Source organism: Neurospora tetraspora (genome assembly GCF_033439725.1).
Source record: "Neurospora tetraspora strain CBS 560.94 chromosome Unknown B0H65scaffold_5, whole genome shotgun sequence".
In the NCBI taxonomy this organism is placed as follows: Eukaryota; Fungi; Ascomycota; class Sordariomycetes; order Sordariales; family Sordariaceae; genus Neurospora; species Neurospora tetraspora.
Genome location: NW_026944387.1, coordinates 2,171,510 through 2,231,517, shown reverse-complemented (window position 1 = coordinate 2,231,517; position 60,008 = coordinate 2,171,510). Strand labels below are relative to the sequence as shown.

General features: G+C 48.2%; 11 protein-coding genes and 1 non-coding gene across 12 annotated transcripts; 8 read left to right on the top strand and 4 right to left on the bottom strand.

Annotated features, from left to right (window-relative positions):
- Positions 1-6,975: 6,975 nt before the first annotated feature.
- B0H65DRAFT_576341 (uncharacterized protein) lies at positions 6,976-9,436 on the top strand (the record flags this gene model as incomplete). Its single annotated transcript, XM_062830655.1, has 4 exons — positions 6,976-8,039; positions 8,099-8,458; positions 8,503-8,934; positions 8,991-9,436. The coding sequence occupies 4 exons, from the start codon at positions 6,976-6,978 to the stop codon at positions 9,217-9,219; spliced, it is 2,085 nt and encodes a 694-aa protein (XP_062680606.1). The 3' UTR covers positions 9,220-9,436.
- B0H65DRAFT_230928 (uncharacterized protein) lies at positions 9,324-10,285 on the top strand. Its single transcript, XM_062822178.1, has one exon. The coding sequence runs from the start codon at positions 9,620-9,622 to the stop codon at positions 10,136-10,138; it is 519 nt and encodes a 172-aa protein (XP_062680605.1). The 5' UTR covers positions 9,324-9,619; the 3' UTR covers positions 10,139-10,285.
- Positions 10,286-11,008: 723 nt separating this feature from the next.
- B0H65DRAFT_230907 (uncharacterized protein) lies at positions 11,009-13,077 on the top strand. The gene has a single exon (XM_062822176.1). It carries the CDS (start codon positions 11,237-11,239, stop codon positions 12,881-12,883), a length of 1,647 nt encoding a protein of 548 aa, XP_062680604.1. The 5' UTR covers positions 11,009-11,236; the 3' UTR covers positions 12,884-13,077.
- On the bottom strand, positions 13,077-14,110 carry B0H65DRAFT_230924 (uncharacterized protein). The gene has a single exon (XM_062822177.1). The coding sequence runs from the start codon at positions 13,910-13,912 to the stop codon at positions 13,271-13,273; it is 642 nt and encodes a 213-aa protein (XP_062680603.1). The 5' UTR covers positions 13,913-14,110; the 3' UTR covers positions 13,077-13,270.
- A 7,105-nt stretch (positions 14,111-21,215) lies between these two features.
- On the top strand, positions 21,216-22,016 carry B0H65DRAFT_558966 (uncharacterized protein; the record flags this gene model as incomplete). Its single annotated transcript, XM_062830118.1, has 1 exon — positions 21,216-22,016. The coding sequence occupies one exon, from the start codon at positions 21,216-21,218 to the stop codon at positions 22,014-22,016; it is 801 nt and encodes a 266-aa protein (XP_062680602.1).
- Positions 22,017-22,260: 244 nt separating this feature from the next.
- On the bottom strand, positions 22,261-23,294 carry B0H65DRAFT_540393 (uncharacterized protein; the record flags this gene model as incomplete). The annotated part of the gene is made up of 3 exons (XM_062829151.1): positions 23,005-23,294; positions 22,803-22,817; positions 22,261-22,527 (listed from the first exon to the last, which is right to left on the bottom strand). Exons 1-3 carry the CDS (start codon positions 23,116-23,118, stop codon positions 22,261-22,263), a joined length of 396 nt encoding a protein of 131 aa, XP_062680601.1. The 5' UTR covers positions 23,119-23,294.
- Positions 23,295-25,943, bottom strand: B0H65DRAFT_469445 (putative positive effector protein GCN20). The gene has a single exon (XM_062827009.1). It carries the CDS (start codon positions 25,643-25,645, stop codon positions 23,396-23,398), a length of 2,250 nt encoding a protein of 749 aa, XP_062680600.1. The 5' UTR covers positions 25,646-25,943; the 3' UTR covers positions 23,295-23,395.
- Positions 25,944-32,636: 6,693 nt separating this feature from the next.
- B0H65DRAFT_230785 (uncharacterized protein) lies at positions 32,637-36,608 on the top strand. The gene is made up of 2 exons (XM_062822174.1): positions 32,637-32,933; positions 33,194-36,608. Exons 1-2 carry the CDS (start codon positions 32,916-32,918, stop codon positions 36,572-36,574), a joined length of 3,399 nt encoding a protein of 1,132 aa, XP_062680599.1. The 5' UTR covers positions 32,637-32,915; the 3' UTR covers positions 36,575-36,608.
- Positions 36,609-38,101: 1,493 nt separating this feature from the next.
- On the top strand, positions 38,102-40,888 carry B0H65DRAFT_469430 (beta-tubulin). Its single transcript, XM_062827008.1, has 7 exons — positions 38,102-38,532; positions 38,768-38,791; positions 38,863-38,888; positions 38,953-38,994; positions 39,060-39,114; positions 39,185-39,975; positions 40,035-40,888. The coding sequence occupies exons 1-7, from the start codon at positions 38,521-38,523 to the stop codon at positions 40,426-40,428; spliced, it is 1,344 nt and encodes a 447-aa protein (XP_062680598.1). The 5' UTR covers positions 38,102-38,520; the 3' UTR covers positions 40,429-40,888.
- A 532-nt stretch (positions 40,889-41,420) lies between these two features.
- On the top strand, positions 41,421-41,492 carry B0H65DRAFT_t326. Its single transcript has one exon. It is a non-coding gene; the product is annotated as a tRNA-Cys (tRNA).
- Positions 41,493-46,341: 4,849 nt separating this feature from the next.
- B0H65DRAFT_549988 (uncharacterized protein) lies at positions 46,342-47,632 on the bottom strand (the record flags this gene model as incomplete). Its single annotated transcript, XM_062829705.1, has 2 exons — positions 46,342-46,469; positions 47,521-47,632. The coding sequence occupies 2 exons, from the start codon at positions 47,630-47,632 to the stop codon at positions 46,342-46,344; spliced, it is 240 nt and encodes a 79-aa protein (XP_062680597.1).
- Positions 47,633-55,555: 7,923 nt separating this feature from the next.
- B0H65DRAFT_427641 (uncharacterized protein) lies at positions 55,556-56,623 on the top strand (the record flags this gene model as incomplete). Its single annotated transcript, XM_062824702.1, has 3 exons — positions 55,556-55,790; positions 55,853-56,409; positions 56,501-56,623. 3 exons carry the CDS (start codon positions 55,556-55,558, stop codon positions 56,621-56,623), a joined length of 915 nt encoding a protein of 304 aa, XP_062680596.1.
- Positions 56,624-60,008: the final 3,385 nt, after the last annotated feature.

Below are 60,008 nucleotides of genomic sequence, written 5' to 3'. Positions count from 1 at the left end.
TTACTTCGTTTACTACGCCCTAAGTATTTCTTAATTTTATAATTCCCTATAATTTACCCTAATTTATAAATTAAGAGGTTACTTCTTAAAAGGCGCCCCTAACTATATATGCTACGCTCTTTTAAAATTTGGGGGTAATTATATTATTCTCTTATTTAATATATTAAATACTTATTTAATTACTATTTATAAAAAAGCCTCCTATAAAGAAGTCCTGGACGAAAGGGAGCCTACCCCCGAAGAGGAATTTAAATTTAATTATACGTACAGTTCTTAAATTAATATAGCGTACTATATTTCTATTTTTGCAATTATAAGGAGAACCGTTCGTTAGAAATTTAATCGCTTTAAATACTAAATAACTAACCGTTTAGGTACTATACCTATCGGTAAGACCCCTAGCGGACTAAAGTAGGCTTTAATAGTTTTAGCCGTACCCAATTCTAAGGCTCTCTGTATCTCTCCAACTCTTTATCAGATAATTAGAAGTATTTATATTAATAACGCCAATTACCGTATACCGGTCTGTATTTATAATATACCCTGCAGTCCTATTTACCTTAATAATATTCGGGAATTATCAGTATTAACCTTTAATTAGGTAACCGAAAAATATAGATTCTAAATAATTTATATAATAAGAGCTTAAATAGTAAAGAATATTAAGATGATAAAAGAAAAGAATAAAATAGTAGAAGAAAGAAATATCCTAAATTTTAAATATATTAGCGACGGGTTAATTGAAGAAATAATAATAGAAGTATTAATAGGAAAAAGAAGAAAGTATAAGTATTTATTCGGTAGTAATTTTTATAAGTAAATCGACAGTTTAATTAGAGTCGGGGATAGGGAAACCCTCCGCGCTGTAAGAATTATTAATTCGGTACTATTTTCGGAGATAAAGGAAGATTTCTTACGTTATAAAACTATTATTAACGAATATTTCGCGATAGATAGTATATCCTTAAATAAAATTATATCTGAAAACGTAATAAGATTTTACGAAAAAGCTAATAAATCGTTAAAGACTAACGAATAAATTAAAATAAAACTCCCCTTTTAATATTAATATTATATTAAAACGTTTAAATAGGAGGGCGTTAAAATACTACCCCTAATATACTTTTATAATTTTAAAATCGAACTCCGCCCTAGAATTACCCCGCTAACGGTTCGAGGTTGCCTATTTAACCCTGACGAATTGAATATTATTAAGAAATAGATTGACGATAATTTAACGAAAAAATTTATTCAGCTATTCTAATCCGAAGCCTCTTTTCTAATTCTATTTGTTAAGAAATTAAGAGGCGGAGTCTACGTTTATATTAATTATAGAGGTATTAATAATATAACTTTAAAATTCCACTATCTATTATCGTTAATTAAGGAAATTTTCGACGCTATTTGCTAGGTTAAGATTTTTATTAAATTTAACGTTATTATTACTTTTAATTATATTTGTATTAAATAGGGCTACGAATAGTTAAATATTTTCATTATTCGGTTTAACCTATTCGAATCCTTAATTATACCGGTTGGCTTATAAAGCGTATGAGATACATTTTAAAATTATATTAACGATATTTTATACGATATTTTCGACGTTTATACGACCGCTTATTTCGACGACGTTTTTATTTATTCCGATAACGTTAAAGACTACGAATAATATATTAATAATATCCTTAATTATTTAATATAAGCCGGCCTTAGTGTCGATATTAATAAATACGAATTTTATACGATACGTACGAAATACCTAAGTTTAATTATTACCTTAGGAAATATTGAGATAAATTTGGAAAAGGTTAAGGCCATTACCAAATAGACGGCTCTAAAATTTAAGAAGTCTTTATAATTTTTTTTAATTTTTACGAATTTGTATCAGCGTTTTATATGAAATTTCTTAACGATAGCGACCCTATTATACGAATTTACTAAGAAGGACGCTACTTAGATTTAAATTAATACTTATTAGCAGACTTTTAACGTATTAAAGGAAGCTTTTATAAAAAGCCCCGTTCTAAAGATCTACAATTAGACTAAAAAAAGTATTATCGAAACTGATGCTTTAAATTAGGTTACGGGTAGTACTCTATTTTACTATAAGGATGATGGAATATTATACTTAATTATTTACTTCTTAATTAAGTTTTCTTTATAAAAGTATAATTATAATACCTACGATAAAGAAGTCTTCGCTATTATTAAGGTATTAAAAGAGTAAAGGCTAGAATTCGAAGGCGTTTAGTAATTTTTTAATATTTTAACAGACTATAAGAATCTATAAATTTTTACGACTAATAAATAATTCACCCAACGTTATATATGGTAGTTCTAATTCCTATCCTAATTAAATTTTTTAATTAAATATATATTGGATTCTAAGAACCTCCGCCCGGACGTATTAAACTGGAAACCAAACGACCGTCCTAACGATATAAAAAATAATAAATTTACGGCTAAAAAACGCCCGCTTCTAAACCTTTTATAATTTAAAAACAGCTATCTCTTTAAAAAAGACCCCGCGGCGGGTTTCTCCCTATATTTACTAGGTATAGACGACCTTAATAATAAATCTACCGACGATTTAATCTATATTAATTATAAAATATCTATCTTCTTATAAAAATTCGTTTATTATTTAACAAATAAAATACGGCGCTAATAACTACTAACTATTAAAAAGGTCTTTTATTATACCTTTTCTAAATTTTACGCCGTAAACGGTATTACGAAATAATATAATAGGGTAATTATTAACTCCTATAATAAGGAATTCTAATTCTAACTGATTAATTATTAATATAACTCCCCCAGCGCGGGCTAATTTAGCCGCAACATTATATATAAATTCCTACAACGCAAATTCTATTAAGAGGGGATATATAACGACGTAATGACTTTCTATAAAAATTACCTTCCCTATACAAAAACAAAATCACTCAAACGCGGCTCTGTTAAATATTTTAAACTCGTAACTATATCGTTAATATTATAAAGAAATATATCTATCGATTATATTACCCTGCTACTAAGAAATACCCATTTTCATTAGACCTTTAAATATATGACCGTTATTATCGACTACTTAACTAAAATATAGTATTATATTTCTATTGTAACCTTAAAGGCGGAAAAACTCGCTAACCGCTTCATTAACCGTATTTACTCAATCTACGGCCTACCCAACAACATTCTATTTAATAAAGGTATTCAATTCGTATTACATTTCTAATCTACCCTATATAAAAAACTATCGATTATTCATAAATTAATTTCCGCCTTTTACCCTTAGACTAATACTTAGACCGAACGAATTAACGTTAAAATAAAATAATTTTTACGGCTCTATATTAATTAAATATAAATAGATTAAGTAAAATAGTTATTTATTATAGAATTTATTAATAATAACACTATATTATCGTCGATAAGTATCTTTTCTTTTTTTATTAATTATAATTATTACCCTTATATAAGTACTGAATTTTATATACTACCCCCCCCCCTCCGGATTTATCGCTGGCCTAATTTAAAAAATATTATAAGGTATTTAAATTAACGGACCGTTTCCAATAAATTTAAGATTTTGTCGTCTAATAAACCTTTTAAATTTAAGAGCGTTATAAAGATAATACTAATAAGAAACTTATCGATTCTTTTAAATACCGCCCTAATGATATAATACTACTAAATATAATAAACCTTACTAACGGCTAATTATATTTAAAATTCTATCCGCAATAGGAAGGCCCCTTCAGTATTACCCGAATAGAGAATTATATTATATACCTCGTACTCCTAATTAATATAAAATACTTACTAATATTCTACGTCTCTATAGTATGATTACAGATTGGTAGAAGCTTTTCCAATTAGAATATATTTTTCAACGTAAAAGTAAATAACGGGCGCGTAATAATTAGGACGGATAATTATAAGAAATAAGAAGAATAGGATTTCGAAAGGTTTATTAATTGTGCTTAATTCGGCGGTAATTATTATTAGTACTATTGCGTCGAATAGAAAGGTAACTACTAACTAATTTAGGAACTTAAGGATAATGTTATTAATTATAAAGAAATACTTTAACGCTTTTATTACAAATTCCCCGATAAACCTATACCGCCGGAAAATTGAAATTATACTAGTTAGACGAATTCTAATACCTACTGCCGCCGCTCTAATACTAATTACCGCTCTAAAACTGGTCGCCGCTCTAAAACGGGTTGCTACTCTAGAATTACCGGCACCCCCTAAATGCCGGTCTACCCGTATAACCCAATACGAGACCGCCACCGCTATTATCGATATTATACAACCGTTGCCCGATATAATTATAATTATAATAGGGCCGGAGAATAAATTTACAATATATAAACAGTAGGGATTAAAAATGGCGTTCGCGAGGATAGCGAAACGTTTAATAGATATTTAGTTTAGTCGAATATTAAAAATAGAGTTTGTAGACTATAATAAGATGTTGGAGGATTACGAGAAAAGTCTAAGATAAATAATCTGGAGTATTATTATATATATATATAGATTCGAAGCTATTAGAGCTTCTTTTGAGGGGGGATAGTGTTATAGAGCTAACCTATGATATTCTAGCACTATATTAACTGCCTCATGTGCCATACCCAAAGTACAATAGTCACGTGCAGCTATACGTATGCGCGTGTACGGACTGGCCTGCTAGGGCTTTCGCTTATATAGCCAGTCCTCCACGCACACCTTCTTTTCCTCTCCTCCGCACAATAACGCATATCTCATCCTACCCCCAACAGTGCCTCGCCCCGTGATACAAGAAATGCTAATCGCAGAGTAACCAAAAATGTCCTAGATCCCCTATTGGAACCATTAGTTCAGGTAGTGCTATAAGCCGTCGCATTGCGACAAATCCTTCGTGATATTGTCGCCTCCGCTTGGGTTGGACGGAGCCTTATCTTGAAGCTTCTCAGCTTCGCTTTAAGGGGAGGTAGTGTTATAGGTTGACATTGGCTTTATAGTGTGCATTACGAATTCTGTCTAGCAAGCAGAATATCGTCCTATCTTTTATAAGTTTGGCTTACTAGGCATATGCACCCTAGCTTGTTTAATTATATTCGATACTAATTTCGCTAATATTAAAAACGTTATAATATCTTCCTTTTCCAATAGCGACCCTATATTTAGCAGTATCGATACTATATTTTTAAAAATCTTTATAAACGTTTATATATTTAAATATACCGTTAGCTATTTCTTTATTGAATTTCTAAGTACCTTTATACTACCTAAGATATATAATTTTAATTACGTTAATAAAATCAATATATTAGAAGTTAGTAACTTTAATTTCCCTTACTCCTATAATTTGTCCGTTATTTATAGCGGTAGACTAAGTTTAAAGCTAATTAATCTAATTCTTAGGTTCCTTCGTTAGGATAACGACGGTTTTATAATATTATTTCTTAATTTTAATTTATTTATCGACGGCCTTATAATTAATTATATTTTTAAAATTCCGGTACTACTCGTTAATTTACTACTCTTCTTTTATAGCGCTATTTTATAATCCGTAATTAATTAATAATTTTATTTAAGTACGTATAACTTTATTACTAGCTACGAACTCCTTCTAATTCTTTTTATTATTGGGGTAGAGCGTAAACTCCCATTTAAAAAATTATTTATTAATTAAATTCTCTTCGTTAGTGAAAATATCGAATAAAATTTTATTTCTAATATAATACTTAATAAATACCTCCTAGGATTCCCTAACTTAATTAATAATAGTACGGACGGTTATTCTACTATTAAAAAGGATAAATTCTATTTTAGCTTCGTTAATACGGGTTTAACTATCTTTATAATAGGATAATAGTTAGGATAAAGTTATTTCGGTACAGTAGGTTTTTTGATAGTACTTTAAAACTAATATTTAAATACATTTAAATTATATTTTAATTAGAATATAGGCTCCTAGCGGATTTAATTATCGCTATCTTTTAGGTAGGTAATATTCTCTTTAGTATTATTAATAGGCTTTGAAAGAAATATTGTGTTATTCTTATATTATTTATTATTAACTCGTAGTATTAATTATTATATTAATAGGGCGCGTATTAGATTGTTAATTATTAGATTTATTGGTGTAATTTGGTTGATTGATTCTATGTGATTAATTCGAGCGCTCTATTCCAGAAGGTCTGAGGGTTCTGGGGGTAACCCATATTTGCCAAGACCTGTAAATCAGGTGGTTGGGACTCTGGTATCTAACCCATATCTGGGTAGAATGCTACCCTGGAATCTGACAGATTGCAACACAACTTTTCCTACCAGGTAAAAAGGGAGATGGCCGGGCGCATGACTAGGCGAGTAGGTGTCTTAAGCTATGATGGCACCGTGACAGCTGTTTATCGGAAGGCACACAGGCTCGTGGCATCCTAAAAAGGGCATTCCTAGCAGAAGGCGCGAAGCGAGGATGTGCACAAGTTTCTGAGGGGCTCCTACCCTTGGCGTCGTCTGCCTGTGCCTTACAGCCCTGCCGAGACTTGTGACCCTCACATTCAGTTCATCTGAACATCCACTGACCTCAATTTGGCCTTTGAAACCATCATAAGGTCCTCTTACAAACCGCTCCACGCGGCTCCACGCTTTTGATCCCTTTGTTTTAAGGAGCTACCCCTGTTTGGCGCGATCGAGTCCAACGATGCCGACTCGTCCAAGGTCGTCATAGGCTAGGAGCGTTTGTGTTGGCCCGTTCTCTCAACTAAGTTGGACCGCCCTTTCATTGTTATCATCGGGCTGTTTTGCGCGATCTGTCGAGCAATCACTTTATCTACTTGAAAGGGAGATTGCCAACGACGGGCTCTTTATCATCTCAACTCAACCGCTTGCCGGATGCGTAAAGGGAGGGCGAGAGGGAGCCGTTGCGTTGAAGCAAACCCACATGTAAAGACCATAAAGTCTTGTCAGTCCTCCTACGAGATGTGTGGCATGGCACGAAAAACAGACCCGAGTTCCCCTCGTCCTCTAACAACCAAGCTACGAAGGATCTTTTCGTTCACTCAGTCCAGCCACCCATCAGCCATACCTATACCGGACCAGATGTCTCAACATAGCAGCGAAAAACTGCGAAAGCCTCCTCCCACGCCGTATGATGTGGTCGAAGCATTCGATAAAGTGATTTTAGCGAGGGACAAGGACAAGCTCACACTCCTCAAGCTGCTCCAAGAAGACGAAGACATCGACACGCCCACCGTCCCGAAGGTGTTAAGCAAAAAAGCTCAGGAAAAATTCAACGCGCTCCCGGATTCAAAGGAGAAGACGCCATTCGAAGGTGTCACGAAGGAATATCTCCAGCAGCATGAGGAGGTCCAAAGGCGCGAGAAGGCACTTGGGTTCGACCACCATTGCACAAGGGAGGCGGAAGAATGGGAGGTGGAGGCAAATGCGGTGATCCAAGAACTCAAGAAGCTAGACGTCATCGATGTCTACGACAAGGAGGCCAGAATCGAGGGGTATGCTGGACAGAAACACAAGCGCGTCCCTGGGGATCGTTTTCTACTCAATGCCCCAATCATCGAGAAAACGAGACTCTACCGGGCCATCCAGAAAATACCCAAAGGCGCCCATCTTCACATACATTTCAACGCCAATTTGCTCCCTGAAGTGTTGCTCAACATTGCGAAAGACCAAGACTACATGTACATCATGAGCGACATACCCCTGATCAGCAAGGAGGCCTTTGAGCGATGCCACTTGAAGTTTAGCATTCTCAGCCAGAAGAACTTCGACGCAACTTGGTCGGGGCGACCGGATCTCTTTAGCAAGGGAGAGGATCAAAATGAGTCTGGCCAGCCGAAACACATCATGCGTTACAAATATGAATTCCGCGATAAATTTTGGAAGAAGTACAGGGACGCTTACGCAGGCGACACCAACGATCCGTTAAAAGGAGTGGATAACAACGATCTTGTCGACGAATATCTGACACGCAAAATCGTGTTTCAGGCGGATGAGGCTTACAGTCCGCACCAAACGGCTAAGGGGTAGGTTCTACGTGGACTCAATTGTTTCGTGCCAGTCGCAAAGCTAACATCGTGTACAGCGCCTGGCAGAGGTTTGATTCTCATACACAGATGATGAAAGGGCTGTTCAACTATAGGGCAGCCTACGAGGTGTACACGCGAGAGTGCTTGGAGGAGTTCGTGAACGACAACATCCAATACGCCGAGATTCGCCCCAACTTCATGGAAAACAATCAGGTTTGGTTCAACGATGGCTCGGATAGGATTGACAATTACGGAATAATGAACCTCATCATTGGTGTGTATGAGAACTTCCAGAAGGCTCACGGGGGAAAAGTCTTCAAGGGGCTCAAAATCATCTACTGCACACCACGGTCTTTCAAACCCGACCAGGTCAAATTTGCCCTGGACCAGTGTTTGGAGATGAAGCTGGATAAAGAGTGCAATTATGCGAAATATATCGCCGGTATGTCGTATTCTGCAGCCGCCGACACGGGGAAGCGAAGGCTAACAGAAGCTCTGTAGGATTCGATCTTGTTGGCGAGGAAGGCGCAGGTCATCCACTCAGTTACTTTATTCCGCAGTTCCTAGAGTTCAAGGACAAATGTAAGAAGGCAAACGTCGACATTCCGTTTTTGTTCCATTGCGGCGAGACTCTGGATGTCGGCACGGAGACCGACGGCAACTTGGTGGACGCTCTTCTTCTCGGATCAAAACGTATCGGCCATGGCTTCGCGTTGGCCTGGCATCCGTACGTCATGCAGCAAATGAAGAAGCAAAATGTCTGTGTCGAGGTGTGCCCTATCTCCAACGAGATCTTGGGCCTCACTCCGAGGATCAGCGGGCATACCGTTTATAACATGCTGGCAAACGATGTGCACTGCACCATTAGCACCGACAACGGGACTCTCTTCAGGTTTGTTCTTATGAACTCCAGCTTGGTGTTCAGCCTGCTAATAATCATTCATACAGATCTCGCTTGTCTCATGACTTCTATCAAATTATGGTAGGGAAGGCAGATATGACACTTCATGGGCTACGTCAACTGATTGAGTGGAGCATTGACCACTCCTGTATGGATGCCGAGGAGAGGTACCAAACCAGGAGGACATGGGAGAAGCTATGGAAGGAATTCTGTGACCAGCTGGTAATGGAATATCCGAGCTTGGTGCCGGGAAAGCTGAGGCAGCAGAAAAACTAGTTTTCATGTCTCTGAGTTCATGACGGCTAGGCATGGCCGATGTTACGAAGAGATGGCCTACGATACACCGATGACGGGGGTTTTCACGCTGTGTGGCGCTTGCTTTTTTATTATTTTCTTTTAAGGTTTTCTCAAATGCGACGGGATGGACGATGAGGGCGGCAGATTTAGAAAGAAGGGAACTCGAAGGTTTGTTGGCGCAGTGGTCTTATAAGTCAATCCAGAAGCGGTGATTTTTCTTTATCTTGATTTACGCGAGATCTTTGTGGTTGTTTGCACACGTTAGAGAGGCGTCTTTTCACTTCATTTCCTTATTAACCATGGCGGAAGTTCTTCTACTCCTCGTTAAGAAGCACACTGGGCCTTGCTTAGTCTTTACTGTATTCCCCTATCGTACCTTATGCTCTGTCCCTTACAACTGTTGCTTCTTCCATGCTTTACTCGCTGCATATGTCAAAAATTCCCCATCTTCAACCTCTTCGACTCGGAACCATTATCCCCCTTCCAAAGCTCAATAAGCAGAGCGGCTACCAGCAGCATATACTCACAGCCTCAGCACACCAGTTCGGGGCTGAGAGAGACACACAACAAGGAAAGGACCATGATCTGTCACACATTACCGCACCTCTCATCTCCCAGGCGTCCAAACATCGGCCATCATTCAGAACAGACACGGAGAGCCTCGCGTGGCTCGTCTGAGCCGCCCACCTGGCATCTTGCAAGGTTCTCAGTCTGGCTGTTCTTGATGGAAGGAGGGGGGAAGGGGTCTCATGCAGCTTGGCGCGTTGGATCTATACCCAAAATGATACACGCCTATAACGCCCATAGGCGGTACACCAACCAGGTTGGCGGGAATAGCGCTGCCTACAGACTAAACGCACCAAGGCTCCAAGCGGCACCCACCCGCCATCCCATTTGACCATTTCGAGTTCAGCCCCTGCGTGCTGCGTCTTACTCTGTGCTTGGTGGTGGTTCGCTATCCGCGACAAGTCTCAATCATTTCCGTCCATTGCGTTATTGCCTGCCCCGGATATGGGGGCCAGGCGCTGGGACTCTGGCTGTCTGGGACTCTGGGAGGCTGTGATGGTTGAGTTGTTACCGCGAGGGTTGCATTCAGCATTCAGCCCGGGCGCGGTGTTACATACACAGTAGTTCGGGCAACACTTCAAGGAGGCTCATATCGCCGATCGGGGACGGGACTAGGCGACTTTCAATGCATCTTTTTTCTTCTCTTTCATGCAATATAAATCTGGCCACGAACTTGTTATCCCCCTCTTCACACATCGCTGTGAAAGTGTGCCGAGTTCTACCTATTTCTATGTTTACAGCACTCTCTCTCTCTATCTTTCCCCAGTCAAGTCACCCTTGTCGATAGACCGTTCGACCGTTGAAAGGTGGGAGGCTGGTTTGCCTATCGCCTAGCTGGGCGCGTTGCAGCTGATTTCTACAGGCCTTCTGGTCCTCTCTAGGTGGATACTCCACTTTGTTGGCGCTTTTACAAAGATCCTCACTTTCAGAGCCCAAGAACGCATCAATAAAAAGTAGTGCTGACGCCCCGTGATTTGGGACGCAGCCTGGTTTGTTGAAAGAAAACTGACTTGCCTCTGAAGGTTCAAAAAGGAGGCTTGGAGACTTGAGAACCTTTGCGACCTCTTACCTACTTTTGCGGTTGGAGCTGGTTTTTCGTTTTCTTCTCTTCAGAGTACTCTTAGTATGTTCCTCCACGTTTTCGAGATAGCAACACGCTCTAAGGTGTATATAACTAACAAGGCGTTAACAGGCATATACCAACTCATTATCACCCTTCATACCTATTCTCGATCGGAATACCATACCAAAGGATCGTCTTGGATAGCCGTTCGCATCTCGATCGCATTTGAGCCTGCCAGCGACATAGCACTCCTCTACTTACCAAGGACGTCAAGCCATTGGCGACCATCAGTCTGATATACTCGAACGATTCACGATAGTCCTCAAACCAAAACCACTGGTTTACTAGACCAGTTACTTGAACATCATGCCCGACCCCGACTCGGATGGTTTCTACCACTGGTTCCCCTTGGGCAAGAACATCAATCCGGGATGGAGTTTCGATGTCATCACGCTGCTGGCCATCATTGGCGAAGGCAGCGTTGCTGAATTCGCCCAAACCATCACCGCCAGCTCTCTCTGCATGCTTCCGCGCCTGATTCCCGCGCCCCAGGCCCTGCTCCGTCCGCAGCGGCCCCAGCGACTGCCCGAAGTCCACGCCAAACTGGCAGGCGTCTACGGCGGCACTCTCCTCGACTCTGTCGGCTTCTTTGCCAACATTCTGCACCCACTTGACGAGTACAGGGCGTTCGACTTTAGAGTGTTCGAGATCAAGCACACACATCTCCTCAAGGCCGACTTCAGCAGACGGCTGGAGAAGGAAGGCTTTCTGGGGACCGTTTTCGGTATCCGATGGCTTAAGAGAAAGAAGGCGAAGAAGCAGGAACAAAAGAACAGTGAGATCACAATCAACAACACAAGAGAGAACGGCGCAAACGGTTCGGGAGCCCACGAAGTCAACACCGATACAACCGCAGACGCAGACGCAGATGCCGTCAGGAGGCGAAACGGCACCAACAAGCACGTCACCCTCGACGTCGACCCGGAGCACGGCGACCATGTCCCCACGCCCGGCATCAATCGCCAACCGACCATGTCCGAGCGCATCACCGACATCGTCACCGCGCCCAAGATGATGACCCCCCAACGCGTCGCCAGCAGCCCCAACGCGCGCTACACCGTTCCCCCCGCCCTCGACTCGCCCATGCACGTCATCAACGTGTTCTCCTTCCTCATCACCGTCGCGATCCTCATCATCTCCGCCTACTGGAACGACGGCGCGGCCGTGACCGCCATCGTCACCATCTCCGTCGCCGCCTCCGTCATGGGTTACGCATCCTGGTGGTACCCGCTTCTCATGGCGCGACAAGCCAACGCCAAGGTGCCACCGGGCGACGTGGTCATCCGCACGCGCGAGGGCGCCTTCTTGGTAGTGAAATGCACCGAGGAAGTCGCGCGCGAGCTGTACCAGGGCACGGAAGAGTGCCGCTACGTCTCCACGAAATACCACCGTCTGTTCATGGGCATCGCCATGGTTTTGCTCATGGTGGCCGTGGTGCTGTTGGGTAACTGCCGGTGGTCGTCCCAAGCCTTGATCGGCGGCGCTTACGTCTTGTTAAACAGCATCTACTGGGTCTGCGGCCTGCTGCCGCAGCGCTTCTTCTGGGACCTGTCGCGGTATACAATCACGGACATCACGCCCGAGGACGTCAAGAGCAACAATGATAATGACGTGCCGCCCAATTTTACGAGGACGCTCTGGTACGCCATTCGCGAGACCAAGAAGGACGCGTGGGTTGATCGGTCCGGTGCCCTGCCCGGCACGCTTCAATGGAAGAAGTGGCTGGAGGAGGCCCTCAAGGCCGCCAACGAGGGGAACTATAATTGGGATGCGGTGGGAAGGAAGGATGTGATCATGAGGGAGAATCCGGATGCGTATGTGAGCAGGGAGCCGTCGAATCTGGTGAAGCACCATCAGAGTGGGCATTGGCCGAATGATCCGGCGGCGCAGAAGGCGCCGTTGGATCAAGTGCAGCCGTCGCCTTATCAGCATCCGTGGGGAGCGTTGTTGTGAGGGGTTTCATGATTCCTGGAGTCTCTGATGTTTTTTGGATGGTCATCTTTTGTTTTCGGTTTGGATATAATATACCTGGTCATGATCAACTGGCCGCTTCGAACAGGTAAGTGTTTGGGCTCGAAATGGTTCTGGTTCTGCATGACGACTAGACGGCGACAAAAACCGGCACCTGAAGAAAGGTGTTGGAAAATGAACAATGTGTAATGAATGGATGAGAATAGGTTTAACGCAAACATGAATATGAAGCATAACTTCAAAGTTGACTTAAACAAGGAGGTTGCCGTGGTGAGCTTGCACCTGTACCTGGCTGAACAAATACAAACGCTTTCATGTGAAAGCCCAACATGCTCCATATCAATATGTGATGACGAACTACGAACCTTTTCAGCTCTGCTCCCGACTCCCGTGTCGACCGTCAAGATCGGACGGTATCCCATCTCCACCTATGTACCCCCCGTCCTGCCCGTATTCCATATTCCCGTGTGTCCTGATCTTTCGAGTTTCGATCACCGCCCTTGCTGGCGATATCAGCTTGCTACCAGCTTGTGAAAAGATTGCTCCACGATCTCCACGGCGATCAAATGGCGTCAACTCCGTCAACATGGTCTCCGAGAGTCTCGCCCCCCCCCCCGAGACCCGTTGACCCGCTCCGAACCCCCACTTTAACCAGGTCCGCACGGTCCGTAGTCCGGTGGCCGTGAAACTTTTCAAGGCTCGGCGCTTGGCGCAGTTGGTTAACGAGGCTGGTAAACGATGGCGACATCCCGGTGGAGTTTCCACTCTCCGGATAGTAATCGGTAGTGGAGTCCGGGTTCTTTTCAGGCCCTCCGGACAAGGCCGGCCGTGAGCCATTGGGGGACGACGACGTCTACCGCCGGTTTCACGATTCTGGGTTGTCAAAAATATCCATAGTTGCCCCGTGGTAGACCCGTAGTTGACCCGCGAAACGCGGTCAGGGCTCGGAGTGGCCCAAGTCCTTATCACCGTTCCACCGGGGATATCGAGATGACAGGGCAATGCATGCATGAGCGAGCGGCATGTGCATGTTTAAATTTTTTTTCAACTTCTTGCCTTCATCGCCGTATCAGCCCTGGCGGTTTGGAACCGTGTTTTGTCTCGAGATCTTGGACCGGAACCTGCTTCTCAAGAATCTTCACGATTCAAGACCTGCCTGCCGGTGGCCGTCTTGAGCTGTGAACACTCTTGTTGACGTATTTCGTTAAGACATCATCAACAACTTCGCCCTTTTCGCTCACCATCATGATACCGTAACATCGATTGAGGAGGCTATTCGGATGCAGATCGATAGTTTCCGTCGGTTACGGCTTGTTCGGCTACCGGTATCACAGCTTTACGGGAGGTGAAAAATACCTGTCTTTCAGCCGGCCGACAACCGGTAGATCTTTCAACGCACTGATACCAATGTTTCCGGCTGTCGGTGTACGTACTGTATGTACGTACAGCACTGTAATCTTGAAATACCTCATAGGAAAAAAGGGACCAAAGGATTCTGCGCGGACCAACCTGCTCCATTCCCCACTCTACTCCGCTGCTACTATTTCGCTTTGTTTAAGCCTATTCAACGCTATTCACATCGAGACCGTTCGCTACTGCATCGTCAAGTGTGCCCAGCACAACGGATCTCGATTCCAGCGTTCGCTAAGAACGAAACACCGCAAAACGGGTTTTTATCCGGTGGACAGTGGTGAGTCAGCGAGTTACAATGAAATGTGGAAACCTTTTTAGGTTGCCCGCCCAGGTGGGTCAAATAAAAGACTACTGCGTACACATACTATGTACAAGTACGACGACTGTTTTTTGGTGAGGCCGTGTGTAGTCTTTTTTTGACCCACCCGCCGCCCTGGCCGCCAAGCTCACCCACTCAAAAGTATCATGGCTTCCCCGCGGAGACGTGTGAGAAGAAATCTGCAATTGACTTTCGTGATTCGACGACAAAGCTTTGTTGATCTTGAATGGCAGCGTTGCTGCGAGATCGAGATCTTCACATCACAGAAGAACAAACCAGTTTCAAATGCCGCCAGCCTTTTATGTATGAATTCGATTGTCCGATATCGGTATGTATCGCAAGAACTCAGTCGGGTCTGGCGTCGGTGAGCTTCTTTCATTGTTGGCACATGGACCGCACAGCTCGATAAGGCTGGCCGATGAGAAGGAGAATTCCGCACAAGAAGCAAAACGCAAAGAGTTTTATTCCGTGGGTATGGTATTTTCCGATCCATCATTCCCAGCGACTGTGTTCACAGCACTGTGGGAGCATGGAGGAGCCATGCGGGAGACTTTTGCGCAATTCTTGAAGTGGAGGAAAACGGAGTCGGATTTCAGTTCCAAACAGGAATCGGGCTTTCGTCGGTACGCAAACCGGCTGCAATTTTTTTTTTTTTTTGGGGGGGGGGGGGGGGACACTAAGTCGGAGGGGAGAAGATCCCTCATGCGGAGCGGAAAACCGATGAATCGATGATCCTTTTGGACTTTGCAGCCTGGAAAAGTTCCGACTGTCCCTGCCTTGTTGGGGCCTCACTATTTGAATGGACTCGTGGCCTTTTGATGGCTCTTTCCAAGTGCCTGGCTGGTGAGCTGGATGGATGCCTGGGTGTGGACACGCGCACAGCTCGAAGCTCTGCTACAAGCTGGCTTGAAGCCATCCCGCTCGCTGTTCAATGTGATGCGTTCTTTCCTGACCGTTTCGACTTTGGAGATCGTCTTTCCGCGCCCTTGGTTGGAGGCCCTGTCTCCAGGCAAGCGAGCGAGGTCCAGGGCATCCGGATGGTGCTCCATCACTGTTGGTTTCCCGTCTCTATTGGCTCTTGGCAATCGCAAAGGCTAGCTGGAGAGCCCCCCCCCCCCCCCCCCACTTTTTAACGCTGAGTAAGCACAGCCAGCCGCCCAGCCGCCCAGCCCAGCACAGCCTAGTACACCGTATACAACTGAAGCTACATAATCGATGCCCGCGCATTGCCAAATCTATGTTATTGGCGTTATTTTTTACGTAAAATTATTTAGAGTTATTAATCTAATCAATTGTCTACTACTAAAGCGATTGATATTATAATTGCTAATAATACTACTATCCTCTATACTAGCCCTATTACTATATTTACTACCTAGACCCAGAGTGCACGTGCCTACCCTAATTTTAATGCCCGCTATATAAGTATTACCTAGAGTACTAGGGAGGTAGTTAGAAATTTAACCTCTTATTTAAATTCTTTAATACCTATCCTCCGCTCCGTATAAGTACTAGAAGTAGTACTATAGTTATAAGGGTTTAATTATATTATATTACTAGTATAATATAGCCCTATAAATTATATTATAGTTAATTAGAGGGAGAAGGAGCGAGGTCTAGGTCTTTAGGAAGCGCCTAAATAATAATAGAATTAATTGGCCTAGTATAATAATTTATAGTACGAATTATAAGAGCCTCCCTTACTTCTAGCCGAGCAAGTATATAATCTCTAAGCTTAGCCGTACTTAGTACTTAATCACTATACTAATTTTAATAACTATTTAAATTAAGAATAGGGGATTCAGATAACTATTTAATTAGCGCTAGCACTCTATAATTACATTAATTAAAACTAGTAGACAATTATTATTAAGTTGGCGGCTATTACTAAATTTAGGGATAGGGAGATGGGGAGGGCACTAGAGCCTTCTATAAGGGAATTAGAAGGTAAAAAGACGAGGGCGAAGGAATTAGAAAGGGCGTTGGAATTGGAATTAATTGCGTTATAATAGTTTTAACCGTATTATTAATTATATTATTAATTACCTTTGTAATAGTTCGTTATAAATTATTTTAAATAATATTATTACAGGTACGGGACGCCCTCTATATACCCCCCCCTTTCTTCCTTCTTTTTTATATTTCTTACTATATTACCCAGTAAGGAGGTTCGTTGTAAGAAAGTACGTAGTAATTATTATACCGGTTATAATTAATAAGTACAGTTATAGTAGGCGTAACGGCTTAGGGTTAAGGTTGGGTAGGTTGGGTGGGTAGTACTTAATTACCTTCGAATTCGCGTAGTTTATAAACTTCTAGGTTTATAAGGTTTTGCTCTAATATTCTACGTATATAATCTGTAAAGTCTAAATCGGGGATAATTACTTTTCATTGGCAGTTAAGTAAAGTAATAAGGTTTTAGATTATATAGGTACAATATTTAACCTTTATTATCAAGCCGTTTAGTTATTAATATATATTAATATTTTTTATAATAAATATTAATAGGGGATTTATTTGTAATAGCTGTAATATGAAATACTTATAAGGTAGCTTATATTATATAGTAAATTCCTTTTTATAGTTGAGGTTTGGGTTTTAATATAGATTTTAAGCTAGTCGTTATACGTATAGTAGTACTAGTACTATATAAATTTGAGGGTATATAGTGCTACTTATATAAAAAAAAAAGGAGGTTAATTAATTAGACCTTTAGAGGGTAGAAGAAAGTAATTGTATTCATGTAAGTAATAATAAACAATTATATTTTTATATACTTTTAATATTAAATTATCGAATATCCTTACTTTTTTATATTTATATAAAATTGTTTGTTTTGTTGTTGTATATTTGGATTTGAATTTTTATCTTTGAGAGCGGTAGGTAGATTGTATATATTTATATAGTTAATTTAAAGAAGAGAAGCGGTTTTTCAAAAAAAAACGTTTAATAGTTCTATATATAAATTCGATTCGGCTAGTTGCTTTAATACTAAAGTTTTTATATTTCGAAACGGCGTAATTATCAAATTCGTTAATTGATAGGAGGTAATATTTATAAAAGTAAGTAAAGAGAGTTGGAAAGTGTTAACGAAAAAGGTATATAAATATTATAGAGAGGAAGGGGGATAATATACGAATTTATCGTTTAAATTTATGAGTTATTAAATACTATGCCTATTTGAGGTAATTATCGTTATTTATATAAATTATTTGTTTCTAAGCTGCTTGAAAGCTCTTATGCGTATTTGGATAGAATCGACGAGCGGGGTTGAAAATTGGTACGTTATGGATACAGTTACGTAGAGCGATAGTTTTAGCTAGCGGCTTATTAATTACGATATGAATTCTTTACTTATTATTAGGTTATTAAGTAAGGCAGTTAGCGGCGGTAGTATTATTAATTTTTTCCGGGTTGTTTTCTTCTAAGTCGTTATCAATGTATTCATCCTCTTCGTTAATATTATTATCGCTAGCTTTATTATTATTAGCCGCCGTGGGGTTTTAATATAATAGGAGGTTAGGATTATAATTATTTAAATCCCGAATAATTAGCGGGAGATTTAATAGGTTAATACTGGGGGTAGGATTATTACTATTATTATTACTATTTAGGAGCGGTTATATTTACTTTTTCTTAATATAATAGTTTACGTTCTTTATAATGTACTATATATAGAATTAATATAGTATATTTAGGTAAGTAGTAATACCGGCCTTCTTAAACTCTTTATCGAAATCGGTAATAAATATTATGGGGTTAGGAATATTGTAATCCTTTTAGAGTTTCTTTAAGTGATTAAATTGCTATTTAAAGTCTTCCTATTTTTCCTTATTTAAGAGACCGAAGGTTATATTAAAGTTATAACTTAATATATTAATATTAATAACGTTAAGAAGGGGAAGGTTAAAGCAGTTAACCTATAAGGAAAAAAAAAGGGTTAATTAATTAAACCCTATAAGAATAATTAAATTAATGAAGGTAATAATACTTTATATATATTATCGACTAGTAAGATATAGGGATTTTTCTTCTATATTTCGATATATTAATCGAACGTCTAAAATATTCGTATTACGTATTCTCCGTTATATTTAATAAAGTGTTCGATATTATAATGGTTCTTATATTATTCTAGTAAATCGATAAGTATTTTAATCGAAGAATAAGGATTACATTTTATACAGCGGATACGCTATTAAATATTTAATATTTTCTTTATTATAATAGTGATTTGAAAATTACGTAGTTCGAATACTAAATTATTACGGTTAGCGCGTTAAATATCAACCGAATCTTCTTTTTTAGGATTAAAAATACTATTTAAATAATAAGTAATCTAATAAGCGGTTATTCTAACAATATTAAATAACTTTTTAATAATAATATTAATAGCCTCTTTATAATTATAGCATACCTATTATTAATAAATAATATTACTAGCGAAGTTAGCGATATTAAAATTATAATTGTATTAATTCTTAATCTCTTTAATAAACTATTAATTATCCTACTTCTTCCTTAATACTACTTTTACTTAGTATAGGTAGTCGAGTCGCTTCGAATTAGTATTTTAAACGCTTTATTTAATACCGTTATAAATACGGCTATATATATAATAATAATCGACCCGTCTAATAACCTCTTTCTCCCCTTTCTTTTTACTTTTTAACCGACTATACGATACGATTGTAAAACCTTATTGTACGTAGTAATCTTATAGCGCGTTAGAGATAACAACTATATTATTATAATTAGAAGATGTAAATAATAGCCTCGCTAATAGCTTCGCTAGTTAGATAGCGCGTTCGTTAAGGGACGGTGATTACGTTAGGGACAGTGATTGCGTTCTTAATTTCAATAGTTAGTATCGATAGCGGTGGATTAATAACAATTGAAATTCGACGAGGGGAATTGTATTCAGCTTAGGAATAATTATTTAAAATTAATTAGGAATTATTTTAGGGGGAAAATTTATTTAATTGCAGTTAGAATTAGTCTTTTTAATCAGTTGTGTTAGCAGTTTAATTTATTTAATATACGGCTTACAGGCGGGCGGGCGGGCGAGCGAAGTATATTAATAAACGCGATACAACAAGGCTAAGAATATTATACAAAATAATAATAAAGACGATAAATAATTATTATAAATAATTGTTTAATATTAAAATAAAACCTTGTGATAGTTTTATTCAATTATATATAAGACTAATAATTACTAATAAAGATAGCGTAGTGGCGGCGGTTGAGTAGCAATGTATACGGTGTATTAGGCTGGGCTGGGCTGGGCGGCTGGGCGGCTGGCTGTGCTTACTCAGTGTTAAAAAGTGGGGAGGCTCTCCAGGGAGCATTTCGGGGCTCTCCAGCTAGCCTTTGCGCTTGGCAATTCGATCGGTGGGGCTGACTGCCTCAGGTGGGGCAGTGCTTTACCAACCCGCAGGATTGCTTCGTGTTTCCATCCAAAGACTCTACAGAATATTGTCACTAATCTCAAGTTACTTCTGCTAGTTTCTTGTCCAGGTGCTGTGACTCATACTTCCCCTTTCGGCTGGCCGTGGTCCAACCAATAAGAGCGCACAATAGGATCCTGTGGGTGGGTGGTGGATCCCTGGCGCCTGGATTGGCTTGTGGCCGCGCACTGTGGTACACTTCCATCTGGCCTTTCAGAAAGGGTTTCGCGGTGGGCAACGGCCAGCCGGTTGCGCGGCCGTGCGTGGGTGCCTCGCCGGCACTGCCAGGGCCAGTTTTGCTGCCTGATACAAAATCCTTCCCCTCCGCCCATTTTTCCCTCTTTGACCTTCTTTTCTCTTCTCTCCAACCAAACTCACCCTACCAAACCAAAACAGTATCACCAGAGGCATCCATCAAGATGCGTTAAATCGCCCCCATTCCCCCGTTTTTTCGAACTCCAGTTCGGTAACCGTCAACATTAAACAATTTTACGTTTCCCCCTCTTCGTCAACACCTTCAGCTCTTCCTTCCCAGGTAGATCTGAACTTCAGCACCCAGCCTCGTAGCTCGCGCTCAAGTTCTCTTACCCCCACCGCCACCATTCACGGCCAAGACTTCCCAGTCTTCACCACGGATTCCCAACAGTCAACATGGCTTCCCTCCAGTTCACCGAGCCTGCCGGCACTCTCCGCGCAATCACCAGCACAACAACAGCCACCACTTCAGGACTTTGTCTTGTTCGATCAGCCGATCAGACCACACCGTCAACATAATCGCAACGCTCTCCAGCCTCCAACCCGAGGTATCAACCTGAATCAGCAACATCGTAGCCAGCATCTTTCTCCGTCTTTGCAGAACCAGCGAGTTGCAAACATCATCCAGGCAACAGGGCACCAAACTACTTCTTCGGCTTTCACCAATCGGTACAGCTCTACTCAGAACTCGCGTCCGCAACAGTTCTACGCTTCCTCAGCACCTTCTTCAGCTTTGAATCTGAACACTCAGAACCGCGCACAGCAGCGCCCTCCTGTTCCCTTGTTTCCCAAAAGTACCGGTAGCATCCCGCACGGAAAGCAGGGCAACAAGATGTTCTCAGGTAATTACACCTCTTATCACCTGCCGCCTCCCAACATGCGCTTACAACCTCACGCAGAACTGGACCTGTTGGATTTCGCCACCTTTGACGGTGGAGCTACCACCGAGGCGGCGTTCGCTTCGCCTGCCAACCAGACATACGATCTTTCGACCAGCGTCCCTAGCTCCGTCTCCAACATGGGCACTGTCTCGCCTCAGGAGCTTCTGCTCCATGAGCCGTACTTGTCTGCCCCTAGCTCCACTGCTCTTACGGCTTTGACTTCGCCTTCGATCTTCGACGGTTCGCCGGATTTCGACACCTTCGACATCTCTCCCAGCTTTGGACATAGCGACCTGGACAACCCAGACTCTTGGTTCTCGCTTTTCCCTGATGCCAACCCGCTACCTCAGGCTCAGACTCAGACTCAGGCTGAGCAGCAAACACAACCGCAGCCTGAGTTGATCCAGCCTGTGCAGCAGACCGTTCAGCCGACCGTCGAGCAAACAGTTCACTCTGTTGAAGCTTCGCCTGCTACACAATCTGAGGATTTGGAGGTTTCGTCTCCGGGCTCTGGTCATCAGAGGAGGAAGTCGTCTGTCAGCTCTCCCAGCGGTCGTCACTCGTCGGTCGCTGGTGTTGGCTCTCGCCGTCGCGACAAGCCTCTGCCTCCCATCATCGTCGAGGATCCTTCCGATGTCGTTGCCATGAAGCGCGCCCGCAACACCTTGGCTGCTCGCAAGTCTCGTGAGCGCAAGGCTCAGCGCTTGGAGGAGTTGGAAGCCAAGATCGAGGAACTTATCGCAGAGCGCGACCGTTGGAAGAACCTGGCTTTGGCGCACGGTGCGTCTACGGAGTAAACCGAACCTTTCGGCTCCTTGAATAAAAAAATATCCCTCGATGACGGGCATCGAGGAGGGGTTTCATTGTCTTTTGTGAAATTCTTATTTCTCTTCATTTTTGAGTTATCATTTATTGAGCGTCGCTTGATTCATAGATCGCGATTAGGGATATTCCTGGTCTTGGGGTTTTCAGATACCTTTCCTAGCTGTTACATCCAGCCGAAACCAAATCAAAAGTTTTCAGTCTTTTTCAACCATGCTTTCATAGTGCCTTCTGTGACTGCTTCCAGTTTGTGATTCCAATGCTTTCCGATGTGATGTTTCTTGGCCAGATTTGAATACGAAACATGGTGATGGGATGTTCGTGACTTGGTTGCACTCCCGTCCAAGCCTGTCGGTTGTTGAATTCTCTGGTGGTATGAAGCGGATCCAAGCCTTCATTCAGGCTTTCACCATCTATCTGTTTTCCTAGAATGTAGAAATCGAACTGGTTGTACACACAAATATCCTCGGCTTCGACAACAAACACCTGTAGATTGCATTGTGAACACGCTCTTCCTATTTGCCTCCGTCATGTGAGAGATGAAGGAGATGTTTGATATGCGTTCCCATCGCCTGCTACCTACAGATTATCACTTGATGACTGCTTTTCCGCACTCCATCGTAGCAAGTAAGCAACTGCCAACAATACTGCCGTCTGCTCTTTTCCCACGGACCTTGTTAAACCGACGCTATTAAGGTATGTGGCGAGGTGTGATATATCACTGCAGTGAGTGATATGCGAAGATATCTCTCTTGACATACTATGACCGATGTATCCTACAATAGAAGAAGAGTGAAAGTGAATAGTGAGATGCTACTTGACATGAGGCCTGGTACTGCCAGTTTCCAAGATAGATCAGATACGTGAACGTACTAGGCTCTCTTCCTCTTTGTTTTTGTATCTTGTTCGCGAACAGAAATGTTCACGAAACTTAACACAATAAAAAGGGCATTCAATACTTACTATGTAACGTTTACCGTTTGAGCGAGAACCTCCCTCCCAGAACGAAACCCCCCCCCATAAACAACCCCAAAGATTGCACCCAACTGTAAGACGAGTTTTCAAGGAGACGGCCATGTGGTGGTGGTGGTTATTTCCCCTAGTAGGTGACTTCACAGCAGCCAAAACCTGAAGTGGAAGTTGCACTGAAGACTAAGTGAAAAAGCCACCTTGTTTTGCCATGGTTATGATTTCTTTGGGGGGATTGATTTACTTCAACCACACCAGTCATAGGAAGAGAGAGCACGGAAGCCATATCGCTTCATCAACCTTTCGATTTTTCGCTTTGTAGATACAGACAGCACTTTTATCCCCTTCCCACCCAACAACCACTTAGTACACTATCCATCCTATCTTAATGCTTCTTAACAACCCCCGCCGCATCCGCCTGCGCCGCAATCCTCTTCTTATACGCCTGCACATCACCGGGAAACTTCTCGACCGTTCCATTCTCGCACACCCACAAGCTCTTGCACACCGTCTGCAACATGGTCACATCGTGCGAAACCATCAGCACACCACCCTCAAACTTCTGCAGCGCTTCCGACAGCGCATCCATGGCCTCGATATCCAAGTGGTTCGACGGTTCGTCGAGAACCAAGATGTGCGGCTGCGTGAGCGCCAGGCAGGCAAACGCTACACGGGACTTTTGACCACCGGACAACAACTCCATCTTCTGCAGACCCGTGGTGCCGGTGATGCCGAAGGCGCCGAGCTGGCGACGGTACTCTTCGTCGGTTTTTCCCGGGTAGGTCTTGGCCATGAAGGAGACGGCCGAGGCGTTGAGGTCGAGGGCGTCGACGTGGTGCTGGGCGAAGAAGCCGATGCGGAGGCGGGGGTGCATGGTGATGAGACCGGTGGTCGGAGAGAGCTTGCCGACGAGCAGCTTGAGGATGGTGGTTTTACCGGCGCCGTTGGGGCCGACGATGCCGATGCGGGAATCGAGTTGGACGTCCAGGTCGACGTTGCGCAGCAGGATGTTGTCGGGCGAGTAGCCGAAGGTGACCTCGGACATTTGCACGATGGGAGGGGAGAGTTTTTCCACTTCGGGGAACTTGAAGTGCACGCTGTACTCGGTTTCCGGGGGTTCGAGGATCGGCATCTTCTCGAGCTTCTTGATGCGCGATTGGGCTTCCGAAGACTTGGCCGCGTTGTACCGGAACTTGTCGATGAAGGCTTGCAAGTGGGCGCGCTGCGCCATCTGGTTCTCGTACTCGCGCTTGGCCACCTTCTTGCGCTCCTCGCGCGTGGCGTAGAAGGAGTCGAAGTTGGCGCCGCGGTAGTAGTCGAGCCGCATCGAGTGCTGGTGGATGATGTCGGTGGCGACCTCGTTGAGGAAGGCTCTGTCGTGGGAGACGACGAGCACGGTGCTGGGGTAGGTCTGCAGGTAGTTGGATAAGAAAGTGATGGAGGGAACGTCCAACATGTTGGACGGTTCGTCGAGCAGGAGGAGATCGGGCTCGCAGAAGAGGGCACGGGCGAGGGCGAGACGCATACGCCAACCACCGGAGAAGGTCTTGGTCGCGAACTGTTGGCGTTCTGGCGAGAAACCCAGACCGGCGAGAATGCTGGCCGCTCTCGACTCGGCCTTGTCCGACTCCATCTCGGCAAGCTTGCCCTGGATCTCTCCGAGCTTGTTGTCCTGAACTTCACGCTCCCTGTCGAGCCTAGCGGCATCGGCAGAGGTGTCGGCCAACCCGGTGCGCTGAGCCTCGATGTCTGCCAATTTCTTGGTGATCTCAGCCTGCTCCTTGAGGAGAACCTTGCGCCAGACGTCGGCGTCCAGGACGGCCTGGATGGCAGGCGTGTCGTCACCCATGAGTTCCTGTTCGACGTGAAGAATGGAGATGTGCGTAGGAATGGGAACCTCTCTGCGAGAGAGGGCTCTGAGGAGCGTAGATTTACCGACACCGTTGTGACCGACGAGACCATAGCGATGGCCGTAGGCGAGAGTGAGAGTGGTGTCGGTCAAGATTCTGAGACCACCGATGGTAACGTCGATGTTGTCGATCTTGATGTCCTTGGTCTTGCCGGTAGAGCCGCTCATCTGCAGAGGGTTGACGGCCATGTAGAACTCCTCGTACGACTGAGCAGGATCCACCTGGTTAAGCAGGCGTGAGGCCTCATACTCGACCGTCTTGAAGGTCTTCTTGTTCTGCTTGGCCGCAATCTTCCTCTCGGCCTTCTCCAGCTTCTTCTTGTCGACCTTGGACTCGACCTTCCTGGCGTTGGCCGACTCGAGATCAACACCGCCCGTGGCCACGGCCAGGGTCGACGAGATATTCCTCTGAGCGCTCACTTGGATGGTCTGGTCAAGACGCTTCACAGCCGGACCCCTCCTCTCCTGGCTGTCGTTGGCAGCAGAATACCTGTCCACCCACTTGTCGACAAGCTGACGGATCTTGTCCTGTAGGGCGGCATTGGTACCACCGGAGGCCGAGATCAGCAGGTCGGTGATGGCGGAGGCGGCCTCGGCGAGTGGAGACGGGCCGGTAGCATCCTCATCGCCGGACCAAGCCGTTGAGGCATGGGTAAGATAGCCGGCCGAATACTCCGAGATGACCGGGTCGATGTTGGGGAGAACGGTCCTGATTTCGGCTTCCATCTTGGCTAGGATCGTCTGACAGGTGGCTGATCAAAATACGGTGAAAACAAACACTGTTTGGTTTTCACTTTTGCTTGACCTTGAACGTAGCTGTAGCCTGTCGGAGTCGATATCAAAGTGGAGTTCAACTTTTGATACTTTCACGGCGTCGGTCCGCCTCCCGGGAGCCCTCGTCGTCTGGGCGCGGGGCGGAATTTGCCGCCCACTGACCGCTCGAAGGTGGGGTAATCTGGAAGCTATGATTGGTTTGTTTGCACCCAAGGAAGCTACCGCTTTTACCCAGTCGTAAGAGATTTACTGAACCTGGCAGTTTTGGTGAAAATAGAAGCATATGCACGGCGGGGTTAGCTGCATATGAGGAATCAGTCCAATTGGATTCCCTCATCTTCGCAGCTAGCGCCTTTGGTAAATCTCTTACGACTGGGTAAAAGCGGTAGCTGTTACTGTTAGTGCAGCTGCGCTAACGCCCGCAAAAGGAGCAACATCACGAGTTCACCACAGTGGCATCGAATTCTTCCCGACATCATCATCACCGGCACAAGGTCTCTTGCATAGAATCGATGTTCTTCCCGCCTTCTAGAACACGCATCGTGTTTTCCTCCGGCTCTCCGCAACAATAGAACGGGCAACAGACCTCCAAAAGGAATGGCACGATGACATAGAAGCTTGCTGGCAGAGAGGTCCTGATGGCCTCGATCGCTCGCTTTCCCCTGGCTGTCCTGGAGTTTCATCCACTTCTCTGGAAACCACCAGGCCTCAGCCCTGGGCCGCCTCGCAAGTTTCGCCAATGACGGCACGCCATTAGACACTTTACGAGTTCGGTTCAGACGGCTGATAATGGTGCATCCAACCAATGTTCACTAGGAACCAACAAGAGTCGGAGACGCATGAACCTTACTAAGTTCTTTGCAAACATGCCGTCTAATCAGCTCATCATCAGAGGGATCCTAGAACATCCCGTAGGTCGTCGTCGTCACCGATACGAATGATCTCTTGGGCTATTTTGAGGTCATCTCCTTGATCTTGACGGTGTTGATGTTCTAGGAAATTGTAATTAGGTCACTGTCCAGGCTTGATGTGTGAGCAGCCTTGGGGTCTACTGGTGGGAGGTTTCTGCCAGTGTAGGTATGTATCATGGTGATTTCTTCTTACTATTGTAATAAGCTGGTACCGTTGGCCATGTCCGAAGCCATGGCCGACACCCCAGACCTGAAGAGCCCACCTTGCCGGCACAAGCCCGTCGGGATCGAGTGCCATCAAACATCAAAGTTCAGCTTGCCGCGGCATGTGCCAGTTGTCGGAGACATTCGCAACGAAGAAGACATACCAGTATGCTGTTGGCCATACATACCTAACAATCTTATGAACACAGGGGAAATCCAAGAAGCCAGTTCAGAAATTAACCGCTGCTCACAGAAGTGGAGCGCCATTATCACAGGAAAAGAAGGAGCACGAAGGAGCAATTGGAGCAAAGAGCCCTGCTGCCGACGAGTACGAATCTACCTACCCCCCGAAGACAAACATGAAAAAAAGCACACACATGCCCGAAGCCGCTTTGTTGTCGCCCATATGCTGTCCTTCGCCGCCATCAAAAGCAGGGGATTTTGCTGGGCGGTTTATTGGATTTGGTTAACCCAGCAAATCAGATGTCCAAGCGGACGGAGATTCGATGGCGTGTTTGCCCGCGCGGTGGGCATTTCCTTCTTGACTGATGGGCCATTGTTCTCTCTTTTTTTTTCCTTTGTCTCCGGCTGTCTGTCTGTCTACCTTCACCTGGACACTACTACGCAAGACCCAGGTCACTGGTTCGCGGCGGCAGGAAGATTTTGTAAGACAAATTACCGACGGCGAGTGAGCATCACTCATCGTCTGATTCAGCCTACCAGCTACCAGCTACCTTTCCTCGGTTGGACGATGAGCCTTCCTTCCAGCTTCAGACTCCAAAAAAAAAAAAAAAAAAAAAAAAAAAAAAAAAAAAACGAAGCGAAACGCAAGCCACAAGGTTAACGGCGTTCTTTCCTTCTCAGTGTCAGTACTCTCCATTTCTTTCTTTCTTCCCTTGCACATGGCTGGCTTCCTTGTCAACAAACTGCTGCTGCTGCCGCCGAGCTAATCCCTACCTACCTTACCTGCCCTGTCCCGTTACGGTGATAATTTGTAGCGAAGCGAGCGAGCGAGATCCCTTGCCGAGCGCCAAAACAAGCTCACAAGCCCGCGCGTACAAATGCGGTTACAATGTGTGATAGTCACCGCGGGCGTCCGAATCCCCACTGCATATCCTGGCAGCTATTGAGTAGTGCTGTTTTTTTTATGTCTTACAACGGTTAAATCTTTCTGCTTGGACGCCTGTGCTGTGGTTCAACTTCATAAGCTTCTGGTTTCATTGACTTATCATTTTCTTTTTCTCTTGAGAGAGCACCCGCTGGGCTTCGAGAACGTCCTAGCAGGAAATCCTTCAGAGGCTACCTACCTACCCACCTACCTATCTATATCTGCCCGTCACAGGCGCCGTGCCGTCTGTACGTTTCGGACCAGAATCAGAATCAGATGTATGTATGTTTCTAATCTCTGTCTGTTCCAACTTTCTTGTGTCTCGGACAACGGAACGGCCCACGATTACGGTAGAGGCGGCGCAACTGAAATCTTATGGAGAAAAATACTCAAGGGATCGTTCTGTGTCTGTCTCTCCCCGGTGTCTCGCTGGTTACGAGACTGTGGCTGACACCATGGCTGGCGGGATGTGAAAGTCATGAAGAGAAGGGAAGGAAACGATGGCGCAGTAAAGTGAGCGAGCCCACCTTTGGTGACTAGGCGCCTTGATATCCGATGGTTTTACTGGAGAAAGGCGGCAATGTGAATGAAGCACCGTGCTGTTGAAGTGAACCAAGAGGTTTGTCATTGCTGAAGCTTGAGCAAAGGATAATGAACAGTGGCGATCAACACATCTGCTGAACTGCACGCAATGCTGTGTTCCACAACACAGCAGTTGCTTGAAGCCTCTTCATGTTGCGTAAGGGCGATGATCTACATTACCCATACACAACCTACGCGCTATCGCCGCTGCCGCCGTAAGATACGTTCAATGATGATGTTCTTGTGTATCCCTTCAAAGATGAATGATTAAAGAGATCAGTTGAAACGGTCTCAGCAGTGCCTGGAGATGGCGCTCGTGTTAGGGTCTTGGGAAGTCTGATGAATATGCTGTGCGATGTGGAATTAGTGTAGGTCGCCGTCTCGCCGTCAATGTGGTAAGCATGTTCTGATCCAGGCCTATTTGCAATATAATATCTGTTAAGAGCCTCAAGATGTGTTTGACGGGCTCTTTGTGTAATGTGATGAGAGGGAGGTGGGGGCAAGTAGAGTTATCGTCATGGCGAGACCAAAACCAATATGTCCGTACGGGTTTGTACGGATACTTGCGCCTTCAACGGGCGTCTAATAACCTTTTATCCGCTGCCGCGGGGAAGGGAAAAACTGAGTGGCTTTTCGTTCAGTAGAGGTACACTTGCTTATTGGTAACGATCAACCACTTTTTCCTCACCGGTTCCGCGTGAAGAGAAAGAGATGATCATCGAAGTCTTGCGGGGAGGTTTTGACTTCAACAACCTACCCGAAGAGGTGAAGGATCCCGAACCATGAACGAATCGTCGCCGAACGTCCCACCAGTCACCATCCATCACAACCCCTGTCACCCACTCGCTCTGTACTTCTTTTTATAGGTTTGCAACCATGCTTTTTCAGCCTTGCTGCCGCCAAGTCTTGAGAGTTTCAATTTAAAATGAAAAAGGGTGTTTGACGTGGACAACTGTCTTCCAAGGGATCGATAAGTATTGTCCATCGCTCAGGTTGTGTGGGAAAGCCACATTTTACCAGATTTGTTCATGATGTTTCGGCAGTACGTATTTGATGCGTTTTGACAATGAGGACGACAACGACAAAAAAGATAGGTAGCGAGAAATGAGCTAGTATCAGAATTAGTTGCACCCAAACTCGACCCGCAACTGGAGGATTTCTGATCATAGTCGGGTATTTACAGTTTCGTTATAGACAGGCATGGATAGTCGGTTGCTGAGGTGTAGCCTGAGGAGAGTTGCTGGCTGGCCGGCCGGCCGCTGACACGGTTCATGAACAAATAATCCGCTATGATATAGGGATAGCTTACGTGCCTTAGCAAGCCGGTAAGTGGTGAGCGAGATATAACCCAAATCACATCCTTTCCTCTACTCTCTTTTCTTTCCGATCCTTGTCCTCAGCCGCCATTGGGACTGATATGGCTGGTAAAACGTCGAGCTGGCTAGCACTACTGGTGTAGCTACCGAGGGGTATTCAACGGGAAAGCGTGCTGTTGATTTCCGCATGCATATTGAAGAAAAATAGATCAACAATGCAAGGAACCTCCCCCACGCATCTCCGGGGAAAGGGCTGCGGCACGGAGACTTGAGAACTCGACATGTCAATATCCTCTGCCTCCCTTCCCGGGAAGAGCAGCTCTGTATCAAAGTAGCTAACCTCTTCCGGCGTATGTGGTGAAAGGGGAAAAGAGGCAGATACGTCATGAAGAGGAACATATGAAATCGAGCAGGAAATGTTTCGAGAGAAGGGCGAACCAGGTGGTGACATGTATCAAGGCGTGGGCAGGTGACCAGTGGTGCCTGGTGATGGCCAGACGGCCAGTTGATGGGAGAGCTCTGTTCATAGGGCATTGAAAGGCCTAAAAACTGGCTGGTCTTTTGAGAGATAACATATCGTGGGATGAGATACATGGCGAGCTCTTATCGAGTGGATGTGCCGAGTGGTCATGGTGGTCGTGGCCGGCGTGGCCTGCTGCAAGGTCCAGCTCCGCAATGGAGAGAGAGGAAGATGCTTGTTTCACAGCCCATGATGGAAAGGCAGGTTTTTGGGGTGCATTTAAGAACTCCTCCCGGGAAGCAGGGGCCGAGGCTGTTGCATGGCGTGTGAGCTGTGGCTTCCGAAGCACATTTCGCATGCGAGTCTCAATGCATCTTTTTGGACGCCATAGTCGTTATCGTCGTGGTCGATGGTATCGAAGAACGGTTCAAAGCCCACCGCTTTTTGAACGAAAGACGTTGGACGTTGAGAGTCTAAGAAGCCGGCAAGGGGTATGACATGTTTCAACCGATCCACGGTCAGATAATTGTATGTAGATCGATCGCAAAAGCAAAACCCCAAACGACGCAGTCAACCGACCGTCAGACGCCGAAGGAAAGATAATCTCTCAAACATTGTCTCGTTTGGCTCTGGTCGGACGAGGACTGAAGCCAAGTGAACTTGGCCCGGTACCTTGCTTGGGTGAAGGGGAATACTCATCACATATGGCAGGAGCATATGGCAGGAGGATACCACGATACACGGCACAAAGCTCGTACTCGTGTGGAATTCATGACGTGCATTTGTGAGAAGATGAATTGGCATCTGCATGCTCTTGTTTCGCGTTTGTGGAGGGTTGTGTCGATTGGTATTTCAAACAAGCAAAAGGAACGAGTGATGCCCCGCCGCCGATGGAAACCAAGGAAGAACAAGAAGAAGGCATGGCCAAGTCAGGAGCTCCACTTTCGACTTCCATAGCGTCAATTGAAAAGCGTGGCCGTGCTCTCATCGGTGCTGTCTCCATTTTCCTTCTTCCATCTCCAGTCCTGGAGTTCGCCCGGGGTCCGTACCGCTGGCACGAGCGCAGGCTAGCGACAAGTGGAAGCTGACAGCCGGGTAGAGCAAATCGCGCCAATCCGAGCGGCTTCCCTGACCCGGCACCAAACTTGAGTCTTCTGTCTCCAGCAAGGACCCACACCAAGGCAGGTCCCGGTGGGCGGCCGGCCGTCACGGTCCAGGGCCCCTAGAAAAGATGGAAGCCCATCCAGTGGCAGCCATCGCACACCTGCAAGCCGAGACGGGCGACACGGGCGACACGGGGCGGACAAGCTCAGGACGGGAAGTGCGAGACCTTTTCTCCTGCCACACTGAGAGGTGACCTGCCATTGACCTTGTTGATATTGCATGTCTTTGCAACTGAACCACACACACCACACATCTTCTCCCTTCCTTCCTTTCCACCGCACACAAGGTGGCTGCCGTACTCCCGTTCCAGAGGTCTAACCCTTCCTTTCACTCATTGGTGATTGTCTTGTCTTGGTTGTCTTTACACTTTGTTTTCTCTTTCCCTTTGCTTTCTCAGTGTGGTAGATACTAGAGGTACCTACCTACGACAACGTGCTACACGGGCAACTATACGGACTTTCTCTCACTTCGACCCTTCGACCTTACCGCGGGCATCTCTGGCCTTGACGTCCATTCATTACTACTTACAGTAGACTATCTCTGAAGCGAGCAAGCGGCGACACTTGCTTGAATCTGTTTGGCAGCGATCCCCTCGCCTATCGAACCGAACAACAACAGCGGTGTCTCTGTTTCCACCCCAGTGTCCGCCATAGCCGTGTCCGGAGTATACAGCAAAGGGAGAGACTGCGAGTCGGATCCCTTCGTCCCTCACAGGTACCCCCAGCTGCAGGTTCAGGTTGTCTCGTTCACCTCCACCACCCAAAAGCGGCCAAGTCCCCCAACCAAAGGGGCCCCAGGGCAGGCCACCGACCGCCGACCCAGCAGCGAATCCATTCCGTTCAGCAGGGAGCGAGCAGACCTTTCCACGGACTGGATGAAAATTCCAAACGCGCAATTCTGTCGTCAATTGTCTCATCATTGTCGCCTGCCGACTGCGACTGCAATTGCAATTGCAAGCCGAACCGGTTCGTGTCTTGCGTGTTCGGGCCTTTGAAGGACCCTATCGATCCCTTACCTCGGTGGACTTTGGTGCCCGCCATTTTTACAACGTCTTAGAGGTACCCTGCCACCCTGCAGCAGTTAGGCGGCTGTCAAGAGGAACCCACGACTACAGACGACGACACTTGATTATACACAACGACGACCATTGCGATTTACGACCCTGTTGCGCTTGCGATTGCGATTCCGACTGTGACTGCGGTTGCCCGGGGCGACGGCGATTCATCGACACAAGGTGCAAACTCGGTGAAGGGACCAAAGGGGAAAGGGGCTTCGACCGCAAGAACGCACCTGTATTGTCCACATTCCTCCGCCGCCAGTTGTCTCCTTACCGCACTACACACCAACAACACCCGCCCAAAGCAGTAATGTCCTGACGATGCAAACCACGACCTTTGCGAACCACGACTTTTCCCTTGCTCCCTTTTCCTTTCCCGGCGGTCAGTCGTCAACATAGCTGTCCCCCCGTCCGGCCAAGATGCAGGCCGTGCCGAGTGTAAGTCGACAAAAGAGTTCAAGCTCGACACCACCACCACCAACACCATCACTACCAACACCATCACTATCACCGATACTACCTACTTTTTCTGCACATCTCGGCATCCCCACTGCGCAAACAAACCCGCTGGACGGTCCCGTACACACGATCCCCCTTCTGGACTTATCGCGGCGTCCTTTCCTTCTGCCATTTCCCGCCTGCACGTAGCCGGTTTTCGTTGCAGGACCCCCGATGCTAACTTCAATGCTTGCTTGCAGCTTGTGGGAACCGGCACCGTTGTTGCGGCCGCCGCTACTGGTCTAGTATTTGGCCAACCTCCCGACCTCGACCCCCCTCGGCCCATATCCAAGAGAAAGATGGCCCATGACTGCGATCTATTCCGAATGCCCATGGCATCTCCTCGACCCGGCACCAGCGGCGCCCTTCTCACCTCTCCGCAATCAGAATACTTTCCGTATGCCTCCTTCGACCCAACCTTCGATGTAGTTCCGGGACCCCTTACGTCACATCCCACCAATTCGACCGGCGTCCAGCGCCCTGGCAGTTTACCCCCACCGCCTTCGAGAGGGAATCGAAGTCAATCATTCATACGGAGCCATAGCCCGCGGTCCACAGGCAATAGTGTGCGGGATTCGAGTTCGTCTAGGGAGTCGTGGTTGAAGCGCTTGTCCATACGTCCTCTATCTCAGCATGGAATCAGTCCAAGGTCAAGCATGGGTCCGGACTCGCCTTCGATAAATTTCTCCAACAACGGCTCAGAAGCGCCCATGCTGAGGTCCAACACCACCACTACGTCGGGGCAACAAGCGACACCAAACAAGCTAGTCAAGAGGATAACAACTGGGCAAGGCGGAAACTCAGAGGCGAAGCAAAAACGAGGATCGAGGCCACAACTACCGACGTTGCGACGACCAGCCACCAGCCACCAAAGGTCCATGACACTCCAGCAGCTTCAGGGCACCTTCTGTCCAACACCGGTGGACCCCAAGTTCTCGCTAGAAGAAGAGCCGGAGCCTCAAGATCGTACGACAAACCCACAGGCAGATGCTGGCGTTGCCAAGGGTCGCGGGCGATGGACATCGTTCTTCCATGCACGGATACTCAGGTCGTCCGGCCGGAGAAGTGGTGTGCGGTTGAGCGAAAGTAGCCTTGACAACCTCTTGCTGCCTTCCAAGCGTGTGCAAGTACACACAGATAATGCACCCAGGCCCTACCTAACCAAGCCAGATTACATAGCGGCCTGCCCAACTCCTGAAATGAAACCACGGCAATCTCGACCAGAAACCCGAGGAGGACGCTTGGAGGGCCTAGACAGTGCACCACTTGCTTCTCCAACTAGGCAGTTGAGGAGGTCGCTGTCGGTCCGAAATCTCAATTCAACCGAGACAAGGGCCCTGAAGAGTACAAACGCCCGACGCCCGAGACGAGGCACTGCAAGTGATGCCGAGGGGAGCGGTAGGCATGCAGGAGGACCGGGGCCGATGGACGATTTCATGCTTGCTGCACCCAATCGCGCAGATCAGCCCGAGGCCAGACCGGCTTGGGATGGAATTTCTCCACCGACTCAAACAACACCAAAACAGTTTGAAACAGGCTTGAGGCCGGGCCTTCGTCTAGTTATTTCTCACAAAAGAAATCCTTCGTCCCCGCTTGTTCCCATGTCCCGCATCCCAAGCCTCAACGTCGACGTTACACGACTGGATCAACCCAGCCCCACCCCCTCATCAGCTTCTCCAAGTCCATATCAAGGCCCAATCAACTACATGTCGGCCACACAGGGCGCGGGCCGCTCTGGCGAACAAGCGTCTACGTTAGTTGGCTCAGAATCGATCGACGGTCGGGATGGTTTGTCTGGCGATGACGATGACACAGACCTTCGAAGCGACGGCATGTATGATTCGTTCCGCACCGGTGCCTCCTCCAGTCGGCTGAGGACGGTTGAGACGCCACTAGAGTCCATGTTTGACGAGTCGCCACCGGGCACCGCTGGTAACAGCAAAAACAAGAGGTTGTCCATCCAAGAAATCCTCGGGCAATCGTGGGATGGTGCTACCAGGATTATGGAGGAGGACGAAAGTCTTCCGCCAACCTTGCGCGCCGCGTATCTGTCGGACGCGACCAGGATCGCGCACGATGGAAATGACCAAAACAGCTATGAGCTTGACCCTACGCCAACTCTCTCTTTGGGCGAACACGACTTTGGTCGCTTGTCACTTGATGATGATGACGATGACGACTGGGCGCGAGACGATGATGAGGCCTTCAGCAACCATCTTTCACCGCCGTCCACGACGAATTCGAGCAGCGTCAGTCCCGCGATACGACAGGCGCTGGCAGGCCTATGCGAGCAAAGCAATGCAGACCTTGGCCACGATGCACTCGACGACCGACCACGGAGTAACATCTTTGACTGGTGTGAACCGCCATCGGTTGACAAGTTCGATCACGATGGCCAATCATTACGCCCCAAGACGGTGCACGGAAAGCAGGTGCTGGACTTGAGAGGAGGCCGCTCTGTGATTCGGAAGGGGCCCAGCGCAGCCCATATACGGAGTCAAAGTGTACCTGTCGTCGTTCCTGATCTTGCAGAAGGCTCCAAGCCTACTCCCAAGTTTGGCACGTGGGGGCTGAGTTCCAAGACGGTCAGTGAGGACTGGGATGACGACTTTGACTTTGACGAGGTGCCAGTGAGTGCAACCGGTTGCAAGGACTCTGCCACGAGCTTCTCGATGGTTGTCCCTGCTTCCATCCAAGCGAGCCAGCCTTCTGTCAAAGCACATTCGGGACAAATTCGCGAACTTTCCTTGTTGGTGAACGACCTCAAGCGGCTATGCCGTCACGGAAAGGAGCTTGACATCCTGAATGGCCCAGCAGCATCGAAGTGGGAAGAAGCTGAGAATATCATCGAGCTCGCTTCGCCGGATGAGGAGGACGAAGACAACGCCGACACCAGCTCGCAGTCAACGGAGTCGAAGATTTCAAGCATCGATGAGCGTTACCTGGAAGAAGGGTTTGACGGCTCGATCCTTGACAAACAAATCGATCCGTTTGAGGCTATGCCGCCTCCCATGGGAAAAACCACGGTGATACGTGAGCGACAAGTGGCACGGCGACGATCGGTCTTCTCTCCTGACGATGACATCTTTGGTGGCGGTTGGCCGCTCACGGACGGAAGCGCAAAGGCGACGCGACCGCATACCCCCGAGAGGTCGACAAGTCCCACCGGGAAATCGGCAATGATCGCGACAGTCATTGAAGCCATGCAACAGCAACGTTCGACGGCGGACCCTGTTAAGCACGTGGCCCCGGTTAAGCCTTCAAGTTCGAAGCTGTTTTTCGACACAAACAGCCTTCACGAGTTGGTTAAGCGAGCGGGCCAGCTTCGGGACTCTCTCGCGGAAACGGTCCGGCGGGCAGAATTGCTCACACAAACTCCCACCAGTACCCCCCGGGTTGAGCCACCGAAATCTCGCCATAACCTTGACGGCAGCCCGGCTTTCACTCGAGTCTTCACGGACCCCTCTGCAAGCCCACAGAGTCCACAGAGGCGATTACCCAAGAGCCATAGTACGAATTCGGTCCTAAGGAGAAAGTCATCTGTTGATTCTCCACGGTTGCATATGATGACCGTTAACTAGTGGAGGATACGAAAACGACGGCACGACCGACGCCCAACGGGACCGAGAACACATTGTATATGTATAATTAATATATTTCGCCACGAACGCATCGACGACGATGGTACATCAGTCTCTCAGGTTGGAACGGACTATTGAAGTGGGCTGGATCGAGAGATATGAGTGATGAGGGTATTCCCGCTATATTAGGCTGAGGCCATCGGATACGAAGATATAATGGAGGGGGTTTTCGACCAACGAGAGAAAGACATGAGATGATGCGACAGCAAGAAGTGTCGCACTTTTCTACTGTAACCAGGAGAGAAAGAGGAAAGCAGAAAAATGTACGGGGAGATAATGGCCATGGCATAGCAGGGCATGCGGCATTTCATCGTTCTTGTTTTCTTGCATGGCGGGATCTTCCTTGAGCAGCAGCAGCAGCAGCACTTCCTCATACCATTTGCATTGCTTCTGGATTAGGTTGCGGAAAGGGGAACGGAGGGAGGGAAAACGCATAAAAACGAACAGACGGGGGTTAAGCAAGCGGAAGCATACCCTACGCACAGCATGGCAAAACCATCAACAGCAATGATCAAGTCATGAAATAGGCTCATGAACAGTTGATCGACCTTTTAGTTAAATTAATATGTCAATGTCTATCTACAACTTTCTTGTACTGATTTCGTACATGTTGGGAGCGTTCCTTGTTAAGCTCTGTCTGATGTCTGTCCCTTCGACTGAGTTTACATGTACTTTGTCACTTTGTCCTGCTCCCAAAGTGAGCTTGCCTTTAACCACAAGTTATGGAAGGAAACTTGAAGTCCAAAACAACAGATCCGATGAATGAAAAGCCATCATAGGCCACGCGCAGATGTTGCATGGCTGCTGCAAATCTGCAATGCAGTGCACCTACCTCTCTTTACTGCTCAATGTAAGGTACAACAATCTAACAAGTACCTAGAGGTAGAGAACGATCCTTTCCTTTCGTTGTTTGGGTGAGATCATTCCGTCTCCTTTTTCCCCTTCCCAACTTCAAGTTCCGTTTTTCGATTTTCGATGAAGGAATGATATGCGGCATGTATCACAAGAGCGGGCTCATCCTTCCCTTCCCCGGACAGTTGGCAGTCAAGGTACCCCAAATTGCCAATTAGCAGGCCCTTACCCCGTAGTAATGGAAACATGGAAGATGGAGGGGTAGCTTGCTTTGGTTAGTTGTAAGTAGGGATTCATAGCAATATGCCATCCTTTTCGGACTTCCATCGTGCTAGGCATCTCATGTTGGCCTGCGGTGCTCGTGATGCCAACTGAGATGGATGCAGCCCCCTTCAAATCGCTATGTCCCTCCAGTCATCTCCCAGTCCCGCGAGTCGTGCCCAAAACCAATAGTCAAATCCAATTGGAGGTTGTGACAGTTCGACGGCGGTCTCGAGCTGGCGACTTACCCCACATTGGCAAGAGCAGGTGGGCCCCGCCGCCCGGCTGGTTTTGCCTGCCAAACTCTGCCAGCCAACCAGATGCAGACTAGCGCGTCGCGCTGGCCCCCGAGAGACAGCTGGGAGGTTTTGCGGGTTTTGGAGGTCAACACGCGAGAACCACTGGGAAGGAGAGTGCAGGGACCACCCAGCCGAGTCGACAGGCCTTCCAGAGGTTCGACAGTGCCTGACGTCCCCACTTTGGCAGCGGCAACCCAGCAGCCCGGCGAGCGGCGGCGGCGGTGAACGAGAAGCTGGTGGCCTGGTGCTGGCCCGGCTGTGGCCCGCTCATTTTCTTGCACCAAAAATCAACAAATCTCCCTTTCCACTCCCAGTCTCCCTTAGGCCAGACATCAAACCTCTCCACTTTCACCGACCTCCGTCGTCTTCGTCTATCCGCGTCGGGCTTTATCACCACTTCCATCTTTTTGCTCTTCCATCTTTCTGCCTTCAACCTCCACACAGACCCGTGTTCGTCATCACCAAACCGTCAAGATGCGTGAAATTGTAAGTCTCCCTTTGCTGACTACCGCGCCGCGCACGCAGAGCAATCCTTTTTTTCCCTCCTAGACCCCTGATTGTCCTACCCCACCAAACTGCCTCGTCTCCTTCTGTGCCTCGAACCCTGCCTACCGCTTCCTGATATCATCATGATCCTGCTCGCTCCCTCGCCATCGCGGACTGCTATCTCTCGCGAGTATCATGGATATCGACGCTGACACGATCTCTTCACGTGCTATAGGTTCATCTCCAGACCGGCCAATGCGTAAGTCGATGATGGCTTCCCCCGTCGCGATCCAACGACAACAGCAGGACTAACACGACACCCACGATCAGGGTAACCAAATCGGTGCTGCTTTCTGGTACGTCGTCATGATCGCGAATAACTACATCTTTGTGGGAACTGGACGCTGACAGAACAAACAGGCAGACTATCTCCGGCGAGCACGGCCTCGACGCCTCTGGTGTGTACGTAACTTCGTGCCCGATAACCATATCTGGTGATGACCTCGAAAGCTCACCGCCCACAACAGGTACAATGGCACCTCCGAGCTCCAGCTCGAGCGCATGAACGTCTACTTCAATGAGGTGAGCAACAACCAGTCCCAACGACCTCCCTCTAGAGAGTTCGCTCGCTAACTAGCTTCGCGCTTGCCAGGCTTCCGGCAACAAGTATGTCCCTCGTGCCGTCCTCGTCGATCTCGAGCCCGGTACCATGGACGCCGTCCGCGCCGGTCCCTTCGGCCAGCTCTTCCGCCCCGACAACTTCGTCTTCGGCCAGTCCGGTGCTGGCAACAACTGGGCCAAGGGTCATTACACTGAGGGTGCTGAGCTTGTTGACCAGGTTCTCGATGTCGTCCGTCGCGAGGCTGAGGGCTGCGACTGCCTCCAGGGTTTCCAGATCACCCACTCCCTCGGTGGTGGTACCGGTGCCGGTATGGGTACCCTCCTTATCTCCAAGATTCGTGAGGAGTTCCCTGACCGCATGATGGCCACCTTCTCCGTCGTGCCCTCCCCCAAGGTCTCCGATACCGTTGTCGAGCCCTACAACGCCACCCTCTCCGTCCATCAGCTCGTTGAGAACTCCGACGAGACCTTCTGCATTGACAACGAGGCCCTTTACGACATTTGCATGAGGACCCTCAAGCTCTCCAACCCCTCTTACGGCGATCTTAACCACCTCGTCTCCGCCGTCATGTCCGGCGTCACCGTCTCCCTCCGTTTCCCCGGCCAGCTCAACTCCGATCTCCGCAAGCTCGCCGTCAACATGGTTCCCTTCCCCCGTCTCCACTTCTTCATGGTCGGCTTCGCTCCCCTTACCAGCCGCGGCGCCCACCACTTCCGTGCCGTCTCCGTGCCCGAGTTGACCCAGCAGATGTTCGACCCCAAGAACATGATGGCTGCTTCTGACTTCCGCAACGGTCGTTACCTCACCTGCTCTGCCATCTTGTAAGTTTTCTCTCGAAAGGCTGTATTCTTGACCATTGCAGTACTAACAAATCAAATAGCCGTGGCAAGGTCTCCATGAAGGAGGTCGAGGACCAGATGCGCAACGTTCAGAACAAGAACTCTTCCTACTTCGTCGAGTGGATCCCGAACAACGTCCAGACTGCCCTTTGCTCCATTCCTCCCCGCGGCCTCAAGATGTCCTCCACCTTCGTCGGTAACTCCACCGCCATCCAGGAGCTCTTCAAGCGTATCGGCGAGCAGTTCACTGCCATGTTCAGGCGCAAGGCTTTCTTGCATTGGTACACTGGTGAGGGTATGGACGAGATGGAGTTCACTGAGGCTGAGTCCAACATGAACGATCTCGTCTCCGAGTACCAGCAGTACCAGGATGCTGGTGTTGACGAGGAGGAGGAAGAGTACGAGGAGGAGGCCCCCATTGAGGGCGAGGAGTAGGCAATTCCACTCACTATCCGGGCTCCTCTGCGCACGTAAAGGGCCAAAGGCAATACTCTGCTCGGTGGAATGCCGGGCTTGTCGATTTTACGCACATATGCGCATTCTTGACTTGAAGCGGAGGAGTTCTTCGTTGCGGGTTACAGTGTTTTAATAAAAGAAGACATTCTAGTTGTTGGCCCCTATACTCTTAATACATCAGACAGTACATGCATGTTGCATGATGATGATAATATCTGTTTAGATTCCAGGCGTATGCCGCTGGTCGATCGTTCTCTCTATGCATTCTGCTGTAACTAATGTAAACCGAGACGTATCAAGAGAGGTTTACGGGACTATGTCAATGTTGTATGGTGTGCCTGTATAAGTTTTCGGAAGACACGCTAGATCTATGATGGAGATTATCATACCAACAGTCAAGCAATTAGTCACCCTTGGGCATTCATTTGTTCAAACGGACCGTTCTATACCCGAGTCATTCGACTTAGGTATGGCGATAACCTGACATGTTGCAAAAAGAGTCTGTGATAAGATCCCCAGCCTCTCGTAGCTCTACGCCCTTGGGCGAGGTATATCATGATGATTTACCCTGCTCCCCTCATGAGTATGCTACATGATAGCTGATAAACACCAACTATGTTTCAAAGGCAGTGAGGACGTGGATACGTCTCTGAGTCTGGCCCCGGTTGAGGAAGATATATCTGGGCGACACTCTGTCGTGAGTATATGTTGAGCATTGTGCGTCGAGATGCATCAAGAGCGCAGTGTAAGTATTTATCAACTAGTGTAGGTGCCTTGCCTCTGGATGTTGAAAGCACAGTCCAAAGTTCAAGTGAAGGCCCGTGAGGACAGTTTCGAGTTTTCTGTCCTGGAGTAGAAAGAAAGTGAGATCATGATCGTTTTATGTTTGGCGTGTAGGCAGCGCCGGCAGTAATGCAAGGAGGAAGCAAGATATGATTCGATGAACATGACCAAAAGATATACAACAAACAGGACCGGTAGCTCAGGGGTAGAGCGTTCGGCTGCAGTCCGAACGGTCACGCGTTCAAATCGCGTTCAGTCCTCAATTTTTTTGAAATTTTTTTTTTGAATTTTTTTTTGTGTATTCTTTGTTCCTCCGTGGTAAAGCTTTGCCTTTTTATCGAGCACTCATTCACGGAAAGTGTAACTTGCAGATATCAGAGATGCCAAACTGAAGGGAGTGATGCAGTGGGGAGTGAAAAGGAAGGGAGTGATTGATGGGTGATTGCGGTGGAGGACATTGTTCGACATTGGTGATGGGGACTACAGAGTTTGTTCGGAAGGAGATAATGAGACTGGCTGGGTGTTAATGTCATGGTAGAAATGGCAGGTGTGTGTCCTGGTTCTTTGTCCACTTCACGATCATTCCAGGCACCTGCAGGAGGTATCGAAGGCCCATGGAGTTTCTGAGTTTACACAAGCTAAGGTATCTAGAGGTAGGCAAGACGTAGAATCAGCTGGGAAAGAGCCGTCAAGGTGCGGATGTCTGTCTGTCTGGTGTAGCTGCGCAACTATGGAAGGAAGGGAGGAAGGAAGGGAGGAAGGAAGGAAGGAAGGGAAGAAGGAAGGAGGAAAGAAAGAAAGATAGAGCGCTAGCAGCTTCTGGGTAGTTCCTTCCTGTGCTGGGGCTGGGTTTGAATGGCGGGCGTGATTTCCCTTCCTTTTCTTCCTTCCTTATTGACTTCAGTTTGGGAACATGGCAGTGTTATGCTGCTCTCATCTCTGCATCTCGTAGCCCCACTGATGTTAACAGATCTGATGCTGAAGCATACAATTCGAAAGCACCAAGAGCACACCTTGGTGAACATCCTAAAGAGGGCAAGGAAGGACTCGTCTGATAAGCTTGTTATTGGTTTACATGGTAAGTGAGAGGAATAGCACACTTGACGAACATCCCCTCAGGTTTTCCCTGGTCAAACTGGTGAAGCTGATGAGGTGGACTGTACTTGGGAAAGAAGAATCACTTCAAAAGTTCAGCGTAAGGATATATATGACTGGGCAATGTCCATGTAATTGGGGTTGACACCGAGGGCCCAAGGCCGCAAGGGCCTGCAGGCGTATAGTCAACACATCTACGAACATCACGCTATGACAGGATGATCCCTTGCTCTCAACTGATTGTTCACTAGTGTATCGACCAAAGGAGGTTAAAGGGGTGGCTCGCTCCTCCGAGTCCAGCCCAGATGCCTACCTCTAGGCAGGGAAGACCGACGGCTCAGTGTCAGTGATGAAGATCGTGTTAAGTTCCCATCCCGGTGTTTGGTGTGATGGCACGTTATGGAGCGTTCAGTCCTAACATGCCTGAGCCACAGTCTACCCATATTTGGGAATAAGAACTCGAGCATCGCTGACGGTTGTTCCTATGTGGAGCTTGTTTAGACACATTCATCTCTTTGAGGGAACTATCATGCTAAAGTTGTGAATCAGAACAACTGCAGCCACTTGGGACTCCGTCATGGCTTGCTTCTCCACTGTCCCAGTATCTTTACATGAATGGTAAAGACATATTTACAGAAACACCTCTCGTCACGGCAGTGACCTTGATTTTAGGAATTCGTCCAAGGCGGCGAAAGCAGTCAAACACGTTGGTTACGTTAGGAACAAGCTGTGGTTTAAAGGAACTCTGGGATATTTCAGGTAATTCCCTTTCCGAGTTCATCAATAAGCGGACATTGAACTCTCCATACTGTCTAAAGACACTCCGATTCTTTCATCATATATCTACACTTCCTACTGCTTTGGTCCACATTACAAGGTCATACAACTCAGTCACATCGATCCATGTTTTCTGTTCTTTTTCTTTTCTTTCTTTTCTCTCACATTTCCACCATTGGGAATCAGGTCGAACAGCCTGGAGGGACGGAGTGAGGGAGGGGAGAGGTCTCTTCCGTTATCTTTCCCTTCCAACAATCCGTCGGAAAGTAAACAATGGTTGTGCGCGGGAGCGACTTACCGAAAGAAGACACAAGAGTCAACATAGCCTCGGCTGCAGCAACTTTACCGCGTTGCAGATATCTTAATAACGAATGGCTTTTAATAGCCCTATTGGGACTTAACACCGGGCCTGCTCGGGAGGGAACCGTTAACGAACGATCGATTGAACTCGTCGACTGAGAACCAAGCGTTAATACCTACTTGGGCTAGGCTAACGCAAATATTCACTCGTGGTATAGAGGACTGTAGTTTCTTCTTCGTGCTTTGGTACAGTTGTTCACTCAGAATTCTCACGGGCTAGCTTTCTATCTCTTGAGTCCTCAACAGAACTATTCCGTTCCATGTCGGACGGAATCTCAACCTATCACATACGCAGTAACACAGCACGAAAGCCACAGCCAACGAACGCCTCCTCTTCTCCGACTCCAACCGGTCAGTAGCAACAGCAGCAACAACAAGCTATGTAGTACGTTCAGTACACAAGTAACGTCACCAAAGCAATCACGCCGCAGGGCTACAAATGAAGCACAAGAAATAGGTAGCACGAAAAGGGACCCGACCTGAGGCAAGGCCAAGCAGAGGTACATACCTACCATGAAGCTTGTAGACGTGCTTGTTCTCCCTCCCTGATCTCTCCTACATACTCGCAGCTACAGCTAGCTCCCATTCAGACTTGCAGCATCACGCTCCACACAGAAGTGCTCGTGTAGTGTAACTTCCCCATTCCACAAAACATGGCATGATGGACACTCAGCCGCACATCTGTCCTCCGACACTCCCCACTCCTGACTCCCGACTCCGGTCACATGTATCTATCTACGCGACCTTTTTGTGATGTTCGCTTGATACGTAGGGGGGCTGTCGGCTCCGGCTCGGCAGAGTAGATAACGCCGATGCCGATGCCGACGCCGAAAGCTGGATACATAGCCTTTCCGCTTGAAAGCGGATGGGATGGGATGGGATGGGATGGGATGGGATGGGATGGACGAATCCTGAGCGAAGAAGGGAAGAAAACTAAGCAAAATGGGGGCGACTGCAAGCTTAGTGGTGTGACGAGGAGTGCATGTGTGTAGCGTTGTTTTTGGAATTTTGGGGTTGGGTGTAGATGTATGTGTGATGTGCCTGGTTGCTATTCTGCTATTTCTGCCTGGCGAATCGTGAATTTGAAGCTGATACATATGTGGGTTGATTTGTGGAGGGAAATGGGAGGGAGGTGAAGGCGGGAGGGAAGGAGGACTCCAGAGGAAAAGTCTCTGTCGGCGATGGGGAAAACCACATGAAGGAGGAGGGAAGTAAACGTAAAACGGTAAACCCTCGGCTTTCCATGTCACTGAGGAATGGTTATCGTTCATATGGTCGTTAACGGCCACAAACTTGGTCAGTTTAACTTTGTGTGTGAAAACATATCGTCTTGAATCCCGACATGGAGATAAATAGTTCCGGGACTAATAAACTTGGATCATCCTTGAACAACACATCGAAACTACAAATACCCCATTGCTTGCTACTAGTCAGTCATCGTCAGGTTTTCTGGGGGGCAGATAGGTGGTGCGCCTGTCAGCACTAGAGGTCGAAGATGGGGGGAGGGAGGGAGAGTCGTTTTGTCAGCCCTACGAAGAGCGGAGAGATAGGGTTCTGACCCCATTCTGACCCCAACAAACGTCCGCCCTCGTCCCGGTGGGTTGGGTCGTCCTGCTTCCTGCCTGCCCCCTTTGTCTGTTCGATCTGATCTGCTGATGTGATATGTAGATGCCATGTTTTGGTGTACCAATGCTGTGGTAACCGATCTGATTCACGGGGAATCAGTCAGGGTCAGGGGCAATGGCTTGCTTTTTGCTTACTCCGCTTTCCCGAGGAAATGGATGCATGTGTGAGATAGTTCTATGTAGTAGTCTTGAGTAAACAGGTCTTGAGGCTATCATCAAACGTCAGTCTAGCTTGCTCATGCCTAGCCGTGGTGGACACCATAGTGATGGCTGTGGCAGTGGCAGTGGTGTTGGTTTCGTTTACTTGCGAATGAACCATCCACCTGTACGTGGCTATCAGACCATCTGGTCTGGCTGTCTACCTATGATTGCACAGGTCGAACAGTCCGACAAGCCTCCGACAACTTTCGCTTTGAAAGGCGACAACGACATAACCCCAAGCGGATATACCTAAGTGCTTGATCATGGTTGGTGGTCAACCGTCACGTCGGCCGACTGAGAGACACGGGGGCATGGCACAGCCACCCCGCCCTTTCGGTTGTCTTTGACGCGTGTACAACAGAGAAAGTTGTGACTGATGATGGCTTTCGAGTGCCACAAGACGTCGGGCGGGCATCATGCAGCAAGGAACATGGTAATTGAGAAGTGCGAGGGATCCACGCCTCAAGCTCGCTCTATGCTTGCTCCTTGAAGCGGGTTAAAGTCCGATAACCTGGAAGTTGAGCACGTTTGACCGTATCCTACCGTAACAGGACCTGTAGAGTTGCTCTCTGAGAAGGGAGCTAGCTGTTCCATTTGCTCGGCACCAGAACGGTGATGTCTCATTCAGAAGAGAGGCTATGGATAGTAGCTTCCGCTTGAAAGCTTGAAAGAGCTTGCGATTGCAAACCAGGAAGTTGATTACACATGCCTTGGCTACCTTTGCTTTGAAGCATGCTGTGGTGAAGATGGCGCTATTCCAAGATGGCGCTATTCCAAGCGTATGGGATAAATTAACACCTGATATCCGGTCCTGGATGTCCACCATTAAAAATGGGAGGAGATCGAGGACCAAGCGACCAGAGATGGCGTGCTGTTGTTGAGCTGGTGCTTTGCTGGTGATCATGAACTTTTGCATGTGGAGATGGGAGTCTCTGGATGGAGTCTCCAGAAGGGGAACCGCAGTTGATGCCAAGAAGAGGTTAAAATCCGTGGATGCAGATGCAACCATGTGCAGGAATGTGAAGAGACTGCTGGGCCCCGAGTCATCCAATCACATCTCCATGTCGAGGGACCCCTTGCCCCTCCGCTCTTTCTTGCTGGCGGTGGCCCCTGCACCACCGCGAACTGGCGGAGTGGGGCACTTTGGGGTTTTTGGGTTCAGTGTGCCGTGTCCCCACCCTGCACCACCACGGTAGCACCTGCACCATCAACCATCACACAGTCACAGCAAAAATACGACTGTAACGACAAAAACACCCGAGATTCAGGTTGGCGGACATCCAGCTCGTCGAGATACGGTTATCACCGGTGCGCCGGTTTCTCAACACATGCTTCCGGTTGTCTACATGGTAACGGTACATCAATCTGCAACCAATCATTAGCCGGAAACCGAGAACCTTGCATATACATTTCCCGAGTCCGATCAGTATCTTTCTCTGTAATTACAATACACACTCACAACGAGGTACCAAGCGAGCCTGTCTTCCGCCTGTGTCACCATCTCTCAAAGAAATTGCCGAGCAACCAAAGAACCTCTCTGTTTGTTGTTCCACAAGACTTCCACAAGACTTCCCCTCTCTCTCTTCGCATTCGTCAGCTTGCCCGCGCACCCTCTAGTTGGGTGTTCTTCTTTACCCGCCCATGGTTACCCAAAGGCAATAAAGTCTTTGGACAGCCAATGCCTTTAGCGCATGGTGCGATGGTGCAATCGCTTCATGGTGGGACAAAGTGGCTATCTCGCTATTGTCGTCTTCCTTTGCCATGTATTGACGCCGTTGCCGTTTTTGGAGGTATACGTACACATACATCATACCAGACGGATACTGCAACTGTAGGCGCAATGTTTCTTGTTCTTGATTGCTAACACAACCACCTACCCTTTCCGATGATGCCGACTGACACCATATCATCGTTCCGTTTCGAGAGTTTCAAGATAGCAGCCGTACGCGCGTCAATCACTCCGCCGGCCGCCAGAAAACAAAAAAAAAAAGGTGTCGCCTTCAAATATTGGAGTTGAGGGGAAGAACCGAGCATAACGGAGCAATTCATCGTTCCGCGGGCGGCCGGGTGGACGGGATGAGCGGCTGGCGAGAAGACTCACTCATGCACAGAGCAGACATCATCAGCCCTACGCAGGATGGACGCAGGTCGCCAAAAACCCGACCTACCTTGGCACCTTGGCAGCAACCCCCGGGCCGCACGGCGTGCGCACGCCCTGCCCTGCCCTGACCTGAACGTTCGCTGCGAGCCTGCGCAACGGCGGCGGCCATCAAAACTCCCACCGTGCTTGTCTTTAGCTTGCAGATGGTCATCGACGTCGCGGCCAAGGATTGCTGGAGCATAGTGTCACAGTGTTAAGAAGCCTGTATGCAAGCTTCGTCGTGCACTTTCGAACCTCAAAGTCGTATTTCGGCAAGTAAAACTTGTGGAATTTCGATCTTGAATATCTCCATGAACTATCATGAAGTCATGGGTGGCTAGAGAGGTTGATCATCGAACTCTAGCGGACAATATCATATACAACCCCGACTTTCACCTCCATAACCCCCGTCATGAGCAACGCGCGGCCGTCCCGATGTTTCGCCAATGCTACCCATGATAGATGCTCTTGAGCATTGCACTGATTGATAATGTTCTCTGCTTCACCGCTCATACGGAACTGAAGGGTCAGTCAATACCTACCTATCTGGTATCGCACATCAAAAAATCCCGGCGTCACTTTTCCCTCGTGCGTTGCGTGGGACAGTAGACAGCAGGTTGGCCCGCTAATAAAAATCCCATGACTTAAATTGACCGAACAGTTACGATACTCGATGGCGTGCTGGCGTAGCAGCGTAGTCTAATAGGAACTTTTGGCGAAATGGCGGAAGCCTCACAGAGCACGGCAAGCACAGTCATCCATCCGGTCGCTCGGTCGGTCGGTGGATTGGACGCCCCGGTACTTACAATGTAGAAGAAACACACGGGTGAAAAATACCCCGAGTGTGAACAGGCGGAGGGAGTCCGAGCCGACAAATGCTTTTCAAGCAGGTCTGTAAAATCCGAACGTCAACGGCGCAAGGTACTCATCATGATTCAGATAAGGAAAGTGCGCAGTTACAGCCCCATACCATAGCCTGCTATCGGGCTGGCTGCTGTTGGTGTTGCAAGAAAATTTGGAATAGAAAGTTGGGGAACCCTGGACCTCCCTCGAAATCTGGTGTGTGTGTCCCCTTGTGGAGAGTTGGAGAGGATGGAGAGTTGGAGACGGGGTGGGACGAGGAGGGGAAAGGAACGAACGAACGTTACGAAAGAAAACGCGGCGTACCCGCCCACTGCCCAGCCCTATGGGCGTGTCAGTGCGTTCTTGCGTCCTGTTCTTGTCACGGTCGTTACCTGACCTGACGCAGGGCAGTACGGTACGCTTGGGAGCAAGGTACCCGACAGTACAGTGGCTGACATTTGCAACATCGTAGCAGATACTTCTGTTACTTTGAACCGGCTGTACAGTTGAAGGAGGGGACGGTGTCTATGGTCACACCGCGGGGTGTCGGAAAATGACCTCCTCTGGTCCCTCCGATATCATCAACTTCATGTTATATCCGAAGAGTTTCGGAAGACAACGAAGTTGCAGTGGTATCAATCAATCCCAAACCCCGTATCGTATCTCTTGAGGAACGAATGCGACTGCGACTTTGTGCCCTTGTTAGCGGTGCTGTGCTAGCGGTGGTAGCGGTGGTAAAAAAGGTCCCGGTTGAAGAGGAGACTCCGACGAGGTATTCCTTTGGTGACACAAAAAACGGAGGGGAAGAACCGTTGCGAGCTTCAATTTGTTCGTTGTTCATCCCAGCTTTGGTGTCGCACCCTGGGCTACCCTGGTCTGAGAGACCAGCTGCGTGTTAGTGATTGATGGTGATTGGTTCAAGTATGAGATGAACTGCTAAATTTGGGTAATTAGCCCAAAATATCCGCCGACAGGCGACAACAGCACACCTTTTTCTGTGACTGTCACACACAACCATCATAACCAACTGCTTTCTCAAACTGATTGGTGTCCCAGTCTTTGAGGAATGGCATTTCAAGCGCCCTTTCCTGCTGTATGTAGGTGAGTTCGATGCCTGCTGTTTCTATCTTGAGTATGCCCTTCTTATCTTCGTTTCCCAAAACGAGTTCCAGTGTGTTGCTATACCACCGGTGGACGGGAATTGCTTTCTTCAGAAGCTTCTATTCCCCGGCCTTCAAACGTTCCTAGGTACATACGCAGGACGCACCAACGGCTCGGATATTGATATTCTGGAACCGTATATATAGTAGGCTACCATTTCTGCAACCCACAACCTGCTTCATTTGTTCCCAACACCAAGGTCTTGGTCCCGCCGGCGAGGTCCGGTTGCACAGGGGGCAAGTTGTATAGGTCCGGTATGGTGGTTCAATTGGTTCTGGTTCAGTACCCATCTCCATGTGCCGATACGAAAACAGAGAGCGAATGAAGCCAACGATATTTTTGTCCAGGCGATTGGTAAGAGGCGTGGACAGTGTGTAATTGCCATTATAACTCCGTGAGCCACGCTGGCATGATGCGCTTAATACGGCGGCTGTACGAATAGAATTGCCATGTTTAGGAGGCCTTCACGCCTGACTGAGGAGTGAAGCGCGTCGACATTTTGGAGCTTTACGCATGTGGATATCCCATCGAATGAGAAAACTGACACGGCACGGGGTGCTTATAGGAAGCTTCCCCATCTTCCGGCTCACAGCCCAAATACCAGCCCTACAGACTCCGTAACCAGTAGCGGAGGCAGTTGATAATGCAGGGTCTTCGTGGCTTGTCGAGGGCAGAGATGGTGGCGACGTCGGAGAGGAGTAAGCACCTTAATGTGCAAGGGGATGGATGGGCTTAGCTGGAAACGTGGACCTGTTCGTGATAGGTTAAAGTCAACAATTGATCTGGTTGTGCCCCTGTGCCACATCAGTGGATTGTACTCCATAAGATAGACCACTTGAAGATTGCGCGCATGATTTGCTGGGACTGTAGATACCTGATGTGGTTCTGTTGCCTGATGTCTGTCATTAGTGCTTTTTTTCCAAAAACATATCACTCGATAGTCCCGAAACTGTGGTTATTAGAAAGCACCAAAAACGGCAACGAGCACTCCGCCCAAGAGGGGGCCCCGAGCGGTTGATCCAAAGGGGCCATAGAGCCAGAACGCTGGTCCTGGCTGGAACATGGAAGAGTGACACTCTTGCCGCTCCCAGCACTGTCAAACGCGGCCGAAATTTGACATCCTTTGGAATTTCTCGCCCTAAGAGGCCGTAACCAGATGATCGTGGCTGTTCGAAGCCATGACCCTGATACCATTGGTGGATTGCCGCGGTAAAAATAATGTTAATACGACAGACATTGCTGCTTCGCCTTCGAGGGATATCCTGGTGCCTAGAGCGCGGGCCGGTCCACAGAGGAGGAGAGAAACCTACTTCCGAGGTCTCCACCGGATCTTCAGACTGCAGACGTCAAGGTCGTGCAGCAATCACCAACAGACGACTCAACAGTAGTGGATTTTGTGTACCTCGAGCGCGACTGTCAGGGTCCCAGAAGGGTCACCAGCACCGGATGTATACGAGCCGTTGGTAGTACATTGACGAGTTGTTGGTCAACATGGCATGTCAAGCCGGTCCGAAGAGCCAGTGGTTCGGGTCTCAGCAGCTGCTTGGAAGGTCTCTGGCTTGAACTTGCAGCATAGCCGAAATCGTAATCTCCAGGTTTCCCCCCTCGATGGTCATACCGGCGGCAGAAATGTCGACTGACGGGAGGCCTAGAGATTGAAAGTATTCAGTGTACTGTAAACAAGAGTTTCAGGGCGGTTGGCTGTGAATAACGAAACACATAGCATTCTGAAAGGCCTTGGTGTGGGCGATTACTGATCACACAGGTTGATGGCAGGTTTGGATCTCAGACACAAGTGGTGCTGCAACAGCACCAGGTGATGAAATTGGCGACCGCACTGCCACTGCCCCAAGGTCTACCCGGTCAATGCCGGCGGGTTTGGCGGGTTTCTTGTTCAGTGTTCATTGTCTGTCTTGTCCCGGTACAACAGCTGGTAAATCACAGTCCGCATCGCCGTAACCGTTGCCGTTTGGTGTCGGGGTCGTGGTGAGGGGCTTGACGGGGTTCCCAGAACGCGAAGCTTTACAGGCAGCCGAATTTCCTTGGACCGGACTGGTGGGCTTCGCTCGCTGGCGGCCGCGTCGAGTTAAAGTTGGGTCGGGCGCGCGTTGTCACGTTCGGACTGTTCAAGTTGGCTTTGCGGTGTTACGGTGAAACTTTCAACGTAAAAAAGATTTCGGAACAAGGGGAAAGGTACACGTATGTTAGCCCATTACATTCTGGTACTTAAACCGTCCGGACGGCCCGCTATCTGGCCAATCATAGAGCTTTGTTTTGTCTAGTAATACATACCATTACATTGTTTATTTCTGGGCAAATTCTTAGAAAGCATGTGCCTGTAGTTGAACATCCCCTGTCGGACCCAGAACAGGGACAGCCGCTGCAGGCTCAGATCCTTTTGCCAGTAACGAATTCGACGACATCAACATTTCAACAGAACTGTCCCATCGCAACTTCTAGCGCTGCCTCGGAGTTCAAAGCGAACGGAGCCATAGCCTTGGAAATAACAAGGTAATTCTTCCAATAAAGCCCCAGTGACTTGTCCCAACGTGGGACATCGCCGGGATGGAGACCGGTCCGAACTCGGCACAATGGGGTCCGACGCGGGGGGGTCTCGGCCTTCGCTCTTCCGGTGTTGTCTTCACGTTCGACCGTTTCCAGTTTCCGGTGCCTTTAATCTTGGTGCACACAGCCACTTTCAACTGGGACATGAGGATAGGAAGATAGGCTGATAGTAGTTATAGGTACTGTCTGCCGCCCATGGTCTTACGAGGTCAAGCAAGCCAATTCAAAGTTGCGATTGGTCAATCACACTCAGCAGAAAGGCAGGCACTTTAAGTGTTTGTTCCTTCCGGAGAGCACTCCGCTGGCCCCCGGCATGGACTATCACGAGTGCCAAGTCGGGAACAACACAAGTACACAACAACCTAACAGCGACTCGCTAGTCGTTACATCGGGGCCGCGCCAGCATGGCCCAGCAGCAACAAAGGGAAATTTCAAAAATTCCAGAAACACCAAGAGAAAGCCCTCTGTAGGAGCTACAGTTGCACGGAAACCAACACTGTGCCGTATCTCTGCACAACGGCCAACAATTACCGCCGAATCCCAATTCGTCAAAGATATCTGGAGAACTGGGTAATTTGGGTGCTGGTGGGTGGAAAGACCAAAATCCACTCTGGGTCTACTGTGGTAGAGTCCAATATGGGTCTGTATCTTGCGGTCGTTGGTGCAACATCACACGAGAAAAAAAAGATCTAATGCTAACCTTGCCAAGACCAGATCAAGATCCCTACACATCTCAATGAAGTGGAAGAGCACCCCATCAAGACCCCTGTTTCGGACGTGCGGTCACACGTCCGCCTCTCTCTCCAGTCTTGACTCATCACTTCGACATTGTTCACTAAACTCTGCTCTGAGTTGTCCACACATTACTGGATCTACAAGTACAGATCAATGCTGGTTTGTTTGTTACCCCGAGGCTTGCGACCTCCTCGGACAAGGGAAAAGACAAGAAATTCCGGAGCCCCCATTGATTCAAACATTGATTCAAACAACCCCAAAGCCAGGTCAAAGAACAACAATCGATCGTGTCCCGCACACATGCACCAAGACCTGACTCCATTCATAGCGGGCAATAGCCAACTGGATGCTATTCACGCCAGCAGTCTCGCCTAGCTATCCTGAAAGTGGTAAAAAAGTCCTCTGCAAGGACCACGCTAACGAACAAACTAGGGGTGGTCTGTACATGGGACTGGAGCAGTTGGGCTATGGACAGTGGACAAGCCATAACCCATGGTGTAGTGCCAAGTGGGTGCCCCAACAGGAGTCGATAATCATGTGAAGAGATTGGTTATCATGATCTGCTCATGTCGGTCACCCACAGGCTCGAGCCAGGACCACTTTTTCACTTTTCAGTGGTGGTGTTCTGGGCCCACGGCCTGGTGCTGCTGGTGCTGAGGGACCTCGGCCTGGACATAGCGCGGAGATTGGAATGTGTGACTTGCTGCTTCGCTGGCGGTGATGCTGCTGGTGCTGCTGTGCTCGGCGGTTTTAAGCAATTCGAAGGCGTAGACTGGGGGTCCTCCATCATTTCAAGAGGCCCTGGAAGGGTGCGAGGGGGTGGTGGTCGACCCCTGAGATATTTGTTGACCAGTCGATTTCTTTCTCCTCGACCGTGTAGGGCTAGCGTGGTTTTTGCCAAAGTTGGCAAAGTTGGGCAGCACGACAAGCCAGCTAACCCTGGGTCCATCTAACGGCGAGCCGTGACTCGTCCAAAGGCGGCTGCTGACCTGCTGGCATTCCCGCTGTTACAGCCCTACGGCCGCCTGCCCAGAGGTACGTATGTACAGCCTACAACCAGCAAGTAAGCAATTCACGGTGGGTGAGAAATCCGGGGAATAAGCTATGGCAGGCAGGGATTGTCGGTTTTGTCATTGTTTGGCATCGAACCCTTTCCCTGGTATTCGTCTCGCAAAAGATGAAAGCGACGAAAGCGATGAGAAAAGAAACCAACACTTCGTTTCGCACGCTTCAGGCTCATTCTCCTCACCGCTAGTGGACTGATAACCAGTCAAAAGCCATCTGTAAATGAGATGCAGCAAGCCCATCGCATTTTGCCCGAAATATCTCGTCGTGAGGGTGTCAAGATGCGAGGTTTGACAGGGGGATTCGGGTTAAATGGTAAAATTAGGCCGCGATATCTTGTTTTGTGGTCGATGTGGTGGTCCTTTATTTAGCCCACAATCGGGTGGTAGGGTTCTTGTGGGTCTTTTTCTCGAAATATGGCAGCCTGGATACAGACCCACCGGGTTAAACCGCTTTCTGACAGCTCCGTTTGTGGAAGACTCCACTAAAAGTCCACCGTTGGAGCGGCTTGCGCACCGTTCCTTTCCTAGCGTCACCGTCTCTGAACCCCATTGACCCCACAGATGCCCGCACTGCCCGCACCGGACGGGGCCCGCCCATCAATCCACGGCATGGATACGCCATGCCCTGGACCTCGTCGAGTCGTCGCCATCCACTTCCCCTTCTGTCTTTTTCAATTACAATCTCCAACAAGTCACATCCGAGTCCCACTCACCACCACTGGGAACATTGGGACATCGTACCCCAACTCGTAAAACCACCCACCAGCGAGCCAGCCCTTTTGATTGACGCGGGATTCACATCGGACAAGTCTTCCATTCATTCACCCCATCATTCACCCCCCCTGGACGCCTTCGCCCTTTGCGTGACATCTCAGTGGTATGGTTGCCATGTCCATCTTTCATATCGATTTCACTCATCTTTCCGGAATCCGATGTAAATTACAGCTAAGCCCTGCTTCACAGACTACCTAGACTTACTATGTACTACAACGGTACCTACGAGAGAGACTAGGAGCCGAGGCTCCCATGTACCACCATGACCGAGATCCCCGCACGATGGTCGGTTTCAACATGATAATTGCTTCATGGCTTGCGAGACATGCTGCCGCTCGCAATCTTGCAACAGAACAGGAAGACTGGGAGGCAGGAGGGTCAAGAGCTCAGTCGATCTGGTGCACCCATCCCTGATAGGCACTGGACCAGTTGGTAAGGGGGGGGACAATGGGACAGAGGGGGACCCCAAACCCCGTCCCCTTCTCCGACCCTCGCCGGCGCGCGAGCCTTTGTGATTCTGGAGGTTGGCTTAGGGTCCAATCGCGTACCCAAAGGTGCGCTGCAGAGTTCTCTGGACACAGGGATTCATGGCCGTCCCAACCACTGCAGTGTCTCTTCATGCAGGCTCTTGGCCCAGCCTACTGCACCGTTCTGCAAGACCCAGAGACCAGAGGACTCAGCCCAAGGCTGCTGCAGGGTCAAGGGTGCCAGCCATGAGGTACCGTTGTGGACGGATGTTCAAGAGAAGCAGACTGCCAGAAGCACCCAATGTACAGTCTACTACGGGGCTGTGTAGGAATGGGTACAAGATGTAACACCAAGTATCTCTTGTATCTCCGTACCTCTCTGCACACCCTTCTCCTCTTCGGCGATTCTGGATATATAACACGATAGCCGCCTCCCCCTTCCCTCTTCGAGTTGCTATCTCACCACAGTGCCTCTTACCTCTACCATCAAGACCATCAACAACATACACGCACATGTCTGTATATCTTCAGAGTCAAGGGCTTGAACCTTACCCATCAACCATGTTCACCATGCAACAACACCACTACGCCTACCAGGCGCAACAACCTCAACCACCCCGCCAGTATTCCGGCCACGGAACAAGCAGTGCCTTCAGCAGCTCGGCAAACCCTGATGAGGACTGGACAAAGATCTCAGATCTGGCTGAGCGCAGGAGAATCCAGAACCGCATTGCCCAGCGCAACTACAGTATGTGATCAACAGGACCTGCAATCTTTGGTAACAGTTGGATGCTAATATTCACACTACAGGGAAGAAGCTCAAGAAGCGCCTGGAGGATCTCGAGAGGCGGGCCGGCACATCAGATGACTCCTCGTCGCCGGGAACAGAGAAGACTAGCCCAGCCAGCACCAAGACCACAAAACGCACCCAACAACAAACTGTAAAGCCCCAGAAACAGGCCTCAGTGTCGCAGCAAAAACAAGTCTCGGTTGCCAGGAGCCAGTTCACACCCCCGATGCACCCCGAAGACGAGTACGCCTTCAACGCTTCGTACGACGAGAGGGACCGATCGCATTCGCACTCGCCACCCATGTTCACCTACCCATCGTACCCTCCTCCCCCCGAGGAGATGCTCTACGCTCCCGTGCACTCGTACCGGCCAGTGACAACAGAGGCGGCCTATCCCGAGTACTACACAACTGCGCCAGTACCGGTGACGCTTCCCTCCATGACACATTTCAGTGACGCCATCAAGCGTGAGCCGGGCTACCCCGGCGCAGACGACGGTGTTTACATGAATTACGGCTATCTCCCGGGTGTCGATATGAATACCGGGGCTCCTTCACCATACGACAATATGCCTCACGTGAGTTCCTCCGTACGAAGCTATGTTGCTTCGGACCCTCATCACCATACCCTCAAGCGGGAACATCGTTGCTGATGATGGATGGCAATAGACTCCTCCTCTGCAACACCCATACGATCACTCGGCGAGCTGCTCCGACTCGGGCAGCTACGAGTACCCTACGACACCCTTGTCGATGCCTGGCTCCCCGGGCATGGGCTCACAGCATATGTGAAGCCTCTCTCTCCACTTGATGCCGGTTTTGGCCATTGCCAGTTGTGGTGATGGTGATCAAAGGCAAACTTCGTTCGCTTCTACCTTGTACAACTTTTTGGTGCTCACAGCCCATGTGGGAATTTTGAAGATCAGGAGCCTTGTAAAGCCAAGGGACAAAGCGGTTGGGCGGCCACTCTGCTTTTTCTTTTGTTTGATTTATTACGACTTAAGGACAGGCATAGCGCAGGTTTTTTCGGATATCATTTTTTTGGGATTCAAGCGTTCATGTGGGTTCGAAGTGCTCGAACACGCTTTACGAATAAATATTTCTGAAAGTTTTTCCATTTGTTTGAGTCAAGAGACATTGAATACCATTCCACTCAGTATTCCTCGTTTGTTCGAAATGGTGATTCCTAGCAGTTGAAAGCCTTGCTCGAATGGCCAATACCAATACCTACATAGTACTCCGCGGAGTGGACATAACCCCATAAATTCAAGGGTCTTACCAAAAGTCCACCAATCTGACGATAGCAGCGGCATACCAAAATCTGGTCTCGCTCCAAGACATTAGTTCAATCTCGTGATTGAGATCCCGGTAGCGTATCACATCAATAATGCTGTCCCAGCTGGCTTGTCCTGGCACGACCTGCTCTCCACTTGGACGGTAGAATCGGCACTGGATGATCGACGGGCGACCAGGCCAGGCCAGGCCATTCAATTTTCTTTCTCCAAGTTGCCCCCCACGTTGCTCACGCCAACTCCAAAGCAGCAAAAACAGACGATGGAGACTTGGGGGTAGGGCTGATGGGGTAATTAATAACTGACTGATAATAAGGCGATGTTAACCGCTCGGTTTATGGAGAACATTCAAAGATGAACAGCAAGTCTACAGTCTCTTTCCTGTTATTACACAATCGTCACAACAACCGTCGTCGTCATCAAACAACGGTGAGGAAAGCATAGTGCACAAAAACGCAAAAGCACACCACCGGCAATAACCACCATGGTGAGAGTGAGACGGGCAGGTCCGGACGGACCCGACGGGTAAGAAAAAGGCAGGGAAAGAATTAAGGATCTGACAAAGAACCTCGGTACCTTACCTACACTTCCTTTCTGGGACAAGCCATAGCCATCTTGACCACTTTGGGGAATCGTATCACTGGCTAGACACTGACAAAAGATCCTCAACTATACCAATTCTTAGCTAGCGTCGTTTATCGAATTTCCGTTTTAACTCGGCGTTTGACAGGCTCGACAGGACAGGACAGGCTGACGAAGCGAAAGACTACCAGGGGGTTAGTTCGAGTTTTTGGCAGAAAACGGACGAGCGAGGACAGGAACAAGCAAGCCACCGAAAGCGAAGTGAAGCGAGCGACATTCATAACATACGTATCCCTTCAGTAGTATCAGGCAACGAAGTCAACAGTGTGTTGCTTGGTGATGCTATACTGTCGTAGTGGCATCATTTCCCTGGATGGATGAGTGCTGGCTCAGTGCACACTGTAACTAGTGTAGTGTAAATGGAACAGAAACGGCATGGCAATGGATGGCATGGCATGGCATGGCACGTTCATCGATTTGTTGAAGCAAACCGCAGTTGTTGATCGGACGGCGGTGGTTTAAACGACATTTTGAAGGACACTAGTGGGAATGTAACATTACACTTTGTCCTTGATTCCGATCCCCTTCGGCGTTTGAGGTAGGTACCTTAACTTTGCTTCTTTCTTTTTGTTTTTCCTTTAGGACAGGAACTTCTTCTTTGCGTCTGTCTGTCTGTTTCTGCGCAGCTTGGCGAGAGTTCCAAAAGACAGGGCTCTCTCCTCTCCTCTCCTTCCTCTCTTCCAAGGCCCGAGAAGGCACAGTAGCGCGGCGGCGGCCGGCGGTAGCGGACGAGGTACTGTGTAGCGCTCGGCTGGTAGATAGGGCAGGCATTGCAATCCTTCGGCCGCCGGTGGTTCGGATCCCGCCTACGTACCCCCTTTTTTGCTCCCCGCCTTTCACGAAGAAGGCGGAAGCAACAAGTTTAGGGTATTTGGTCCAATCACATACGTCAATTCAAACCTTGATCGGTTGTTCTTCGAGGCTTATCTCTTTCTTCCGCGCAGCAGCGATCATGAATGATCGATCCTTACGCAGTAAGGACGATGATCTTTACAGACTGGAGATGACGAAGCCAAGTTGGGATAGCCCCAGCCTCAAGCTATATGAGCCCGAGTAGGTAGATGAGCCCCCGTCTTAGAAACTCTCAAGTGGAAATAACATACAATCGCCAACCAACAAAGAAACATGTTACCAAAAACCAACAACTGAACAAATTAGCCCACTAACTTCCAACTTTCCCTTCGCTTCTGGCGCTACACGCGGCCGCCCCTCGTCAGGCTTGTCTCCCCCATTGCCCGCTAAACAGCCCGTCCGCGGCGCAGCAACGTTCGAATGGGCTTCCATCACACTCCCCATCACTGGAAAATTGTTGTTGTATGTGAAGACCCTCGCATGTCCTAATCTGTTACCAACGGACCGTCCTATTATACCCACGTGCTTTTCCATCCAAACTTGTTGGTCCGTACGTCCAACCCAGCCCAAAATAGCCGACGGCATTTGTCAGGACAGTGGTAGTACAAGTCTGCCGCCCGCCCAGGAAGTCACAAACGGCTAACACAGACATGGACCGCGCGTCGGCCGGCAAACCCGGGTTGACCGTCGCCTATCGGATGTCTACTCCGGCCGACTACCGTTCCAGGTCCCTTTGACGCCGACTACCTATCTACATGACTATTAGGTACCTATTCCCTATCGTGAGCAAGGAAAGGGGGCTCTTCTGGTCTTGGGAGAAGTGAATGTGAAACAAGTCTTTTTAGTATCCGAGCCGAGCCCTACACATATGTCGTCTAAGGGGGGGCTTTTCTTGGACTCTTGGCAACATTCGGTTCGATCGAGCTGGAAGTATGTCTTCTCGTCTTCGTTTGTGTGTAACTTTAGGATATACGGGTACGGATTAGACGCTCTTTTCGAGTTCCAACGTTCTTCAGGGTCTCCCGTATTCAATCCCCGTATTCCGGTCTCCGGATCTACATTTGTTCAGCCGGTATCTCGTTGCGGACCATTACCCAGAACAAAAGTACTGCTCCTTAACCTTGCTCTGAATAGGCATAGGAATGAGACAACAATCAAAAAGGGAGCTGGGTCAAACTCCGAAGGGCCACGGCAGGCAGGCAATGATGGCCTTATGGTCTCCTAAGTCCGAGAGAAGCTGACCAATAACTGTCGGAGTTGGGCTGGGAAAGGGGCAGACATCACGCTCATTGGGCCCATACCAGACTGATTGACGACACCTGCGACTTGCCTGGTTAAGGTATGTACTGGTTCGCTACTTCACTCCACTACAATCATGAATATTGTGTATT

What these genes read in the sequence shown, in the direction of transcription:
- B0H65DRAFT_230928 (XM_062822178.1), top strand. Translation starts at nt 9,620, where the DNA reads ATGCTCTGTCCCTTACAACTGTTGCTTCTTCCATGCTTTACTCGCTGC.
- B0H65DRAFT_230907 (XM_062822176.1), top strand. Translation starts at nt 11,237, where the DNA reads ATGCCCGACCCCGACTCGGATGGTTTCTACCACTGGTTCCCCTTGGGC.
- B0H65DRAFT_230924 (XM_062822177.1), bottom strand. Translation starts at nt 13,912, where the DNA reads ATGCATGCATTGCCCTGTCATCTCGATATCCCCGGTGGAACGGTGATA.
- B0H65DRAFT_469445 (XM_062827009.1), bottom strand. Translation starts at nt 25,645, where the DNA reads ATGGAAGCCGAAATCAGGACCGTTCTCCCCAACATCGACCCGGTCATC.
- B0H65DRAFT_469430 (XM_062827008.1), top strand. An exon ending in ATCTCCAGACCGGCCAATGC is followed by an intron (nt 38,792 to 38,862) that starts GTAAGTCGATGA and finishes ACCCACGATCAG; the next exon opens with GGTAACCAAATCGGTGCTGC. An exon ending in TGAACGTCTACTTCAATGAG is followed by an intron (nt 39,115 to 39,184) that starts GTGAGCAACAAC and finishes CGCGCTTGCCAG; the next exon opens with GCTTCCGGCAACAAGTATGT.